At 35.9% G+C, this 72,089-nt stretch overlaps 1 pseudogene; it reads left to right on the plus strand.

Annotated features, from left to right (window-relative positions):
- The first annotated feature begins 22,902 nt into the window (after positions 1–22,902).
- LOC134366512 (mitochondrial intermediate peptidase-like) lies at positions 22,903–45,480 on the plus strand (annotated as a pseudogene).
- Positions 45,481–72,089: the final 26,609 nt, after the last annotated feature.

Genomic DNA, 72,089 nt, shown 5'->3' on the forward strand with positions numbered 1-72,089 from the left:
TACAAAGCATAGCCTCAGGATTGTAAAATTCACTTTAGAAGTGTGCATAACTAGGCAGAGTGAACATCGTCGGGGAAATTTGTATATATACCCATTTATATCTACATTTTTAATCACCTTATACTAAGGAACAGGAGGAGTTTTATATCTAAGATGATAAAAATCTATGAAACTTTTATGGTGAAACCAATCAAAATCCTTAATTGATGTTTCATTAAAGGTATTCAAACTCTTCTATCAGTTAAAAGAAACACTGTCCCTATACCATGTGCTGAAGAAAACTTGGGATCAGAGAATCTGTTTTTAAGTCCTTTTTCTTTCCATTATGATTTACCATGAGATCCAAGATGAAAGATCCTTTCTATGCCTTTCCGTTGCTCTTGACAATGAAAATGGTAATATTAGATACCTTGTAACATTATCGTGACTATCTGTGTTTACAAATCTGTTTTCGTTACATTAGCATTTAAGTTGGGTTACAAATATTAGTACATTATTATTGCTTGAATTATTCAATGTTCTCACAGCAATTTTGGGTTCAGTCCATTTATTTAAAATGTATTCATACTCATATGCAAGCTAAGACTATGACATCCACGTGACAAGGTTAGTTGAAGTTGGGAAGGTGAAAAAGTGGTTTTCACTTCTTTGACAAAGAGAGAATCTTTCCTTACAAAATTTTGAGGAAAAAATATCGCAACCCAGAAATTTCATGTCTTGTGAACCTACACCTCACGTGCAATGTGACAAAAAGAAGTGTTTAGAGAGAAAGATATTTTAGTTGGAAAAGAATTTCCATATCACATTTCCTTTATCCATTCATCTGTCAACAGATCCTTAGGTTGTTTCCATGTCTTAGCAATTTTGGATAATTTAGTATGTAAGATTTATTAAACTGTATAAGGTCTAGGTACAAGTCCCTTATGTAATTCACAAATATTTCCTCGCATTCTGTGAGTGATTTTTTCACTTTCTTGATGGTGTTCTATTCAGCACAAAAGATTTTAATTTTGATTAAGTACAATTTATCTACTTTTTCTTTTGTTGTTTAAGAAACAATGGTCTAACCCAAGGTCGTGATGATTTACACCTATATTTTCTTTTAAGTATTCATATTCATAAGGAATCTTGGTCTGGATTTTATTATTTTTTTTTGTTATGCCTTTGTCTTTGGTATTAGGGTGATACTGTTTCATAGAATGAAATAGGAAGGGTTGCCTGTACTTCAATTTCTTGGAAGAATTTGAGAAATGTTAATTCTACTTTAAACATTTAGTAGAATTCCCCAGTGAAGCTCTCTGGTTCTGGGCTTTTCTTTGTTGGAAGTTTTTGTGGTCACTGACACAATCTCTTTATTTGTTATTGGTTTACTCAGATTTTCAATATCTCCTTTAATCAGTTTTGGTGGGTTGTGTGTTTCTATAAATTTGTCCATTTTATCTAGGTTATCTTATTTGTTGACATAAAATTGTTTATGATATTCTCTTATAATCTTTTGTATTTCTGTAAGGTTGGTAATAATGTCCCTTTTCTCATTCCTGATTTTATTTGATCTTTTTTTTCCTTTTTTTATTGATAAGCCTAGCTAAAGATTTGTCGATTTTCTTGATTTTTTTTCCAAAAACTAACTTTTAGTTTTAATGACTTTATTGTTTACTATTCGCTATTTCCTGTACGTATGTATGTACATATGCTTGCATGTATATATTTATCCATTCTAACCTTAATTATTTATTCCCCTCTTGTGGGTGTTGTCAGCTTTTTTTTTTTCTGTTTTACGGTGGAATGTTAAGTTATTTTATTTTTTTTTATTGATTATGCATATTCATGAGGCGCACAGCAGACCATCACCACCTGTGCCCAAGACTATCAGCATGCCCATTACCACAAATTGCAATTATTCCGTGTCCACTACCCAAACTTTCTCCAACTTCCATCTCCCTTCCTGCCTCCACCCCCAGCAACCCTAGGTTTCTTCTCTCCCTCTGCAAATTCAACACATCACCGTCTTTCTTTCCTTTCTTCTTTCTCTGTTAGCTCCACTTATGAGGGAAGACAAGGTATTTTTTCTTCTGTGTCTGGCTTATTTCACTTAACACAACTTTCTCCAAGCTCATCTGTGTTGCTGCAAAATGGCAGAATTTCAAGAATGTTAAGTTATTGATTCAAAATTCTTCTTTTTTTTAATGTAGGTGTCTACAGATCTAAATTTCCCTCTGAGCATTGCATTATCTGCATCCCATAAGTTTTGCTCTTCTGTGTCTTTATGTTCATTCATTCCATAATATTTTCTAACTTCTCTTGTGATTTCCCCCCCCCTTGATACATTGGTTAATTAGGAGTATATTGTTTAATATCTACATATTTGTGTGTTTCTCAAATTTCTTTGAATTATGTTTTCTAATTTCATTCAATTGTGATATGAGAACATACTTTGTATGATTTTAAACCTATTAAACTTATTGAGACATGCATTATGGCCTAATATATGGTCTAGGCTGAAGAATGTTTTATGTGCAGTTGTGAAAAATTGCCAATTTCATTCCCCCTAAATCTCTTTTCTGCTCTCTATGAAGTCTCTGATGTTGTTCCACAGAAAGGACAGGCTTGGGGTGCACCCAATCACCATGGGGTGACAGTAGCTTTAGCAGGTGCTCTATGACTATCTATTTCCCTGGTTTCTCTGTGAAGCTGTCTGCTTCTACTGGTATTAATAGAGCATAACAAATTTTTAACACAGCAGCAGCCACGTTAGAACTTAACGCTTAGGGAGGAATTTGGCTTGAACCATGGACCATCACTGCAGCTTGTAGGAATAATTAAGCAAGGTTATGTCTTCAGTAACTTGCAAAACTAACAGTTTCTCTTTGATGTTATAGATCTCCAAGGAGGGAAATAAAATCAGAGCCAAGAGGTCTGACTCCAAGTCTCACAGGACTGAACACAAAGAAAGAGATTAAAACCTGATGACCTGCACATGTCACCCCATCACCACATCATTTCTAATACATTACTCCTTTGTCCTTTGTCTTAAATAAGCCCCTCTGAAAACCTGAAGTTTTGGGTCAGTTTTAGCCTGTCTGTCTCCTCAGGCCTGAAAATAAAACTTTCTACCTTTGCACCAGCATTTGGGACTTATGAATCTTTTGTTTCCAAGTGGAGAGCAGCTGAACTTGGGCACAGGTCACAGTATTCCACTCTGCTTCACTAATTGCAGGATAATTCTGCTACGGTTTTCAATGAAGCCTTGGGATATAAATTGCTCTACAGTCTGTTCCTATGAAACCCAGGATCCTTTGCAGAGACCGCTTTTGAGGCCAGTCTTTGAGGTTTCTTCTGACCCCAAGAAGGCTCATCTTAGCTGTCTCTTTCCCTGGTTCTTTCTGGTAAATTGTATGCACTAAGATTTAGCCTGCTGATCATATTACTGACCATCAAAATCTCTATTGTTTTGGGAGCACCCTTATGCTTTAACTTCCCCACAGTCTTTTTGAAATAAAAGTAATTCCTATGGGGAGAACTTCAGAGTTCTCTTTGTTATGGACTGCCTCTCCCCTTGGGCAAAATCTCTGAGCTACATCTGGAGACTGGGAAGGGAAGAGTAGCTCTCTTCTCTTGGAATGACACCCCTGCTTTATGGAAGGGTTCTGGATGGAGGCTTAGGCTCCTGTCTTTTTTGCTTGCTTCTCTAAGTGGAAGCTTCATACTCCATGAGCGAGCAGGAATGAGGGTGATCAGAGTCCCAATACTCTCAGCCTGCCACGATTAACAAGAATATTCTGCCCTATGAGTGGAACTTAAGGTAAGGAAGAGAGACCTCACTCTCTTAGCCACAACACACTTAATAGCAAATTATCCTCTGCAACTTGTAGAAATGCTGGTGATTGATCCTCCCTGTAAGATCCCATATCTCTTGACTGGAGCAAGGGAAGATGAGGGGAGCCCCATTTTTTTGTGGCTACAATTGCTGATTGGAGATGGGAAGGGAGCAGGTCATTCAAATAACACAGACTTACTGTTCTTAACACGACGTAATAGATTTTCTTGAATGACTATTTCTTCATTTGCTGTATACCATTAGAACAATTTCCAGAGACTTTAATTTTTATTTTTAACAAAAATAATGTTCACCACTTATGGTTATTTCATGGACAGTGTCTCATGTTGTCATTTTGGCTCAAAGGGTTTTGTTTATCAGATAAGCTGAATCTAAAATTTAATGATAAGGTCAACTACAACCAATATGGTGTTGGAGAAGCGTAAATTGGGGATGAAGGACTTGCGCTTCGTCATGTAAATAATTATTATAAAGCTATGGTAATTAAAATAGTGTAATAAGGGCAGGTGAGTGGACATGTAGATGAAATAGAAAGCCCCAAAGGAGATCCATTAAATTATAACATGATGCCTAAAAAGTTGGTAGGTCTTATTACCAGGGAAGGTTAGACTGGCCAATAAGTAGTACAGGACAATTGATTTTACATATAAACATGGCACTCATTCAAGAAGAATTAATACTTTTATGATTTTTGAAGAATCATCCTAATTAATTAAACGCACTTTCACTAAATATAAGTTAACTATGTACAGTGGTCTAGAAATTCCAGAAATACTTAGAGGATGAGGGAGGGTGGGAGGAGAAGGTGGAAGCAAACTGCTCTCATGACGTTTTCCAGTGATGGAGATTCATAAAATTATTTACTAATTCCTTATGGAAGAGTTCTAAAGAGCCTATGCCCTACAGTCATTTTGGATATTTTAACATAATCTGGTGGTGGCTATAGGTAGAACCAATATTCTTCTCCAAGAATCACTTCACCCTACTCTTTGTTGAGCAGGTGGACTGAATTTCTGGCTCCCTTACAGTTTTGGTGGCCATTTGACTCTGTTCTGGCTGGTGAAATATGAGCAGATTTGCAATGTTCCACTTTCATGTCTGGCATATAAAATTTCATATGCCTCTTTTCTGTGATTTTTTCCCCCCTCCATCTGGTAGATGTACTCTATGACGAGGTCCTGGGAGATGGAAAAGACACAAGATAAAAAGAGTGTGAGTTTCTGCATGATCATGCAGTGGAGCTCTTCTGACAATCCTCACACCCACCCAGGGCTCTCACATTAGCAAGACACTAACTTCCATGTCATTGAGCCACTGAAACTTTGGTGTCTATTTGTTGGTCCAACAAGTCTAGCCAATAAGATACATGTTTTTAAGATTTAAGCATTTTTAAATGTTGCTTTGTGTTGCTTTGCCCCCCCCCCACGGATTTGTCACCCCACTTCCCCTGGGTGATGGAGATGCAAAGGATTACTCAAAGCCCATCTCTACTGAGCAGTGAGAAGCTCCGAAGTGGTTAACTTTCCTGGGACCCTCCAGCAAGAGGCATCCCTTCCTTGGGAAAATTAACACCGAATTGGGGTTCTCTTCCTGCATTTATTTTCCAGACCAGGAAGTTACAAGAAGAGAACATAGGTGGGGTTATAGTTTAACAGTATAGGCTGGTAACTTTCAGTGAAACAAGCCAGATGACATTCCAGTAAGGCAATTAAGTGGTCCTATCAACACAAGCTTGATCTTAGCAAACATTCCTTCTTATAGCAATTTCTCAGTATCTTTACATAACAATCAGTAAATAGTCTGTCTTTGAGCCAGCAACCTGCTGTGCCACAAATCTTTATCTCACACCAGAGACTTATAGCCTGAGGAAAATTTCCTGCCCTTGCAAGGTCAATATTTGAAACTGCAAGGCTTTGGAAAACCAGGCCCTGTGAAGTACATATGCTTTATAGTATATTCCACATTTAAATGGTGGCCGAAGAAAGTGTAAATTTGGATAATGAGAGGAAAAGGAGAAAAACAGTATCACTGTATCCTTCATAAAACAATAAGGAAAAAACACAACACATAGGTCAATGGATGCCTGTAGATGAGAGGAAGGTGTTTAGGTAATCCATTGTTGTATAATAGACTATTCTGATATTTAGCAATTTAAAGCAACAATCATTTCATTCTGGATTATTACAGTTTAAGATTTTGAGGGTTAGGAATTCAGGCAGAGCTCAGCTGAGTGGTTCTCTGCTCTATCTGGCATTGGCTGAGATTGAGCATGGGTAAGAGACTGCTTCACTCATATGTCTTGTGCTTTAGTGGAAATGGGTAGAAGGCTGGGCTTAGCTGGGACTATGGACTGTGGGAGGAGGTGTGAGCATGTGACTTCTCCCCAGGTCTTGGGGCAATCTAACTTCTTAAATAGAGCCTCAGATCTCTGAGAGAAAGTGTTCTAAGAGGCTTGGTTGAAATGTGAGAGGTTTTATGTGATCTGGCCTCAGAGGTTCCAGCTCAAAGTCAGTGGCAGGAAAATTAGATTCCAACTCCCATCGGAAAGTGTGGCAAATAATTTACAGGCACCTTGACTCTAAAGCGGAAGAACAACACTTTTTAACAATCTGGAAGAAAGAATTAATTGATATGCATGTAGGTTTGCTTTTAGGATTTCTGGGGGAAAAGTTGAGGAATTTCTATTGACTATTGACTCTGTGAGGTATTATTTTTGAGAATTTTTGGAGAGGGTCTAGGTTACTAGGCATGAGTCCACTTGGATGCAGGCACCAAGACTAAAAGGCATGTGCAGAAAATTCATTTGAGAAAGATTCTGTGAGGGAAAAAAAAGACAGAAGGAACAGAAGTTAATGGGGAAAGCTTTTAGACCAAATGCAGGTCTAACAACTGTTAAGGGAGATTGGAGGAAACTCACACTGAAGTGCAGCTCTGAGAAAGTCTCACCCAGGGTGATGGGGATGCCAGGGCAAAAAATGCCCATTTGCAGAGTCTTCATCAGACTGAGATGGGGTTTTCTTACCCCCATCATGTTCCATCATCACCTGGGAGCCACCCAGGGAGAAGTATGTGGCCTCGATGTGAACAATAAGTTGGATTCAAAGTTGTGGGAGCTGGAGTTGGTAAACCAGCAGCACTCCTCACAATGGGGCTCTCTTGAAATAAGATCTGTGCATCATACATCCACAGCTACCATGTTAGACTTGAGGATAGTTGAGAAGCTATGAAAAATTGTTGCAAAGATTGAGAGAGCTGACTCAAGAGACATTGCAATGAGTTCCATAATTGCAATAGCTGGGCTTAGTATCCATGGATTTTGAGTACAATAGACATCCTATGAGTTTTTCTGGCTCAGCTGACTAGGTTCAACATTAAACTCATATTCCCTTTCTCTTCCCTTTAGTGCTCTTTGCCTTCTATAAATTATTATGCTATCCATACAATTGAATTGATGTAGAAGAGAGTTTTGAACAATTTAAAACATAAATTCAGATGATTTTTAAAAATACGTTTGGGTTTGCTTGACTGATCAGATGAATGCTGCTACAAACATTCATGCAAGTGTTTCTTGGAACAAATGGCCACTCATATTTCATGTAGAAATATACCTACAGGTGAAATGTCCAGGTCACAGAGAATACACATGCTCAAGTTTAAAAGGTCAAGGAAGGAAAATGTTTTCCACGATATTCTACAATAGAAGCCGAAGGGATCATTGCTAATGATCTTTAAACATAAGCCATGAATATAATATCCATGTAATAAAATAATGCTAAGCAATGCAATAAATAACAAAAAGCAACAGTAAATTTAGACATAGTAAGCATTCACAATAGTATCAAAAACATTTTCTTGACTATGAGAATCATGAGTTATATATTAATATTTTTTCAACAGAATTATTATACGTACATCACTCTACAGATTGGTATCTAGCATAGATGAAGCACTGAGAATACAAAAATGGATAGAAAAATTAGTGCTGTTCTCAGGAGCTTAATCTAACAGGAGAGACATTAACTGACTCCTCTGCAATATCTCAAAATGCAGGCATTATTTCAAAGGAGCAAAGAGACCACAAAAAATGGGAACCATTAATTCTATTTTGGGGCTGAGGTGAAGGGCTCAACAGAGTCCATGGTAATTGTGCTCCTCGTAGAAGATTTGCCAGGTAGAAAGAAAAAAGTATAAAGTGCTTAAATAAAGATCTGAAAGTTATGGCTTCCTATTACAACTATTTTTTAAAAATTATTTAAACTAACCTCTACTATATTGTAAAAGGGCTTGGAACTCTTTCAAGTCAGTACACCATGTGTCTGTATACTTCAATATGAAAATTTTGCAGTTTTTAAAAATTGCCTCTGAATTTTCCTAATATGTGACAAAGAATAGATATATAATTTGATAACTCTTACTTAAATAAAATATGTATTACATGAATTATTTTATGACACAGTAAAGTCAGACTTTGAGAAAGTTCTAATTTTATAAATTAATGTAACATTAGGTTAGACTAGCATTTACTCATAGATGAAATCACAAAGCACCTTTTTTCTGTCTTTCATGTCTCTTTTAACCTATATGTAATAGAACTTTACTTCACTGCCCTAAATAAAAACTCAGGTGGTGTTAAGATTTTCCTAATCACATGTCATGCTCTCACATTGCATATGAAAACATTATCTCATTTCAAAAGTTCAATTTTCTGACCCCATTATAATAATGAAAGTTTTGAAATTAATTTTAAATATATCTGCCATCCCCATCTCGGGCTATTGCTTGAAGGGATTATATGATCCACAAAGCCAATTCTTTGGCTTCTGGCTTCTTCTCTCTTTGCATATTTTTCTTCTCCAGCTGCTTAACTGTAAATTCTGAGAAACAGGGGTGAAGGGAATAATAAAATGGGAGCATATATGAGTCATTTTGCTATACATATCTACAGTGAAGTGATGGCTACAGGTAAGGAATTTAACATTTCCATCATCTTACTTTTTTTGAACATGGTAAAAGCACCTACAATCTACTGTCTTTGCAAATTTTCAGTATACAATATTATTAACTATAGTCTTCCTCTGGTGTATTACATCTCTAGACTCATTTATCCTATGTAACTACAATCTTGTACCTTTTGACCTTGACATCTCTTCATTTTCTCCTTCTCCCACCCTTGGTAATCACTCTTCTACTCTGTTCTATGTATTTGACTTTTTTCTTTTTTTAGATTCCATATATAAGTGATTTTCCTCCTGTTAGGATGGCGATTATCAAAAAGTCAAGGGATAACAAGTACGGGCAAAAATGTGGAGAAAAGAGAACCTTTGTACACTGTTGGTAGAAATGTAAACTAGTACAACCATTATGGAAAATGTATGGAGGTTCTTCAGAAAATTAGAAACAGAATTACCATATGATCTGGCAATCTCTCTTCTGGATATTTACCCAAAGAAAATGAAATAGTACCTTTAAAAGATATCTGCAATCCCATATTTATTCCAATAGTATGCACAATAGCTAAAAAAGAAACAACTTAAGTGTCCATTGATCGGTGAATGAATAAAGAAGTGGGCTCTTCCATTCTGATGTTTATACCTCTTATTTTTATATCCCAGAGTGTTGTAGAAACTGCAGGAAAATATTGAACAGCGTGGAGGATATTTGGAATCCCTGCCTCATTCTTGACTTAACTGTCAATGTTTCTAACATTTTATTACTTGGTATAACATTTGTTATAAAATTTTGAAGACAACTCTTCTCAGACTATACAAAAAACACATAAAAATAATATATGTGCATATACAAGGGTACTTCAAAAAGTTCATGGAAATATTTGTATTACCTTTTAATTCTATTTTTCCAAGAGTTTTTTGAAGTACCATGGTTTAATTCTTGAAATGAGTTCCGATTTGCCTTCTCCTTTAGTGTGAGAGCTTTTCAGAGAGAATGGGACTAAGAAGGAAGAGGTGGGAGTGGGACATGGTCACAGTGAGACTGAAAGTGGAGTAAAGCTTGGTCCTTTGTACCCAGAAGATGATGGGTATAGAAGGAGACGGAGTAGAGTCATGATTGATATGCCACATTTTCATCTCCCCTACATACTCATTGAAACTGATCACTGATGATGAAGGGTTGACTTAAAAACACCTGAGTAAGTGTTGGAGAATACTGGCTCCAGTGTGCTGGTTCCTAAGACTTCGGCCCAATACAACATCCAGCACAGAGGGAAGTGAAGACCACAGTACAACGTCCGTCATGGAGGTGAGTGAAGGTGTGGAGATAGGAATAGAAGGGGCCCCATCAGATGCTGAAGCCCAGCTCATGGGTGCATGTGGCCTGCCTGTGGCATGAAGGGATCTGGAAGTTTCTGTTTGCTCTTGAAAGGAAATGCACAAGTTCTGAGAGGACCTGTGGACACCCAGAGACTAGTCGGAGAGAAAAAGATGTGGAGAGGGTGTGAAAATTGCCGGGGCATACGCTCGGATGCTGTATGCTAACACAACCCTCAAAATCTCCAGTGAATCAGCCACATTTGGAAGTTGCCAGCCCTGATACCAGGCCAGATGGAAACTGCAGCAGAGGGCTAGAATTTGTGGGACACCGTGTGGATCCAAGCAGAGATCTCTGCTTCTATAATGATAGGATGGATGTCTTCATCCCCCAGATGCTCTTTGGAGAGCAGAAGAAAAAGCAGCATTTAACTCAGGAAATAGAATCACCAAAAAGATTGTTTAATTCAGCGCCCAATGGGCACCTGAACCTTGAACACTACAGACATTGACTATTTAAATGGCAAGTGGACAGTTAAATGTGAAAAAAAAAAACCCCCAAATATTATTGATTTGATGTGTAAATTTTACCCATTATTCAGTCAGGTAAAAACTTCTCTTTGCATATCTGAGTGTAGCTTGAATGAGTATTTATTGCTAAGAATTATTCCTATTTCTTCATTAGAAAAAAATCTGTTGCATTGTACAGGAAGACTTTTCAGCCTCTTTTGAGATCATATTTTTCTATTTTAATCTATTAAAATAAAGTTATGACTCTCAAAGATTTTTGACTCAAAATCCCTTTACACTTAATATTATTGAGCACCTCAAAAAGCTTTTTTTTATATTCACCATATTAGAAATTAAAACAAACATCGAAAATCCGTATTAATTTCCTTTAAATAACAGAAATAAGCCTATTACCTGTTAACTTAAATAATATATTTTTGATTATAATAAAGGCATTTAGGGCTGGCTGGCTAGCTTATTTGATTAGAACATAAGGGTTAACTCAAGTTCAAGGGTTCAGATCCCTGCATGGGCCAGCCACCAAAAAACCCACGAAAAACAAACAAACAGAAAAATGCAATTAGGAAAAAAAAATAATAATAATGAGAAGCGTGGCACCACTTTACACTTCTGAAAATGTCTCAGTGTCTGGCTGGATTCTTATACTGGCTCCTAATTTTGACATGTTGCTTTTTCATACTTCATCTAGTCTCTGGAAACTCCACTCTACACTTGGAAGAGCATGAAAGAGAAAAAGACATAACAGCATCTTCTTGGTATCATTAAATAGTGTTGAATTGGCTGAGCCCCTGAAATGGTATTTGTTTATGGTTTATGGCTCTACAATAGAGATTGTTGAAATATCAAAACCTTTATAAAGCTTGGTATATGTCCATCATGCTAAGTCTTCTAGGCATCCATCCCATTCCCTAGCCCAGCCTTTGGTTTCTCCCCTGGACTCCCCTTCTTGGTTCATGGTGCACCATCTAAAGGGCACCTGCTAGCCACGTGTCCTCATGACTCCCCTCCACCCAGGCTGGTGTGCTGTGAGCCACAGCAATCTCCCTGCAAGTCCTGCCAACTGCACAGCCGGTTGCTGCCTGGTCCTGACTCTCCTAAACTATTTCGAGTTACTGTTACATTGTGAGAATTACTCAGAAATTCAGATAACTGATTATTAAGTAATAAACATATATTCATGGTTCAAATTTTCCAAATTATGGGGCTGAGCATAGGCTGTTTTATTATGCTGGCATCAACCTAGGAAGAAATAAAACCATGAGTTTTTATTCCCAAATGTCCATGTAAGGGCTTCCATTTTTCCAAGACTATGGGCCTTTTTCTGTTTATGGGTTGTGTGTTCAGAGAATACTAAGATTGAAAGAATATTTATAAAATTAGTGATCTGTAAAAAAGAAAAAAAAAATCTGGCTGCTGTGATAGGAAAAGCACAGTTTCATGTGCTAACACCTTCAGTGGCAGGGGATGTGTCTGTTACATACTTTTATAGGACCTAAGGGATGTTTATCTCATTTTAGCTTGTATGCACATGAAGTTAATGATGTCTGAGAATTCTGAAAAGTAAGTTTCTTTTGGATGAAATTTGATGATTGCTGTCATACTAAATTAACTTTACTAAATTTTGACAACTTACACATAACAGTTCCTCTTAATGAAAACTCTCACTCTTCTACTGCATGTAGCAGATATTCATAATGTGTCAATTATAATTTAAACCATATTAAATTGCTATAATTTTCAGATTTGAAAAGCAGTCCCTCACCCCCCTCCAATCAAGATTTACTTTCTCTGAACATTGTCAGTTAATTTCTTAAAAATCAGAAACTCATAAAGGTTATTAGGAGAGACTGAATTGAAAACATGTATATATAGTCTTTCTCCTAAACAAAAAGAAGCCACAGAATTGGAAGGAAATTAAGCTATCTTTAAAGTGGAATTTACATTTTTTGTATCATTGTGTCCTTTAGGCAACTGAAGACTTTTGACTCCTCTCTCCAGAAAAGACAAACGAGCAAATCCACAAAATGCTTCATAAAATTTCACTGAGTTCATGATGTCCATCTATAAATTAAGGAATATTTCATGTATCTCAGACAGTTGAAGAACATTTACAAATGAAAACATATAAATTTTAACAAAATAGAAATTACTAGCTGTACTAGTTTTGATAAATGTTTGTCTTTTACATTTAATGATGGTTATTTATTGTTGTAGCCAGTGCTGAAAATTCCAAAAATTATTTTTCCCTGTTGAGATAGTAGGTTTCCATGGGTTCAGATTTCAGGACACACCTTTTTCTTTCAAGCCACCCGTGAAAGTCTCTATATCTTCCGCTAGACTCTCCCCTAGAGTAGAGTTACTGTTGCTTATTTGACCTATTTTCAGCACCAACATGGGGAAATTGAAACCTCAGGGACTTACACAAATCCAGTGGTTGGGCATGCACAGTAGAAAGGAGCTATATAAACTTATTAGCCGAGCATGCTCAGTAAAGTGGAATTTATCCTTTGAATGACCTTCCACTAGAAATGCTAAAGAGCACAGAATATTCTTGAAGATACTCAGTACATGCGATAGAATTTGACCAACAAGCATGCCCTAAAAGAAGACCAACTGAGCAGGTGCAAAACTATGTTACATAACAGGGTACCACCCTCTTAGTTGAATATTCATTAGATGACATGAATATGTAGTAGATAGTAAGACTATAAAAGTGGAATCCTCGTAGGAGGCTTGTTCCTTACTTTGCTGGGTCCAACCCACACTTAGCCAGCTGAAGTGTGTATGCTTTCTTTTTGTGTTAAACTTACTTTCAGTAAGTGACCACTCACTCTCTTGAACCAGTCTGCACCCTGCTAAACTTTAAGTGTGCATTTCTTACTTTTGTATTAAACTTGGTGTAGGTCCTGCTCCGTCTCTGGAGCTAGGTCACATTTTTTTAGTGAAATCTGTGTCTCTTATTTATTACATTAAACCTATTCTCACTTTCTGTTGTCACTCTGCTCTTGAATACTTTCCTGGGGTGGAGTCAAGAAACTGGTAAGAGGATGGGGTGGGCAGAAGCCAGCTATCAGGCCTCCCCAGACCCTCTCCTCACGTATCACTATGACACATGCATGCTGCTTTTTAATTAAAACTCTGACAGGTTCACAGTGGTGCTTTCTGACTTGTGTCTTCTCAATGCCAGAACGCAGAGAAAAATTCAATTTGTTTAAAAAAAAAAAAAAGGCAGCCAAATGATGTCATATAAGCTAAATTTCAGTTTTTTGAGTGAATTTATCACATTTTGTTATAAGTCACCAGATGAGCCATTACTATAATATTGATAAAGTTGTAGTTGATCTAGAGTTTTGTGCTTTTTTCTTCTAGAGCAATCGTCAAAAAGGAATAGAATGATTGCCACATATGTAGTTTTAAATATTCTTATGGTCACATTAAAAATAGGAAAAAATAGTGATAGTCACTTTAATAATATAATTGTATTGAGCATAATACACTCGGCCGACCTTCTGATTCCCTTACGGTACCCCATCTCATTGCTCCCTTGCATGTGTATGCATGCAACACACACACACACACACACACACACACACACACACACACACACACACACACACACACTTCTCAGCATGTCACTTCAAAGCTATATTGGAACTATTTTACGGGTGTATGGGGCATATATATGTGTAAGGGTCTAGGGACAGCACTCAGAGTGACTTGGGGCTTTAATTCTGCTCCAATAAATGTAAACTGTTCTAACAAGCACAGCAATTTAAATGCGATGTACTGTAAACATTATTTTAAAATACTCTCACTGAATGCATTTTGTTAGGCTGAAGCAGATAACAGATTTAGTTTGTGTAGCAATCATTCTTGTTTTCTGAAACAAAAGCACATAATCTTACTATTTCTTAACATTTGTCTCTGCATTTGGTAGTATTTAGATACTACCTTATCTAATTACGGGTTCATTTTTACTCTTCAGACATAACATATGAATTCTTACCACTATTATGCACAGCTGCAAATTTCTATGCCTCAAACTAATTATTATTTATCGGTTAGCCTCATATTCCCAAAACTTATATGGAAAAATAGAGAATAACAGCTTCTTCACGATGGATACTTGTCATAGAGGTGAAAAATAAACATAGGCATAGAATTTAAAATAAAAATGATTTTTATTTATGTGTTTAAAAGTTATTAGTGATACACAATGTGCATTCCTCATTTGAGAGAGCAGCGCTCACATCTGTAATGGTGCTGGAATATGGTTTTGGAAAAAAATGAAGCTCTTGAATATCTCAGGAATTTCAACTCCATCCTTGTAACAGAGCAATCAGCTAACACATTTTGAGAATGTGGTCTCACTGTCGATGAGATAAAATGTCATGAGTAGACCAAGTTAAAATAAAGTTCAGAACATATGTTCAATGGTTTCTAGTAAAATCATCCTATGAACAATCATATTCTTGAAATTGTCAAGAAATTTGGGGATTTCAGCAGCTTCATAATTAGTCTACCATGGTCAGCTTTGCTGAGCTTTCTTCTTGGTGTTAGGCTAAGATCCTGCTGAGATTATTGAACCCATTTTTTAAAAAGGTATATTTAAAATATTGGAGGCATTGGGGATCCTGATCAGGGCTTGCTTTCTTTTTTTTTTTTTTTTCCTCTTTTTTTTAACATTGAGGATTTAGTTACAGACTGACATTGTGGAGTAATAGTTTAAACATAAAAGTGGACTATTGAATTTGACAAACTCTAGTAATAGTCTGGCATAACTGATATGGTGATGAAAAGTGATGAATAAATGATTCTTTATTATTTTCTCTCCTCATAGATCACAAATAAAATTTGATATATAGTGCTCTGGCAGATCCATAAGAAATAAACTAAAGCATATCTGTGTGTGTGTGTGTATTTGTGGGTGTGTATACTTGTGTGTGGGGGTGTGTGAATGCACATATATTTATATGTTTCTATACAATATGGTATTGGAAAACAGATGTTAACAGTTTTATCTATGGATCTCAAAAGCACAATTTAATGACAAGAAATAAGATAAAGTCAAATCTTTTTTTTTTTTTTTTGCAGAGATGCATCTTATGTAACCAAACATTTATTAGTTCAACCTCTGAAAATAAGGAAAAGAGCTGCATATTTCAGAGATTTCTCTGCAGAACTTTTCAAAATTCATGCCATTTTTTTCTATCTAGTTCTCATTAGAGAGAGAACATTTTTAAATAGAAATAAACTCTATGTTGACACTACTTCAACATTTGAGACACAGAGAAAGTTTGGAATTCTGAACAATTCTGGCCAAAGATAATGTCTTGGTATGCATGTATGTTTCAGTTTATATTAATCATATCAAAATTTCTGATAAAGGCCATCTAAATTGCACAGAAGGCATTTACAAAATCTCTAATTGAAATACATGTATAAGGTAACAATAATAGATGCCAAAAAGATGTTACTTTTATATTTCTGTAAATTAGTACATTTTTTCCACAAATAACTGCCATATGAAAATAAATGCTATACCTTGCCACTGGAACAGTAAATTTTATTTTTTATTATAGAATTAGAGGCATTTATGTTCTCCTTAAATAATCTGAACTAAGCTTCACATAGTGCATGGACTTTGAACAGCTGTCGTGAGTTTCCACTTGACGGATAGTCAATTAAAGTGATCTGAAGTTACAGTATACGTTTTGCACTACTTAGATAAAAGTCAGGCCCATTTTGCATGATGTTATATATTATAAAACATGCTTTAAATATGTTGATTTTTATAGTGACTATAATTTAAGAACCTTATTCCAGTGTTCTTGAAATATAAGTTTGATAGGTTCTGAGATCGGGGGATGGGCAGGGAAAACCAAAAATTAACTGTTCTAGAGACTTTTACTTCCATGTATTGGAATAACTTGTACCAATGGCTTTTAACTTTGGACAATAGGCAGCTCAGGAGTGTGTTTTCTGAAAGACAGGAAAGAAGCAATTTGAGCCTTACAGTGGCCTGTGCTTTCTCCCCGTGACATTTGTTTAAACTCTGCATGGGGCACAAGAATCAAGAGATCTTGATCATCTCACTGAGCTAAAGAAACAAGTATTGAAGTTTGGGGACTTGGGAGATATGGAATTCAAGGGGCAGAGCACTGGAGAGGAGAAAAGTATACAGGGAAGAGCTCCAAATATCCCTTGAGTCTTTTCCTGAATATGCACGTACATATATAAAGAGTAAAGATTAAGTAGGAAGTTGGCAGATAACTACTAGGTCACTGTAAGCTGAAATCTAGAGAAGGATGTACAGTTTGAGTCCCAGCCCATCAGAGTGGAGATACCTTGATGGACAGCTGGGGAAAGCAGGAGAGACCAAGAAAGGTGATGCCTTAGGTGATAGGTAAAGCAAGGCTTTTATTCAAAGCTTTTTAAGTAAAGCTTCAAAACAAGCTTTAAAATGATCAAGGTAATTTGAAATTAATTGGCTTCCTAAGTGCACTGATTCCTTGGTCAGACTTCGGTCAGTCCTCTCTAAGCCCTCCAGGCCTCACACTTGGTGGGCATCCTTGGGCCTGCACTGCTCAGTTGTAGGAAGCATCTTGCAAAGTCAGTTAATGAGACTCCTCCAACCTCAATATTGAACCAAATTGCTCATTTCTACCCTCCCCCAGGTGCTGTCTGATCACCTTGACCTGCCTTCAGCAGGAATCCTCTCAAGTCAGTTTAGCCAGAATCTCCTCCACCCTGGTGTTTCCTCTAAGTAATTTTTCACCCATTGACTGTCTCCCTCTACCATCCTGCTCCTTGGCTATCAATCCACACTTCTGCATGTTGTATTCAGAACTGAGGCCAGTTCTATATTCAGATCTCTTTCCCCTATTGCAATAATGCCTGAGTAAAATCTCTTTTTATTGCTTTAACTACCGTCTGATTCTGATTTTCTTTCATGGCACAAAACTGGATACTTTTATAATAAAGGCAATAAAATTCAGATATTTAATAATCTAAGATTCAAAATGTCCTGCAATAATCAGAAGGTACTAGAGTGGAAAGTGTGTCCCACATCCAGGAAAAAACAGCTATTAGAAACAGATCTAGGGTGAAAAAAGTTTAGGGAAAAAAGCTTAAAACTTTTCATAATTAGTAACATTTACAAACCCATAGCTTCTTGAAGCTCAACAAACTCATAGTAGGATAAACAAGCAAAAAAATTATAATAAGCAAACCATCATAATCATATTACAGAAAAGCAGTGGGTTTAAATTTATAAGACATTCTGATGGCCAACAGGTACATGAAAAAATGCTTAACATCACTAGTCATCTGGGAAATGCAAATTAAAACTACACTGACATACCAGCTCACCCCAGTTAGACTGGCTATAATCAAAAAGATGGTGAATAACAAATGCTGGTGAGGGTGTGGAGAGAAGGAAATGCTCCTACACTGTTGGTGGGACTGTAAATTAGTACAACCACTATGGAAAACAGTATGGAGGTTTCTCAAATAACTACAGATAGATCCTCCATATGATCCAGCAATCCCACTTCTGGGTATATACCCAGAGGAATGGAAATCATCATATTGAAGAGATACCTGCACTCCCATGTTTATTGCAGCTCTGTTTACAATCGCTAAGATATGGAACCAACCTAAATGTCCATCAATAGATGAGTGGATAAGGAAACTGTGCTATATATACACTATGGAATACTACTGTGCCATAAAAAAAGAATGGAATACTCCCATTTGCAACAACATGGATGAGCCTGGAGAAACTTATGTTGAGTGAAACAAGCAAAGCACAGAGGGATAAATACCGCATGTGCTCACTCATATGTGGGAGCTAAGAGAGAAAGGAGGAAGGAAAGAAAGACCACAGTGGTGCATTGGACTTGCAGAAGGAGAGAGCAGACCTAGGGATACAAAGTGGAGTGGAGGAAAGAGGGAGGGGGAGGGAGGTTGGGGATAATTGGGTGAGGGACACAGGGTACAAACGCTATTTGTGGTAAGGTGCATCCTGCCACTATGCATCTGGCCCTCACATCTTGGGCATGGGGGGTGACAATCAGCTCTGTATCTCATGAATATTCATAACCAATAAAAAAAAGAATTTCTTACATCAACAAGGCAGGAAAAAAAAGTGTAAATATACCTAAACTCCTCAAATCTTTTTCCCTCTCTCTGTTTCTCGATATCTCATAGGCTTCTCAGTTATTCCCAACGACTTCTTTCAACTACAGATGCAAGCCTCATTCCTAAACTCTCCCTAAAAAGGCTCTTTAACCTGTTCCTCCCTTTAGAACCTTTATCCCTAGATACCTTGTAACCATTTCTAATGTAAATTAAGCTAGTCTCTAAATCCTGGGTCACTGCTGGACCTACCTTGATCTATTATTTTGATTTGCATAACAAAGCCCCAAATTCAATGAGTTAAAAGAGAATTTAGTCTGTTATGCACTTACTCAACAAAAATGTATTTATTGTAATCCAGGGAGAGGTCATGAGGGTGCTAAAGGTCAATGGTATGAATTCAAGAGATAAACAGGAATTAACAAGTCAATAGCTTTAAAGAAAAAAAAGAAGAAAATAAAAATTCAAAGATTATATAACTTGTTAAATAAATTGATGTTTATGATATTCAAAAGATAAACTCAGAAATAGCAATGGGTTGGGGCGCGGGTGAAGATGCTCATTTTGGACATTTGGTTTAAAGTGTTTGGGAACACACTGAGTGACATTTAGCAAGTGATTTGATGCATGGTTCTGAAATTCAGGAGAGATTATCTAGAAGCTGATACAGATTTGATTATTATCAAGCTTGAGGTGTATATTAATGCCACTGAGGGATGATTTCAGGAAACAGAGGATGCAGATTGAGAAGAAAGAAAAAATAATTAAAGCAAACTAGGAAATCACTTAAGAAGTCAAAGACAGAGAGACATTTAAGGTGGAGAAAGTGGTTCTCCCAGGAGGTGAAGAGCAAAATAATATTCAAATTTACATTTCGTATCTTTCAGAGAAGTCGGTCACTTTGACAAGGCACAGTTTCAATTGAGTGGTAGGCATTGATGACAATCTTCAAAAAGTATCAGAGGAAATGGGAGGAAAGGAAGCAGCCTAGTGACTATAGATACCTCTTAGAGGTATAACTGTGAAGTATAATTAAAAAACAGAAAAGAAGAAAATATTATAGAACTCATGGCAGCAGGAGAACGACAAGTGTGTGGACCCCCTGCTGCCCACGTGCATTATCAGAAAGTGCACAGAAATTTAGTATGAATGGGCATAAGACTTAGGGAGAGTGATGCTGTCCCTGAGGCTCTTAAGAGTGTGATTATGGAAGCGCTGTCCCGTGGCTTCATCTGGCACTGAGATCCAGTAGCAAGATGACAGCCCTGTTCTGCCAGCTCATGTTTGCAGAAGCACAACTCCAGCTGGATTGGTGCAGGATTAGTGATACGGTCTTATACTTGCAGCTTTGCGATGAGTGAGACAGGCCATCGAGAAGCCCTCCCTTTGACACAAGTCTTGTAGTTGACCAGGATTAATCTTTCAGTCACCGTAGCTGGTCTCCATGGAGCTCACTCAAAGGCCACCTTCTTTTCTGGGATGCCAGCATGCAGATCATTCTTGAACTGATTGACGCTTATCTCTCAGCCAGATAATGTCAATCCTCTACTCAATAACGTCCAATGGCTTCTCACCTCACTCAGAATAAAATTCGAAATCCTTACCATGACTGTTAAAGTACCTGGAGGATCCAAGCCATTCACTGACTCTCTTTCTTACCTCTTCCCCCTTTATCACTGTGCTCCGGTCACACTGGTCTTTCCCTGCTTTCAACATGGCTTTCCATCGGCATCGTCAATGCTATTGCAATTCACTTGTAATCCCACATCTGAAGTTCAGGGTTTTCCAAACTCATGGCACATTTTTAGCCATTACCTCTTTCTTTGATTTGTGTGTGATTTTGCTTCTTCAGTTCATTTACATAGTGGACCACATTGACTTAATTTCCAATATGGAACCAGTCTTGCATAACTGTAATAAATCCAAGTCGTTCATGGTGTATAATTCTTTTTCTACAGTTTTAGGGTTGGTTCACTCATATTTTATTGTGCTTTTTTGTATCTTAATCCTGAGGAATACTGGCCTACAGTGTTTTTGGTTTTGTTTTCATGCTGTTTCTGTCTGGTTTTTCTATTACTTGCCTCATGAAGTGAACTGAGATTTGCTCTCTTCACCTCCATTTTCTGAAAGGGATTGTGCAAAATTGGCATTTCATAAGCTCAGAAGGTTTCTGCTACTCCTGGTCATTGACGATCACTTATTTGCTTCCAATCAGTATAGTTATGCTTTCTCTAGCAATCATAGAGTACGTAGTCTTTGTGTGTGATTTTTGACATTTAGCATGATGCTTTTGAAATCCATTCATTGTTTCAAGTGACAGTATGCCATTTTTTTTATTTTTTATTTTTTATTTTATTTTATTTTTTTTGTCTCTTTCGTGACCGGCACTCAGCCAGTGAGTGCACCGGCCATTCCTATATAGGATCCGAACCCGTGATGGGAGCGTCGCTGCGCTCCCAGCGCCACACTCTCCCGAGTGTGCCACGGGCTCGGCCCATGCCATTTTTTTTTAAATGCTGAATAATATTCCATTGTATGGATACACGACAATCTCTTTAACCTTTCATCTGCTTATGGACATTTGAGCAGTTTCCGGTATTTGACTGTCAGGAAATATAAAACTCTTTTTGTAGACATGTTTTCATTTTTCCACTTAAATATCTAGTTGTGGAGGGACTGGGTTGTACAGCATGCATAACTTTACTTTTTCGGAAGGTGTCAAAATTTTTTCCAAAGTGATTGTAAAATTTACACTCCCATTGCAGGGCTTGAAAATTCCAGTCCTGTTCATATTGTCAGTCTTTTTAATTTTGTCATGCTAGTGGATATGTAGTGTTATCTCACTGTCATCTGAGTGCAAATTTCCGTATAATTAATGATGTTAAGGATACTTTCATGTACTTATTTGCTGCTGTATATATTATTTTTCAAAGTGTCTTTCAAATCTTTTATCAGTTTCAAAAGTTGGTTAGTCTTTTTATTCTTTAGTTACATAGGAGAGTTTTTAAAAATATATATTCTAGATTAAAGTCCTGTATCAGATTTGTATTTTTTATGTATTTTTTCCCATTTGGGGAACTGACTTTTCTTGTTTGTTACTGTCTTCTAAAGAAAACCTTTTTTTTTTTTTAATTTCAAGGAAGTACATTTTATTGATTGTTTTTCTTTTATACTGTATGATTTTTTTTTTCATGCTGTTTAATATGTTTTGGACAAATTTCAAAGTCACTAAGACTTTCTCCTATATTTTCTTCTCGAAGTTTTTTTTCTTTTATTGACTACATTTAGGTTTATTTGTGATAATTTTTGTATATGGTTAGAGGTCAGACCCAAGGATTATTACTACATTTGTGGTATATGCATATCCAATACTTGCAGCACGATTTATTGGAAATATTACTACTTCTCCATTTAATTTCCTTGGACATCTGTCAAATATTAGAATATTTGAATAGCTCTATTTCTGTGCTCTCTATTCTGTACCATTGATCTACGTATGCACTCTATGCAAATAGCACACTTGCTTGATGATGGTAACTTTAAAATAACTCTTGAAGTCAAGTAGTAAAGGTCTTCTTCATTTTTTTTTTCTTTTTCAAATTTGTTTTTGGCTATTTTAGATCTTTTGCATTTCTGTACTAATTTTAAAATGAGCCTACTTATTGCTACCAAAAGCAATCTGGGATTTTTACTTTTATTGCATTGAATTTATAGTTCCATCTGGGCAGGAATTGATGTTTTAGCAATATTGAGTTTCTGAATCCGTGAATTGGGTGTACCTCTTCACTTACTTAATTCTTCTTTGATCTCTCTCTACAGTGTTTGTAGTTTTCAGTGAAAAGATCTTGTGGGTCTTTTGGTGAACATATCTGCAATTATGTTATACTTTTTGATGCTACCTTTTGAAGTTAAATTTGAATATCATGTTTTCTTCTCTAGGGTATAGAAATTCAGTTGACTTTTATATGCTGTACTGCTCAGGGTTCTGAGAAACAGAACCAATAGGATATATATTTTGAGGAGATTTATTATGGGAATTGGCTAACTTGATTATGGGTGCTAATGATGCATCTGCTATCTGCAAGCTGGAGAACTAGGAAAGCCAGCGGGGCAATTCAGGGCCCGAGAATGGAGGAGCCACAAGTGTACATTCCAGAATCTAAAGATCCAGGAGCTCTGATGTGCAAGGGCAAGAGGACATGGATGTTGTGGCTCCAGGTAACAGAGAGAAGTGCCTTTCCTCTGGCTTTCTTCTCCATTCAGGTTCTTAAGGTATTGAATGGTGCCCACCCACACTGGTGAAGGAAGATCGTCTTTTGTCAGTCTACTGATTCAGATGCTAATCTCTTCCAGAAACACCCTTGCAGGCATACCCAGGCATAATGTTTTGCCAGCTATATTGACATCCTTTAGCTCAGTAAAGTGACCCATAAAACTAACCATCACAATATTGAGCTTGCATTCTGCAAACTTACGTGTTAGTTTCAGTAGCTTTCTTGTAGATTCTTTAGGATTCTTTTACAGGTAGGGTCATATCATCTGTGAAAAGAGACAGTTTTAATTTTTCCTTTTTAATCTCTACAGATCTGTGACTATTGTGGGTAGTATCTGGCTGAAATTATTTGTACAAGAATGTATGTGTACCTTTAACTTAGCCACTCCATATTATGCTGTAAGATTTTACTATCAGAAACAGAGCAGGAAAAGCTTTCTTTCTGTTCTGGAGGCTGTTTAAGGATATAAACCTACATATCCTTTTGTTCTAAGTCCAGCCAAATGGAAAGATTTAGAGAACAGCAATAAGAGTTGGAGAAAACGTGTTCTGATAGCATTTGAGTTTCTGAATCCAGCTCATCCACCTTGGATACTCTATTATTTTGGTATGGAAGTTTATATATCTCTCTTCTGTTTTACTTTTTGCTCAACTGAGTTTGAATTGGTTTATAATATTTGCAAGTAAAATAATCTCAAATAATAAAATTTCAGTGAGATGTGGGATTCATAATATATGTAGGAGTAATATGAATGCCAAATATAGCAAAAAAGCTGGAAGAAAGAAAATGCAAACATACTGATTGACAACCCTAAGGGTAACTGCATGTATGGAAGTACACAACAGTCACCCAGCATTTTGAGGTTTTGTGCCAGATGAATCTAAATGCAACCACAAATATATTCCAGAGAAGTCTAATTATTAAATAATTAGAAAACAAATGAAAATGTAGAATCAAAACTATGTCATTCATGGAAAGATCATATCTCTGTCAAGATATATTAAAAATGGAGAAACGCATTTGCATGACCATACACACATAATTAAGGATCATAAGAGGATGTCATCTGCTCTGTGACATTTCTGTGGGAAACCACTTTTTTAATCCTGATGAAACAATGATTTTTTTTTCCAGACAAGAACAATTTACTAAGAAGAATTCAATTAAAATTCTGGTATCTGGGTTGTCTAATAAATACAGGTCAAATGGCTATTATGAATTCCAGCAAAAAAAGTGCTGGGTAAAGATAATTTTAGAAAATCATTCTAAGTAACACTAAATAATGTGCAATGTAAACATCATACAATTTTTCAGGCAAAATAAAAATGTATGCAGTAATTTTAATTATTGCATTAGATTAATAAGTTTATTAGTTTATTTGAAGAAAATAGCGCAGCTCTAATAATAGAACACACAAAGAACTCATTTACAGAGAACAAAGTGTTTTTCTCTAAGGCCTTGAACATCTTTTAGGGAGTGAATTTCTGAATTTGCTCTCATCTGCACTGTACCCTTGATAGAACTCCTTGAATGTTATTACATTGCGACTGCGTCGTGCTTTAGTTGTTCAGCATTCATGATTGTTATTTCTTATTTTTATATATCTTAGCTTGGTGAGAATTTTGGTGAGAGATAAAGCTATGCCTTTGTGCTCCTATTAATCATTTACAAGCCCTCATGAGACTGAATTAGGGAAAACTCACATAACATTGAGATTGTAAAAAAGGTAGGAAGTAATAATTTATTTCTCGGACACGTGCTTGGTTCCCATTTCAATATCTGACGATGTAGCAGCCCAGATTCAACTTCAAATTCTCTATTGAGAAGACCTGACTAACTTTTCAGAGGACCCATTCTTATTTATTTATTTATTTATAATTTGTTTTTTATTAGCAGATGCATTGCTACAAATCTTTATGCCCCTTATCCAATCTCTCCCCTCCCCCGCCTCCTCCCCTCCCCCTCTAATGACCATAGATTTGTTCTCTCCATCTGATAGATTAACTGTTCCTCTGCTGGTTTGTGGCCTAGATGATCTGTCCAGTGCTGAGACAGGTGTGAGCAAGTCCTCCCCTATTATTGTAAATCAGATGCTTCCTCTTTTACTCTGGAGCGTGACCCATTTTATTTTGAAGTAGCTATAAAAATAAGAAAAGAAAGAGAACACGTATATTGAGCACTTAGCCTTTTTATTTGCAAGTTAATTGGAGGGGGGTTGGGTAAGGGTGTTTGGGATGCTGGAGTTTGATCTAGATTAGAGCCTATTAAAATTGTGCATTGCTACTGGAATATATTTTTTGTGTATATTAATTTGGGGGCAGGGTAGAAGGGGATTCAGTGATTCACACCAGACCATTATCAGAAGAAATCTGAGGAAAAGTCAGAGAAATGAATATATACCAAGTGGGCTATAAAGAACTGATGTTAAAGTTTGTGTGTGTGTGTGTGTGTGTGTGTGTGTGTGTGTGTGTGTGTGTGAATATCTAATTACATTAATGTGGCAAAATTCTTATTTCTGACTTTGGTTCAACTGATAATACAGTGGTGATTGTGGGAACATCATTTATAAATTCTTGATATAAAGTGAGAATGTTAACATTATTTGTGGCAGTATTGGTAAAGAATATTAATGTTGTTAATATTCTGAATGTTGTTAAATTGTAAGAAATTTCTATCTAAAAAAGGCTGAAGATGATTTATTCATTTTGCAAATTAAAAGTTACAATAGTCCTTCATATACTGTGTATTCATGAATAGTAACTGCTCAGTTGTGGTCCAATTTCCTTCCAGTCAGCTTTTCATTCTGAAATTTTGTTTTAAACATTTTTTTTCTATTAATTTTCTTTAGCATGAACATCCATACAACATTTTTTCCTTTTAATTTTCTCTAGCATGAACCACTTTGAAGCAAACAATCTATAATTATCCATTCGCAAACAATAGCTAATTGATTTCTGTAATTTTCTACTCTATCATTTACCTGCAGAGAAAATCGAGCACACATCAAGAAATTATATGCTCACTTTTGGTGTAGTTTAGACTTCATTTGCCTTTGGAAATGTTGATTAGAATTTTGGTTTGAGAGTTAGACTCTAAGTGGGCATTTAAGCTACACTGCTGGTAAAGGAGAGATGGATTAATGTAGCATAATCTCATATCTTGAAGTAAAACAACTTATATTTGGACACAGTAAATACTAAAATGTTAAAACATATACTTTGATTTGTTAAAAGACAAAATATTAAGTGTTGATTTTCATAGAGCTTTTCTGACAATTCATCGTTTTACAGCATTCAAAGATTAAATATTCAAGTGAGCATTTCCCTAGGATAATGACCAAGCTACAAAAAGGTAATGTTGGGGCTGAACAGGGAAGAGGTTCCAATGACTTGGTTTTCAGTAATTGAAACAGTATAGGGTAGTTACAGGAAAAGAGGTTTAAAAAAATCCTTTGTGCTTTCAGGTATACCTGTGCTGTCTGATATGGTAGCAACCTGACACATATGGCTACTTAAACTTTAATGGAAATTAGCCTTCCAGTCAAGATGGATGAATAGACAGTCCCCAGTATCACCCTCTCCCACAAATCAACTAATTTACAACTATTTGAAAGCAACAACAGCCAAGCTGTGGCCACTAGAGATCAGAGGAAGAGGAGGAAAGACCTATGGAGTACATGGAGGTGGGAGAAGACACGATGAGAGAAAGAAAACAACACTCTGACCATTTCAAATCCTGGCTGCATCCAGGCTGGAGCTGCTAAGTGCACAGAGCAGGAGCCGGCAAAAGCCGTAGCTGTACCCTAATGATGAAGTTGCTTGGAGGCGGCAGGGAGAACAGGGTCTTGGTGGCCTCCAGGCCAGCAATAGCACCAATAGGGTTCCCGTGGACCCACATAGGACTGAGGAGCCACAACAAATGAACAAAAGGAGCCACTCAGAGGCTGGTGAGTCATCACAAGGGATTGGAGCATGGCATATCCCATGGGAAGTGCTTGCACTGTGGGTTGTGGGGGAGACAGGTCCACCGGGAGAACACTGGGGCACAGCAAGGACAGCTGATCTGCCCTCCAATCAGCATAGGACCACTCAGAGGAGACTGGTCAAGAATATAGAACTGCATGGGGTATAGTCTGATGAAAAGACTCAGGCCCAGACCAGAGTTTCTACACAACCCAGGTGCAGCAGGTTTCACTAAACCTGGAAGTCCTATAAAGTCAACCATTAAAAACTGAGCTGCACAAAAAGCCTTCCCCAGGGAATCAGCAGCAAAGCAGCAATTGAGCTCAATCACAGAGCTCAAGTACTGGTCCCCACAGGAAGTTCCCTCACTTTAGAAGTAAGCAAAGGACAACAAATTATTTCTGGTGCAGAGTTTAAGTGGTGAGAACAGCAAATAATCCAATACAGAACTGAAAGAAAAAACAGAGTACCCATTGGGACTCACCTGAGGCATAGAGCTGGGTACTGGACCCTCCACCCACAACCAGGCACACCTCCAGTGCCACGGGGCTCACCTGGGGTCCTGAGGATGGAGCCGGGGACCAGACCCCCTCCCAAAACGAGAGACACTGACAACACCACAGGGCCCTCCTGGGATCCTGAGGTATGGAGCCAGGAGTCACCAGCAAGTAGGTAAGGTGCATGCCCAAAACCTCACCTCCATGTGGGTGACCCACCACAGACACCACAGTAACCATGGCTGCTGGGAAAGCAGCTAGATGCCACAACCACCATGCAGATGGTCCACCAGCCACTGGAGTGCATTGACACAAAGAGAGTCACCAGCAGAGACCAAGAAAAGAAGAGGATGTTTCTCTCCACAAAGCCCATTCCAGAGTGACAGAAGAAGCATCTGCTCTACAATAATATTGAGGGACCTGATCACACCTCTCAGCACTGGACAGATCAGGTAACAAATCAATAGAGTAACCATTGCTTCTCTCTCTAGGGTTATCAGAGGTGGGAAGGGAGAGGGAGAGGGGGATGGAGAGAGAATGGACAAGGGGCATAAAGAATAAGTATGACTTGTAATAATATATATGCTAATAATATTGATTTGATCAACATATGTCACCATTGAGCCTCCAAAAGATGTATAATCAATGATGATTCAAGAAAAATTTTTAAAAAATCTTTAATGCAAGTTAATTAAATTGAAATAAAATGAATTAGGTCCCGCAGATACACTAGCCATATTTTAAGGGTTCCGCAGTCATGTGTGGACAATGGCTGTGTTACTGGTAACCCAGAAAATATTGCCGTCCTCACAGAGGTTCTGTGGGACAGTCCTGAGGCAGACCTACACGTGGGTTTGGGGGTGAAGAGTGGGATTATTTATAATATTATTGGTTTTGTGGTCACCCACAGGAAAGTGAGAGTTGAAGCCATGGAATAGATAGAATTGCTCAGAAAGCCACGGTCCAACCCTTGCACAACGTCTCCCACTAAGGGCAGGTGCAGGAAGAATGGACAAAAAAACCAGAGAACATTTAATTACAGATGAAGATTAAAACCTTACCAATGTGGTCAAGGTCTTCGGTGATGGAATCATACTTTCTGCATCATATCGAAGACGTCCAGGCAATGCATTTCCAAAAATGGTGTGATGTATCATGCAATTTCACACAGTCGAGCAGAGACATTTCCCAAAGCAGCCAGGTCTTAAAAATCTCTCTTTCTCGGAGACTATCACAAACTGCAGTTTGGAAAAATTTGCTGGTATATTTTGAGATTATGATCTACAGCAAGCTGGGTTCCAAGCACATCAGAGTCTCTTTCTTTCTATGTAAATGAAAGACTTGTGGCATATCGTTCTTTGGGGAAGTTTTAAGGAACTTCAAAGACTTGTGGCATATCGTTCTTTGGGGAAGTTTTAAGGAACTTCACTGTTTCTGACAGAGAGTTTTAATTAAACATACAGATCAGTATTTTAAAATAAGATCTAATACATAGTAACACATGCTGTTCCAAAGGCCCTATACATTGAATTAGTGTCTATCAGTGGATCATTCTCTTCTGCCATTTGTCTGAAGATATATATGCGTGCCCTCCTGTCCCCCGGGTTGCAGGACGGTCACATCTTCAGCATTGCTTGAGAATGCCACAGCAGAATTTGTCAGTATACATAATATTTTTTGATATTGTCAGACTTTTAAATTTCTATATTTCTTACTATTGTGAAATAGGGTCTTATTTTAATATGCATTTCCCTGAATATTAGAAAATTTGATCATCTTTTCACATAATATTTGTCATTAAGTTTCTTTTTCTGTTAATTGGCCCATTTTTCTAGTGAGATATTTTTCTTTATAGTCACTACTTATTTTATTTACTTTTATTTAGACATTTAAATTCTTTAATCCTTTGACTATTCATGTTTTAAAAATCATTTCTTTGTCTATGACTTGTCTTTTAACTGTCCGTATGATATCTTTTTATGAAAATAAGATTTACGTATTAATATGCTCAAATTTATTAAGCTTTATTTTTATGGTATATAAGTTTTATACTTTTATAAATCTTTCCCTTCCCAAGGCCAATGATGAATTCTCCGACATTGTCTCCTAAAAGATGTAAAAAATTGCTTTATTTTATATCTTTATTTTCAACAGGGTTTGCATTTGTTTATATAGAAGGTAATGCTTTTTATATAATCTGAAGAACCAATTGCTTGTATCCAATTATTGGAGACTTTCTCATTTCAGCATCTATTTGCGGAGTCACTTTCTTCCTATATCATAAGTGGTGATTCTGTTTCTGAGCCTTCTTGCACTGTTTCAGTGGCCTCTTTGTCCCTGTCCCAATACCACATCATCTTAAGCACTATTGATAATAAATCTTGATATTTGATGAGCAAAATCCTCCTGTTCCTTTTTCAAAATTTTTATTTTATTGCTTGCCCATGAAGCTGGTGAGCTTATTTCTGAGCTCAAAAATCTCCTTTATTTGTTATTACTTTCAACATTCAATCTGTCTTTATGGCAGAGAGTGTGCATCTGATCCTGAATGTACTGGGCAGTCTTGACCTTGTGAAGGGCTGGCTTGCCTCAGTGTTTGTTCTTGGCCCTATATGTGGTCATCTTCCTGTGGTCATGGGGGTGGTTATTTTGAAAAAATACAGTACTCCCACTGTATGCTTGAAAATTGAAGGGTGCCGGTAATGATAATTATCAGAAAGGAATGAATCACTAAAAGCTCTGCAGGCATCCCAAATGTGTACGATATTTGGTATCATTGCAGCTACAGTTTTAGTAGTTTCCTCTTGATAGTTACGATCAACTGTTCCAATAGACCCTGTGATCCCTTTTCCAGAACCAGGTGGCAATATCAGATTTTAATATTTTAAAACATCATTATGTTCCCTGATTTAAATTGCCTGTCCCTGGGAAATCATACTATACTGCCATAGTTCTGAATCACATGGATCAGAAATAAATATTTTAAAAGTGGGACTTTGCTGTAGGAGACACAAGCTCTATCTTCGCCTCTTGATTTGTTGGCTCATTTGAATGTGCTGGCGAGAGGAGGGAAGTCTGATCCACCATGAACCATGTTGTACCTTTTAGGCCAACTCCAAGCTTCATAATTTGGTATCTGCCAGCACGTTTAATTTCGTTGCTATTGTAAGGTCTCTGCTTCCAGCTGATAGAGTGGGAGATAATAAGCTTGAGTCCTATGATTCCCCCTTTTCTTTTTCTTCTCTTTTCTTTAAAATCTAATGTGTGTTCCTGCATTAGGAGCAAGGATGTGAGAAGTACTCTGATGTAGCATTAACCAGGACAAAAGAAGCTTAATGCTCTTTACTGGTCATAAGAAGAATAGACATTTATTCAAATTGATCCCCAGGCTGCGGAGAATAACTCCCTGTCTCGATTACCATCACGAGCTGGCCTGAAAGAAATATGGAAGAATATCATGGGTGTCCGTCGTATTTATTGCTAAATGGAACATTTGGTTGACATGGTAACCCAGCTGGATCTGGCTATAACATTATATCCATGTATAACCTCTCTTCCTGGTCCTTTGTCTATTACACAAGTAAATGGCAGACTTTGTAAGGACAGAGAAAAAGAAAACTTTACACTAACCTAGACAGGGAGAAAAAAAAAATCTTTTTCTTAGTTTATAGAAAACAAACTACCCTCTACCTCTATTAGCAACTTAATTGTTGTATTTTCCATATTTTAAATATCAGGGTTATTCTAAGCTTGGTTAAAGTTTGTCCTCTTTTTATTGATTTATTTATAACTATTTTGTCCCTCCAGTGGATTCTTAAATTTATTCATCCAGTCCAATCTTTAAACTCATCTTTAGAGCTAAATATCCAGAATGAACACACATCTTGATTTGACTGGTAGAGTTCTGTCTTCTCTGATTTTGCATTTGTTTTGTGTTATGGGGGGGGGAGGGTAGGTTCATTTATAAGAATATGTATTAATTACAGTGTAAGCTACATTTATTTCGTACACTTTGTATTTCTAGCTTATGACATAGTCTCCCTAGGAGTGTTAGATGTTCAGTGAAAGAGTAAGTTCCTTTTTTTACTAGTTTCCAATTTTCACCTGATATTCTCCATCAGCTCACATATTACACCTATATTTTCATTTGTATACTAGAAAAATTTAATAACTTTTGAAGACTTTGTCTTTTAATTCTAAATGTTAAGTTTTCTTCTAGCAGGCAAAGTCACCTTGATCTTGAGTAGGCTTGTTTTAGGCTTTGTTAGGGCACATTAAATTGTATTTTTCCTTTAATTTAGGGCATAACCCTTAGACCTGAATTTAGGCCTCACTCCTAAAGCATGGTCATTCTGGAGTCTTACTGTAAAGTCCTACTGCAAATCTCCTCTAAATTAATATAATATAAATTTTAAAGATTTTTCTCCCCAGTGCTAGGAATTTGTTAAAACCTTCCAGCCTTCCAAATGTGCTTTCTGTTGGGCTTGCTTTAGTCCAATCTCATGCACACAGAGTTGAAAATCAGCCAGGGGCAGTCTGGGTATGGATACAGAATTGAGCCTTTCTCTTTTGTGGCTTTGGACTTCCCGTAATTTCTTCCCTCTGGCATTCATAAATTGAGGCCATAACTCTGCATCCCATGAAGACTGATGTTTTTGCCATTTCTGGTGTGCCATGCAGACGATGGGGTGCTTCCACAGGAGAAAACATTTAAATGTGGATCTCACACAGCACACATCCTGCTCTCGGGATCCCATGAAGACCCCATCATGCATATTCTAATCCTGGAAAAAAAATGTGCTTGTTCATTCCTGATGATTTTAAAATTTCAGGCTTTGGAATGTGCATACTCTTTCATATCCTCAGTGCCTAGAATGGAGCTTGACTAGGGAAAACAATTAATGTTTACTGAAGAAATTAACTAATGAAATATATATATATATATATATATATATATATATATATATATATATATATCATGTAAAAACAACAAGACAGTGTGTTTTCGTGGGACAGCCTTATGGGTCTAGGCCCACACATTTTGTTACAATCGATAAATTCTTATGATTACATGCTGTATCAGCACCCATTCTCAATACAGGTTTAACTTTCTCACACCAGAAGCAAGGCTCAGTCACTCTTGGCACAGTGTCTACCTCTCAACCTTCTCCCAGTTCCTCAAGGTGGTCGATCCAGGTATCTGTCTTATACAACTGCCTCCTGGAGACCACCTTTCTATAGGGCAGCTAGATTTAACCTGGTTGACTCACCCTGCTGACCCCCACACTCCACAAAGACTGCAAAGATATGCAGTGACAACCTCTCAGTCACAGTGTAACCCCATGGAGCTCCTGCCTGCCTGCTGTAAACCCACCAGTTAGAACTCCCCATGGGAAGCCTGCTTGGGTAATGCCCTGGGCCCCAATAAAGGCTTCAGCCCTCAAGGTCCCACACACTCTCTCTTGCTGCTGGATGGTTCCTCTCTTCCTGGTGGCCCTGTGAGGTATACTGCCCTCTGATCTCTGGGATCTGTGAGTAATTCACTGCTTCTGTGATATGTGTTTTGTTGAATTGCCTCCTCTGTCTCTCACCTGACCAACACATCAGAACATAACTTTCCTCCCAGTCAGAGAGCAGTCACTAGAGTGGCTAGGACAAGAGCCACAAAGGTGTCTGCCAGGATAAACAAGGTTCCTGTGAAAGGGACACCCAGTCATGGGTCAGACACTTAAGCACTGGAATGAAGATGTATCCCATGAAAGGAACACTGTAAATATCCACAACCACCTGCCCTGAAGCCCAGTCATGGCAGGGCTGGACTTTATAGCTGCTCTTCAGAGACACCTCAAGATCAAATTAGAAGAAAATACAACAGAGTTAAAAAATAAATGTTTTCCTTGATCAGCAGGTTGCCCTAAGTGGGCTTTTGTTGGATGACATTGTCTTAGTAAGATAATCGGGGACTAAAGTCTGATGCTGGACTTTATAGTTCTAGAAACTCTATTTTTGTCATAGTACCTCAACAGCATGGCATTTGCTGAACAACTTGACATAACCAAAAAATGCAAGGGGCTGTTGTTTAAGACAGAGGGAAAATATGAAAATTTTCAAGGGAGCCCAATTTTTATTGTGACCAAAATATTCATAACCACAATCTAGGGATGACTTCTCCATTTTAAAGTATTTGGGAGTGTAATAAATAATAATAAAGATTAAATTTGAGTAAAGGAGTACAGAGTACAATACTTTTAGCAGATATTTTATCTAGATAATTTATGCACCAAATATGTGCTAAGTTATTACTATGGAACACTTACTATTATAATTGCTGGTTACAGTGAGATTGTGGTTAAATGTAACTGTCTGTTCCATTTCCATGCAGTGAAATCCTGCAAGGAAATAGGTTTCTGTGCCTATTTTCCTAAAAAGGAATGAATAAGTAAGTATTGATTTTCCAATTTTCCATTTCAAGAAGCTCAAACTAACTGCACAGCACAATATAGTTGATTAGGTTCAAGGTGTCTTACCATAGTCACATTTCAATCTTCTATCAGATTTTACTTAAATTTTACCTTGATTAGAGTTTGGGTGTTTACTCAAAATTAACAGTCTATCTAATTTTGTGATGTCATGCATGCATATAATTTAAAAGGTTATGGTGTATAGACATGCATATATATATTTAGATATAATGATATAAATATATACATACATGCAAATATATATTGCTAATTGTGAATATATGCTATTTATAATGTACACACACGTGGAGTCTCAGAGGGTCATTTTTTTTTTTATGTTCAATTTCGTTGTGTGTGAGTGAACAAATAATTTTCCTCCCAGTGAGGCAGGAGTCGCTAGAGAGTGGCTAGGACAAGAGCCACAAAGGTGTCTGCCAGGATAAACAAGTACCGGTGAGAGGGACACCTGGTCATGGGTCAGACACTTAAGCACTGGAATAAAGATGTATCCCATGAAAGGTGCACTGTAAATATCCACAACCACCTGCCCTGAAGCCCAGTCATGGCAGGGCTGGACTTTATAGCTACTCTCCAGAGAGCCCTCAAGATCTATTATTCTTTCTTTAAGAAGATATTCTACTATTAAAAAAGTCAAGTGCATAAAGAAGGAACATAAGGTATATAAAGAGACAGGCATGAAGAAAATAGCAGAAAAATGATGGTGATCACTGGTTTCTTTGTCAACACGTTTTTGATGACTGGATATTAAGTGTCAGGTGCTGTGTCATCTGACAAATTCTCATGATGTTTTCTAAAACACCCATTACTTGATTTAGTATTATGATAACTCTAAGTATTTAATTTTGTTGCTGTTGGTTTTTTGTATTTCAAGATTTATAAGAGGTAAAATTATTCTCCTTTGAAAATCTGAGCAATACAGAGCACGGTGTTGGAATAATATGCATGAGCTCTATTTACATATTGTCAAATATTTCTTCTCTGTACTTCTCTGTGGTTAGATCTTATGTCTAGAAAATATTTCAGCCTCCACTACTACAGTGGGAGATATCAAGTCCAGAGATTATGGGTCTAGTATTTAGGCAAGAGGTTTACCTAAAGATATGAAATTGGGGGGTCTCAACTATAAATGATATTCAAAGCCATAAGGTCAAATGAAATGCATAAGGGAGTGAGTAAGATAAAGAAGACATTATAAACAATGACTGTCTCTTGGGGCACTTATAAATGGCTTGGGGAAAAAAGACAGATCAGAAACAACAAATAAAACAGGAGGAAAACAAACAAGGGTTACATCAAGAAAGTATCTGAAAATCTGTCAAAGGAAGATCAAGTACAGATGACTGCAGTTTGAAACGTTGATTAACTAGTGGTCTTAGCTAGTGATGGGAGAAAGACTGATTGCAATAGGTGCAAGGGAAATTGCAAGAGAGAAACTAGCCCTAGTGAACATAGGAAGCTCTTTTGATTTTAGCACCAAATGGAGCAAAGAAATTAGATGATAGCTGCTGGGAAAGTGGGACCAAAGGAAGTTTTCTTTTTCCTTATTTTTAAAAATAGAAATAATGGCCAGCTGATGAGTGACTCAGTAGAAAGATAATAAATGTTAATATAAAAGAGAGAAAGGATATTTGCCAAAGGATGTCTTTGAATAGGTGAGAGGGCATGAAATAACGTGCACAACTGGAAGTACTGGCATATGGCTTTAGATCAAGTCTTCTTAAAGTTTCTTAATCTCTGGTGAGTGTGTTTGTGTCTGTGTGAGTGTGCACACGTCTGTGCATGCATTGCGTGGACCCCACTGAAGCTCTATGGGTGCTACAAGCCCTTTATTATGAATAATTCTAAATGCGTAAAATAAATTCCATAGGATTACATGGAAATATAAATATACAAGCTTCCTATATTCACTAGGGCTAGTCTCTCTCTTGCAATTTCCCTTGCACCAATTGCAATTGGTGGAAATATAGTCATCAAAATATTTTAAAATTTTGTAAGATATTCATATATCTTCATTATTAATTAGTTAAAAATTAACAATATAATATAAACAAATTCAACTTAACTTTATTATTTTAAAGACATAAATATAAATGTTACTGTTACTTAGGAAAAATGGTGGGCGAAATAACCTTGCTTAGTAGTGATAAGAGTAAAAGACATTTCAAGATACCTGCACCATTTGTAATATGATATGAAAATATTGGCAATAAAGCCTTAGTATCTGCGAATACAACTATGGTTTGTTACCTACTTTCAGAATTAAAGGATTTTTGTTGTTAGTGTTATGTTTAGTAAAAATAAAGATACTAGTTGTTTTTTTTTTTTCTCCTATCCAAGTTCACTGACTGTGTGATTCCTACCCACAGATACCACGGTGCCAGGTTTAAATTACTGTGGAATATAGTGTGGATTCCTAGTTCATCTATAATAAGAGGTGAGGGGAGTGAATAGGGTATGAGGCTACCAATGGGTGACTCAGGGAGTCTTCATGCTATTATTTCAATTTTCTCAGTTAAAAAGGAAGCAACATCCTCAAGACTGAAGACGGGAGAGATGTGATGGAAAAAGGAAAATAGAAAAAAGACTGTAGAATAGACATTTCAGGTCCTCAAGAGTGAATGGATGAATGAAACAGGATTAAATACTCAACTAGCACTGACAATTTTAAATTTAAAAATGAGCTCAGCCAGTGTATTTATTTATTTTTTCTATTGTCATGTTTATCTGCATTGTGCATGCATGACACAGGTGAAAATTCACATTGCATCTGGGTTATGATTTTGCTAAGGGTGCAAATAAGTGAAAATGAGCATCAGGAGTGATTATGATGCAAATACAATGTTATAATGATAGTTATTAGGTGGGCATATAACTGTCACAATAATATATAATTAAAGCATTATATAAAATGCATGATGTATATGATGTATAATAGTGGTATACAATTTAATGGTAAATGATACATTATCCAATGCTCCATAGTGATAATCTATTATAGAACATTGATGTTAATGATGATGATGGTGACAATGATAATAATGCAATGATAGTAATACATGGTCAGTTGGTGTGCTGTTGGTCTGCTGGATTTCTTTGCCTTTTTCCTGCCCCTTTATGTGATGAAGTCACCTGGTGGGCAGTGAGGGAGTTGTGTTCTCCATTGACTAAAACAAGGATGCTGATAACCTCCTACCTAGTACCATTAAGCACAACACCAGGATGCTCTTTCGTAGTAATTTTGCAAATCTGTTTTTGTGAATTTTACTGATACATGGAGCCATAGCACATCAAATTTAATTTAAGAAATCATACAGCCACAACACAGAAAATCTATTTCCTGCATTTCTGGCTTCCCTTTTCCCCATCATAATGGATCTTTTTCAAAAATACAAAATTTAGAAACAGTTTTTGTCAGTTCCAAACACATTAAGACCTTCCAAATTCTTCTATCTCCTTCCCCTTCAGAAATGATCACTTTAAGTCAGAAATTCAAAAAAGCCAGAGAGATGTACTTGAAAATTTTGTAGTTCCTGTTTATCTCCGTGTTTATAAAGTTATTTTGCATTAAGCAAAATCACTGTATGATTTTCTAGTCGGTTCTTAGCTGAAGTTTTAAAAATAAAATTGGGAGCATGAAAGCTTAGTTAAACACATACGTTAATCAATTGTATACATGTACCAATTATAATATGAATCTACAAATGAACCATATGTATTCATACATATTGAAGTGGCTGAATAAGTGCACGCTTGTTTGGTAAATACACTGGGAGCTGATGGTTTTAGAAAGGCATTTAAAAATCATTCTAGTCTGCTGCCCTAAATGGCATTTTCTGGCACCATACATTTAGATGATAATTTTCTCAGTTTGTTTCTAAGGCAAAAAGGCTTGTGCTATGAAGCTAAATGTTAGAGGATGATAGAAAAAATATTTGAGTTTTTTGAAGATGATCATAGTGGTTGAAACTCTTACCTTTTCAATTTTTTTGGTTTTTATTTTCACAAAAAGTCAAAAAAAAAAAGATTAGGTATGTGGGGCAAACTTCAAAGTGATTTATATATACCTCATGTAGATCAGTTCATGCAGTGCTTGTAGGTGTATTGAAACATTGAGATTAAACATTGAATTTGTACACAGAACCAGCAGCCATCAGCCACTATTTTTAATCAAAGTGATTGTACTTCACTGAATGGAACAGGCCATTTTTATGTCAAAAACTCTTTAATTATTATGGTGATAGCATATTTTAAGGAAATGCATTGCATCAAATATAATAATGTCTTAAAATAGAGAATCACAGTGCAAAATAACTTCCTAAGTTTGAAATTATTCAGTAGTGCATGCATGCTGTAGGTAATTCTATCATCCTCTTATTAACATCTAGTCTTAATTGAATTGGTATCTTTTCCTCTTGTTACAATTCATTTGTTATTTAAAAAAAAAATTATTTGCTGGGAACCCCAAATTTTTCAGATCATACTGAGAACTCATGGAAATTATAATTCAGTAAGGGGATAAAAAATATTAACATAAGCAAGAGAGGAATCCATAATTGTCCATTGTGAACAGGGCTACAAGAGAAAAGTAGAGCCAACAGACAAAACATGGGTGAGCTTATCCTAGTCACTAAATTGAAGGGGGACTGGTTAAAAGTTGAGGATTATAGAAGACAGAGATCTTGGGTGTACAGCCCATGACAGGTTTTTCAGTTTTATGCTGAGTGAGTGGAAGTCACTGAAGAGTTAGAAGGTTGCAGCACTACCTCCTTGGTGAAGTCTGAAGTCACTGAAGGTGATGACAGCAACAACTAAAATCAAACCCAGCTGAAGTACAGGTGAGACTGATGAAAACCACAGCACTGTTGTGCTGAGAGAGGAAGAGGGATGTTCATTTCAGATCAGGAAAATGACCCATCTCAATCTCTAATGTTCTTCACAGTATGTCCAGCAATCATTCAAAAATTATGAGACATACTGTATTAGTCCATTTCTGTTGCATGCAATGAAATATTTGGAACTGAGTAATTTATAAGAAAACAAAATTTATAGCTTACAATTTCAAAGGTTGGGAAGTCCAAAGTCCAGGGATGACATCTGGTGAAGGTCTTCTTTGGCGGTGGCTTTCCAGTAGTGCAGGGGTCTCATATGGAACAAAATGATGGAGCAGAGAGAAAATGAATCACACTGCTCTACTTTTAAAGCCCTCAGAAACATGCCCATAATCACCATTATTAATCCATTCATTATGACACAGTCCTCAGAATCTAATCACCTCATCAAAGCTCCACCTTTCAAGTGCCATAACAGGATTTCCTACCCTCAACAGTTATGGTGGGAATTAAGCTTCTAATATATGAACTTTGGGGGACACAATTCAATCAATCCACAGGAAACATGAGGAAAAGTAAAAAACGACTGAGTGATAAGAGAAGAAATAGTGTCACCTGAAGCAAACCCAGATATGACCCAGATAGATCAGAACTGTGTACAAAGCACTGTGAAATAACTATGAGTAATATGTTAAAGGGTCTGGAGGAATAGGTTGGCAAAGTGCAAAAGTAAAATAAGTAGAATTAATGCAAAAGGAAGTAGTGGAGATAAAAAGAAAGAAAATAAATATTTAAAATAATTCAAAGGAAGGGAAGTAAAAAAGGGAAAATCAAACAAAAGGTCTGTGAGAGAAATTGAAAATTGCAGGATGGTTTATACACAACCATATCAATCATCGCACTAAATGTAAGTGGTCTAAACATGCCAATTAAAAAGTAGAAATTGTTAGATCGAATTAAAATAAGACCAAATTACTTACTGTCTACAAGAAACACAGTAAATGTAAAGACACAGAGAAGTTAAAGGTAATGGGATAGAGACAGATATAACTCTCAGATACTACATAAAAGAAAGCTGGCATGGCTGTATTAATTTCAGATAAAGGAGACTTTGGAACTAGTAGTCAATGCAGCAGGAAGATGTGACAATCCTGTGAGTAAACATCTGTCAATAAAACTTCAAGATTCATGAAGCAACTGTGATTAAACTAACACGAGACATTTTTAAAAAATCCAGAACTATAGCTGGAGACTTCAACACTCTTCTCTCAGTAACTGATGGAAAAAGTAGAGAAAAAATTAGGAAAGTTACAGCAACAAACACAATCAACACTGTCAATTTGACTTACATGAAATACAGAGTAATTTATTCAATAAGGACAGACTCAGTCTTTTTTTTTTTAATCTTACGACATTCTTTATTTTTATTTAGAAGACCTTTTTACTGATTAAGGAAATTACTATATGTTCATTTTTTTTAATTAGGAAAATATGAAAATATATAAAGAAAAAAATTTAAACCCATTAATTTATTTCTTAAAATAACCACTACTTTTTTTTTCTGGTATAAATACTTTTAGACAAGAAGTAAATCCACACTTATCAATTGTTAACATAAAATTTAAATTGTTTAACACATACTGTCTCATAATTTGCTTTACCCACTTAAAGTTTTTTTTATATTGTGTAAATATATGGATGCATAGATAAGCAACAAAATTTATCTTGCTAGCTTTCTATATTTGGGCACTTAGGTATTTTCCTTTTCTTGTTATAAATGATTGATGAATTTACGAACATAAATATCATTAGCTCAGTTTTTAATTAATGAAAACTTTAAATATATGATAATGTATTACATCTTGTGTCAAATTCCTAGAAACAGATATTTGAGTAACAGTTTGGATGACAGTTAAAAAATTCTTGCTATTTATGTCAAATTCTTCTTCAGAAAATTTTTTTTCAATGTCGTGACATTTTTAGATTACAATATCACTATGAGCCTATTGTATTCCTATAGTCAAGATACAGAATGTTTCCTTCAACCCAAGCCTACCTCATTGTTAACATGATCCCTGCCTTGGATTGAGTGTATCCCCCAAATTTGATACCTACTGTGACAGTGTTAAGAGGATGGGAAATCCTATTACAGTAATTGAAAGGTGGGGCCTTGAAGAGGTGATTGGACTGTAGGACTATGCCATAGTGAATGGACTAATAATGGTGTTCAGGGGTGTGGTTGTTGGGGCTTTAAAAGGAGAGTGCATGAGGAACTCTCTCTCTCTCTGCTCTGCCATTTTCTGCAATGTGAGACCCTTGGGTCTCTGTCACCACTACAAAGGCCTTCATTGATGTGTTCCCTGCACTATGGACTTCCCAGCCTCAGAAACTGTGTAAGCCATAGGGAGATTTTAAGTTATGAATGAACTTTTCTGTATAGTTCTACTATTCAAATTATACTATTCAAGTTAAACTACTCAAATTATCTCTTTCATATTGGGTGATTTGTGGTAGTTTGTGATTTTTTTAAGGAATTGATCTATTTTATCTAAGTCATCAAATTAGTGTGTGTAGAGCTGTTCTGTTCGTAGCATTGCCTTACTTCTTTTGGGTATTTATAGGCTCTAACATGAATCCCGCTTCAATTGTGATATTGCCTCCTGTTTCCGTCTTCTTTCTTTATTTCTTTGTCTTTATTTCTAAAAGTTTGTCAAACTTATTGGTATTTTCAAGGAACCAGGATACATATTCTCTTAAACTGCACATAGAAAATACACCAAAATATGAGGGGTTTAAAAAAAACTTATGGAAAATGTGTATTATGAAAAAACTATGCATGTATGTCAAAAATTTTTGCACTAAGATCAGTTCATACTAAGTTGCTACAATGTGTCAGAACAGGATCCAGTATGAGGCACTGAGAAGGATAAGACACAAGTTTGAAAAGAGCCCCTATCAGAGAAGCATAAATTCTGCTAAAATTGAAGCAAGAACAAATATTAAATTTATGATGAAGCTTGGGTGGAAGAATGGTAAAATCACTCATGCTCCATGAAAAGTTTATGAGGATAATTCCCTACAGAAATCAGCAGTTTACAAATGGATAACTCATTTAAAGAAGGGATGAGATGACGTGGAAGATGAGGTCCACAGCAGCAGACCGTGCATATCAATTTGTGAAGAAAAAATTAAACTCATTCATGAACTAATTGAAGAGTACAAATGATTAACACAGAAACAATAGCCAATACCACAGACATATCAACTCATTCAGCGTACACAATTCTGACTGAAAAGTTACTATTGAGCAGACTTTCTGTTCAATGGGTGCTAAAACTGTTGTGCCCAGATCAGCTACCAATAAAAGCAGAATTTTCCATAGAAATTTAAACAAGTGGGATTGACATCTTGAAGTATTTCTTTGAATATTATAACAGGAGTTGAAACATGGCTTTACTGGTACAGTCCTGAAGACAAATCACAATCAAAGCCATGGCTACCAAGAGGTGGAAGTGGTCCAGTCAAGGCAAAAGCAGACCAGTCAAGAGCAAAGGTCATGGAAACATATTTTTGGGATACTAAAGCCATTTTGCTTGTTGAATCTGGAGGGCCAAAGAATGATAACATCTGCTTATTATGAGAGTGATTTGAAAAAGTTAGACAAAGATTTAGCAGAAAAATACCTGGGAAAGCTTCACCAGAGAGTCCTTCTCCACCAGCACAATGCTCCTGCTCTTTCCTCTCATCAAACAAGAGCAATTATGCCAGAGATTTGATGAGAAATTATTAGGCATCCACCTTAAAGTCCTGACTTGGCTCCTTCTGACTTCTTTTTGTTTCTTAATCTTTAAAGAGCACCCATTTTTCTTCAGCTAATAATGTAAAGCAGACTGCATTGACATGGTTAAATTCCCAGGATGCTCAGTTCTTTAGGGGTGGACTGAATGACTGTTATCATTGTTTACAAAAGTGGCTTGAACTTGATGGACTTTATGTTGAGAAACAAAGTTTATATTTTTCATTTTCATACTTTAATCCTTTTTTTTTTTAAGGAACTTTTTGAAGTTCCCTTGTAGATCATATTCTGGATCTGAACAGGAGCAACAACTTTAACATGTTTAAAATCAAGTGTGTTCTCTGACCACAACAGAATCAATGATAGAAATGTGAAAATATCAATCGGCCAAAGAAGAGAACCCAAATGGTGCAAATAGGATCTATTTCGAAGTGAATGAAACTCCGCATGTAAAACTTTGGGGAGTGTAGCCACGGAAGTGCTTAGATGTAAATTTTAAAGAGTGGTGGTTTTATTAGAAGATAGTAGAAGCGAAAAAGTCTCAACGGAATGATCTTAATTTTTACTTTAATTAGGGGGAAAAAAGAACAAATTAAACCCAAAGTTAGCAGGATAAAGGAGAAAATAAAGATCAAAGTCAAGGAACAAAGCTGGAGTAGTATTGGTCTCAGGACAGGGGACCTAGGATAGGGTAAGAGGCTGCTCTAGGGACCCGATGCTGTGTCCTAAAGACCAGAGGGCATGGCTGGAGCTGGGATCCAGGCAGAGGAGTCAGCACCAGCTGGTCCTAGGTGGGCACTGCCTTCAATGTCAAGCCCCAGAGATGCTGCCTGGACATGTTCAGCCAGCCTGGGGCCTTTTGCCGTTTCTGAGCTTGGTACCCCAGAAGGATCTCATATTGCACCAGAAAAAGCCTCACAAAAGACAGAATTGCTTGTGGAGCATGAGTATTATGTGCTGCAGGGATGCCACGCCATGCTCACCTTTGATGAGCTCTCTGAGTCCTTGTGCAGACTGGTCATCTTGACTGATTTTGTGAAAATTGCTTACCCTGAGCCCACATTCAGAAAGGTTGCAGAAGAACCTTGCAGAAGTGTTGGCACCATGGTAGAAAAGTTGAACACAGATGTGGAATTATATACCAAAGTGTGAGAAAATGACTAGCTGATAAGAAAATCTTGTGGATTCCCTGGATCTGGAAACCCAACAAGTGGCTTAACTGCTTATGATTGATTTTGAAATCAGTGCAACCCATGCATCCAAAGGAAAGCATGAAAGAACAGTGAACCTTAATGTAAAGTCAATACTTCTAAGATTTATAAGCATCTCTTTGGGCTGGCCAGTTAGCTCAGTTGGTTAGAGTGTGGTGCTGATGACACCAAGATCTAGGGTTCATCCTGTACTCTGTCCAGCCACCAAAAATAAATATAAATAAATAAATAAATAAAGGCTGGCCTGTCAAGCTCACTTGGAGTAAAGTGCTGATAACACAAAGGTCAAGGGTTCAGTTCCCTGCACCAGCCAGCTGAAAAAAATAAAAATAGAAAAAAATTAATAAAAATGTGTAAATGATAAGCATCTCTTATCAGAACACATTCACCATAAAGTTATACTGGATGGATATCATCTCAAAAATGATGGTCTACATACAGAAGCACTAGATGTCTTGGTGTCAGAAGCCGCTTATGAAATGTTTCTTTATCCCAGTGTTGGCCAATTGAAATTTTTAGAAGAATTTCTCAACAAAAGAGATCTTCTGGCAAAGTTAGTGTATGTATTTTACATTTTTTGCACAGGTCTCTCCAAGGAACACTAGCTAAAAACCTAGAAACTGTCATGCATTTCCATGAGAAACAATCAGACAAACTTTCTGAACGGACTATGAAATATTTTGAGATGATACGAGGGATTAAAAACAAAACCAAATCATCCAACTTCTGAATTAATGCCTTGGGACCCTCCTACTACAGTGGTGTGATTCACGCAGAGAGGTATAATATTGTGCCCAGTTCATATCACCCATTTTTCTCTCTTGGAACATATGTAGAGGTCTAAATATTTTGCTTAACAAACTGTTAGGGATTTTGTTGTCTGCAGAGCAGCCTGAAAAAGGAGAGGCGTGGTGTGAAGATGTTTGAAAGCTGGCTGTGGTTTTTGCATAAATCCAGGGGTTGTTGGGATACATTTTCTTTTCCTTTTTTGGCAGCTGGCTGGTAAAGGGATCAAACCCTTGACGCTGGTGTTATAACACCGGACTGTAAACAACTGGGATGACCAGTGAAACTTTCTTTCATGTTTCTTTTAAGTGGCCAGACAAACCACAGCAAGATTATCATTTTACGATCAGTGGAAGCACGTTAAAGGAAAAAGGAGACTAGCGACTTCCAGTCTTAGCTCTTATGCTGAATCTCCTTCATTCCTCAAGGGATTCACCAACTTTATTAACTCCTGGAATAATGGAAAATCTCTTCCATGACATGGGACATGCCATGCATTCTGTGCTGGGACATACTTATTACCGACACATCTCTGGGACAAGGTGGCCCGCTGATTTTCGTGAGGTCCTTCTGCTCTGAAGGAGTATTTTACAAATGACTGTTGAGCAGTTGACTCATTCAGCAGCCATTGTCACACTGGGCAGCTACTGCTAATTGGTGTCTCTTCACTGTGAATCTGAAAAATTTGTGCTGTGACAGATGTGCACCTTCAAGTCTTTTATGCCACTCTGGATCAAATCTACCATGGAAAGTATCCCCTGGGGAGGTCAACTGCAGACATTTTCAAGGCAACACAGGAGAAATTTTATGGCTGACCATACGTTCCAGATACAGCCTGGCAGCTGTGATTCAGCCACTCAGTGGGCTGATATTGCTCTTACTTGTGCATGTAAGAAATCCTAAAATCACTAGACATATTTAGCATTCTATATTATTCAAGATATAGGAAAAATAAAAATGTTTTTGCTGTAGTTTCATACCTCTCTGCTCATTGCTTCTGGCACCAGATGTATGGGGGTTGTTTCCCACACCAAGCAACTCTCCAGCTGGGTGTCCCATCACTTGGTTCAATCCTGACGCTATCTCCAGGTAGATAGTGTCAGATCCCATAGGTCGAGAACTCAGTCTTCAGACACCAGCTGCAAATACTAGGTTGTGACCCGTGCTTCTGGCCAACTGGCTATAAATTGGGGTTCCCATGATCCTGTCCTTGGGTTTGATTAATTCACTAGGATTGCTCACAGAACTCAGGGAAACACTTATGTTTACTGGCTTATTATAAGGATATTAACAGATGAACAGAAATATGGAAGAAATGCATAGGACACAGTATGTGGGAGGGGGCTCTGAGTTCCATGGTCCCCAAAGCACCTCCATGTGTTTGGCTATCTGGAAGCTCATCTGAACTGAGTCTTTTTGCTTTTTAAGGAGACTTCATTATGTAAGGCATGCTTGATTAAATCACTGGCCACTGGTGATCAACTTAACCTTCAGCCCCTTTCCCCTCCCCAGAGGTTAGGTTTAGGGATGAAAATCCCATCCCTCTAGTTATGCCTTGATCTTTCTCATGACCAGTCCCCATCCTGAAACTACCTGGAGGTGGCCAGCCATTAGTCAACTAAGTGGCATACAAAAAAACACCTATCACTCCAGTGATTCCAAGAACTCTGAGAACTTCATGCCAGAAATTGGGAATGAAGAGCAAATATATATTTCATGTTATCACAGATGTGCCATCCAACAGTTCTCAAAATCATTTGACTATAGAACCCATCCCTCTTTTGGAGTACCCATTGATGACATTTTTGAGAACACTGGGAAATAAACACTAAATGCACTCAGACAGAAATAACATGGTTACATATGAAAGAAAAAAACAAAAATGAAGGCGTTTGCAGAATGCAATTGCATATCACCATTAAAAGCCAAAGGAAAAAGTTTTGAGAATTAAGATGCTAAATGACATCCTCAGACATATGAGGACTCAGAAAATATTTCAGTTTTGTATACTTCTTTAAAAACTGCTTAAAGAAGTAATTTTGAACAAGAGGAAATTTTAAGAATGCAGGGAAAAAAGCCTCTTTTCATGAAAGCATCCAGATTAATCAGAATAGTTAATTATTTTATTATAAATGTTTTTCCTTAAGATGAGAATAAACCCATGAGAACACAAGAAATTTCTCTGGGAAGAATTCTCTCCTGAGGTTATGGCTTATCACCAGCTTCCAAAAATACAATCTAAAGTACTTACGACTATGTAAACACTAAAAATAATCTAAAAAAAAAGAACTGGAGGACAATGAATAAAATGTTAATATGGTTGTCAAAAAAAAATCAAGGAAATCAAGAATAGATAAAACAATGAAACTGAAAACTGGTTCTTTGAAAAGATTAATGGAACAGGTGAAGCTTTAGCCAAAATGATTGAAAAAGATAGAAAAGATAAAAATTACATCAAGAACAAAGGTGAGGGAAACCTTACTATAGAACTTATACACTCTACAAATATAAGAATATTATGCAATACTTTATGCCAGTAAATTAGACAACTTAAATAAAATGGACCAATTCTTTAAATTACCTAAACCAACGAAGATTACAAATTTCAATGTTGAAGAAATAAGTTTCTAGGCATTGCTTCAGGTAACTTATTTCTTCAGTAAGTTCACTATAAATCTATGTATTTATATATGTGTATGTATACATTTATATACATCAATTATATAATACATACATATGTGCATGTACATATTATATTATACACATGTAATCTCCACAAAGAAAACGCCAGGGTCAGATGGCTTCATTGGCAATAGTTAAGAAAAAAAAAAATAATTCTAAACAATTAGAACAGAAATTTGAGAAAGAGAGAACACTTCCTGTTTCATTTTAGGAGGCTAGCATTACTTTGTTACCCAAATCAGACAAAGATATTAGAAAAGAAAACTTCAAACCAATATCCCTCATGAATAGACTCAAAAAATTTTAAGAAATTATTAGCAAATAAAACCCAGAGGTATTCTCAAAGAATGTTAAATTGTCACCAAGTGGACTTTTGAAAATCAACCAAGGTAATTCACTATATCTACACAGAAGCTGATTCCAAAATTTATATGTAAACACAAAGAACTTAGGATGGCAAAAATAATTTTGAAATTCTGAATATACAATTAATATATACTTAATGTACTTAATTATATACTTAAGAGAAAGGTACAATAATCAAAATAATGTAGTTTGGGGGAAAGGATAGATACAAAGATCAGTGGAACGGAATGAAGAGTCAGATGTAGCCCTCATGTATATGTGGTCCACGCATCATTACAAAGTGGCAAGGTGGATCTACTGAGTGCAGAAATTCTTTTCAACAATTGGTGGACTAATTGGAGGTTCATATGCAAATAACAATAATTTTGACTACTGCCACACACTACATAAAAATATGAAAACTAAAATGGATAATAAACATAAGCTAAAACTATAACCCTTTTAAAAGGAAAATGTGATATTAGGATATATATCACGCATATATATATATATCTTGGTTTCTGTCCAAATTTGAGATTCCTTGCTCTGGGCTCCTGTTATTTCCTGAGTGTCTAGAGCAATCAGAATATCTTTTGTGAAAGCTTTTGGCCTCTTGGCCTTGGTTCCCAAAGTAGCACCTGAATAACAGGTGAAAAACAGTCTCTTGTTATTTACAAGAAGCTCTTTCAGACACACTAGAGCTTATGTTAATGAGACAATTTTTGGAAAGTCCCCAGATGCCACTGGACAGGAGGCTGGTGACCAGGAAAACCAGCCATGCACTCAGAGGGGTTGAAAATTTCAGCCACGTGCCCAACATCGGGGGAGGGGAAAGGGGCTGAAGGTAAAGCTGATCGCCAAAAGTCAATGATTTAATCAATCATATCTACCTCATGAAGCCTCTGTAAAAATCAAGAGGCCTGGGTTTGGAGGGCTTATGGATAGTGAACACATCGGGGTTTTCAAATTTACCTGCTGGGACTCCATGAGGACAGAAGCTTCTGGGCTCAGGACCTTTCCAGACCTTGATCATGATCTGGTTGTTTATTTGTATCCTAAGAAATATCCTTTGTAGTAAACGTAAATGTATGTAAGTGTCTCCCTGAGTTCTGTAAGTCACTCTAGCAAATTAATCAAACCCCTGAAGAATAGGTTGTGGGAATCCGCATCTATAGCTGGTCTGTCAGAAGTTCCAGGGACCTGGACTTTGAAGTGGGGGCTGTCTTGGGAACCAAGCCCTTAACTTGTGAGATCTGACACCATCTCCATGTAGAGTCAGAATGCATTTGAATTAGAGGACACCCAGCTGGTGTCTGCTGCAGAACTGGTGGCTTGTTTGATGATGGTGAGAAATCCCCACAGTTCTGGTTACAAAAGTCTTTCTTCTGTGTGTGATTGAGTAAGAGTACAGAAAAAGCATTTTGATTTGTTAGTGTTTTTCCTACAGAAATGTAAAATAGTACCTCTGTGATCTTGGCATAAGCAAATATGTCTCTTTAGAACGCAAGACACCTAAATCATAAAAGAAAAAAATGATTTATTGGACTTCATTGAAATGGTCTACAGTAGTGCTAGGCATCTTTAATAGCAGTGATTTAGTGTAAGTTCTCACAGAACTAGAAAAGAGTAGGTCAAATGCTCTTTTCACTAAGATATGATAAATTTTGCAATGATGAATATGCTAATTACCTTTATTTGATCATCATGCATTGTATACATATACTAAAATATAACTCTGTACCCAATAAATATGTGCAATCAAAACATGTTATTAAAAAAGAAGTTAATTAAAACTCAAAGAATGAAAGAAAAGGAAAAACCACATTCTCATATTAAAGCAAACTAATATACATAAAAAATTAAAATGTTCTGTTTTCTCAAAGATATTGTTAAGAAAATGAATATGTAAACCACATAGTGGGAGACAATATTTGTAAACATATATTTTAAAACACATTTCTATCTGAGAAATATAAAGAACACTTACTGCTCAATAATATAAGAAAACTCAATTTTTTTAAAAAAGGGGAAAACATTTGGTCAGACATTTTATCAAATCAGAAACGTAAATGGTCAATACAAATAAGAAAAGATTCTTAACCTTATTAGTCATCAGGAAAATGCAAATTAAAACCACAATATTATGCCAATATATGTTCAATAGAATGACAAAGATTAAAAACACTCACAGGACCAAGTCCTGGCAAGAATGTGGAGCTACATGATATCTCATATACAGCTTGGAGGAATACAGCCATTCTGGAAAATTCTTTAGCAATTTCTTAGAAAGTTAGACATGAATTTACCAAACTACCTAACAATCCAATTCGCAGGTAAACAATGGAAAACTAAATAAAAAAGAAATGAACTACAGATAAGTACAAACATGGATGAATCTCAAATGCCCAATGCTAAACGAAAGAAGCCAGAAGCAAAATGCTACATCATGTATGATTGATTCCAGTTGTATAACTTTCTAGAATAGGAAAATTTACAGCAATAGAAAATAGATTAATGGTTGCCAGTGCCTGGTTTTTGAAAGAGATTGATTCCTAAGTGTCATGAGAGAACTTCAGGGGCCATGGAAATATTATACATCTTGATAATTTTGGAAGTTACATGACCATATATATTTATCCAAATTCATGGAACTGTGTGCCTTAAAAGAGTGAATTTTATTGTCGGTAAATAAATCTCACTCAATATACTTCACTGAAAAATTTATCTTTCAACTCCAATGGTCTACTTTACAAAAGTATCCTCCAAAACTAGAACTCACTGTAATTACTGCTACCTTGGGTTTATTTGGTGACGATTTTAGAAGTTTGAAGGCAGGGATAGAAGATCAGCAGAAAGGGTAAAAACTGCGAAATATGTTGATTAATTGTCATTTATTAACCCCAGTAACAGAAGTTTGGCGAGCTTTTAATTAAAATTAAAGGCCAAGGACCTCTATATTTTACTAGATGATGAAGCCCCATTAAGACAAGAATTGTCTTTGTTTTGTTATCGTTTGGGGATTTTTTTTTTTTTTTTTTGTCCTCTTTTGTATTCCTATGGACTGATAGAGTAGCAGATTTTAAATAAATGTTTATTAAGTGAATAAAACAATGTAAATGAATGCATTTAAAAATTACAATTGTGGGGTGAACCCCAACGTTGGTTGCTAGAAATGAATGTTTCAAAATGCTGGTACGGCCTACAAGAAAGAGTTCATTTGTATACTTTAGTGACTGCATTTCAGTGGTTTTCAGCTGCTGGGATAGAGGGTGGCAGCAGTTCCAAACTCCATAAAAGGCATTTGCAAACATCTGAGGGCATTTTAGTTTGTAACAACGACTAAGAAGCACCACTGACATTCGGTGGATGTGGGCCAGGGATCACGTTTTCTTGCAGTGCCTGTGACAGTTCCGTGCAATTAAATATCATCTCATGTCTTACTTGATTTTAGAATGTCATGTTAGGTGAAACATGTCTTTATAATTATGGGAGCTTAGAAATAATTCCACATTAGACATAAACAGAAAACTTTTGTACATGGTTTAACGCGTTCTGAACTTTCCAAGAATGCAAACAGCATGTGAATTGACAGAAAAGTGTAATTGGTTTCATTCAGAACTTTCTTGAGAAGTATTTACCACTTAGAAAAATCTCATGATGGTTGCTAATGTCATGCATGTTATTTGAGTCACTGATAAAACATGCCTATATAATAATGCATTTGTAGCTACTGAATTTATAAGTGCAAGCACAAGAAATCTTCATTACAATTTCTTGTATAGTCTTGTCCAGCATTTGCATATTGAAAACAAAATCCTTTTTTTATAAATTGTTTTTCCCTTTTTGTTCTTTATACTACAATTTCGGGATTATATTGATTTTTCTAAAATTATATATTTAGGTAGGTATATATACATAAGGAATATATTTTATTTTGGCCTAAAGAGGCACTAAATCTGATAGAGTTGAGAACAACTTATACATGATCACTGAGTTTCTTAATATTTCTCCATAGGATATATTTATGCCACAATTCCAATCCTCTTACATCTATTCTTCTATTTTAGTTTTCAAATAGAAATAATCTCAATCCAGATCAAACATTTTATTATTTAACCATAAAAATGGTAAATGACATGAGGAGTACAACCTTTCCAAAATAATTAAACCACAAGTTGCAAATAATTATGATTTATACCTTGCATGACCTTAAATATATCAGAATATTTTATGTCTTAAACTCAACATTAAAAAAGTCATTTGAGCTATGTAATGTAAAAAAATAAAACAATAACGGAAAAGATGGAAAAATCTAGTGTATAGGAAATCAATCAGGTTAATAATTGACCTAGTAGAAATAGTGATTCTGAAAAATAGAGAAATACCTAAGGTAAAATTCAAACTTTCTACAAAGAAATAGAAGTCCTTCTTTATTAGTCTTTTCTTTATCTTTCCAATCTCTTTTGCTACCCATTTTCCCCATGATCCATTTTTTAACTCCAAAAACAGAGCGTATTGCTCCTTTTAGTTAGCCACCTATTCCCAATTATATTCTATCGTTTGGAATGGCTCTAACTGCTAGGGATAAAGGACTAAACATACAAAAACTCCTGACCTCACAGAATATATATTCCTGTAGAAAAAGAAAAAAGTAAATAATTAAATAATTGTACAGCATAACAGCAGGTAAGTGCTAGGACAAAAAAGATAAGAGAAAACAAGGAAGAAAGTAATGGGAGTGAACACCACTGTAGGTTGGTGTGAGGACAGTTGGACAGGCATGAATAAAAGGAACGACTGGGTCCCATGGACTGTGGTGGCAAAGGGGTAGCAAGTTCAAGAGTCTTGAGACAGCAAAGTGCTAGGCACATTTAAAGGATCGCTTTGAGGCTGCTGCCTTGAGTTCAAGGACCGAGAGAGAGAGAGAACTCTGGAGAGCTGTGGGAGCTGATCTCCTCAAGGGTGGACGTTGAGTAATAATAAATAAATAGATAGATAGATAGATAGATAGATAGATAGATAGATAGATAGATAGATAGATAGATAGATAGATAGACAGACAGACAGACAGAAAGACTGACAGACAGACAGACAGACAGCATGAAATATTTCCTGATGCAAAACTCCTCCTTGGATAATACCTCCCATCTACACCATGTGAGACTTTGTTCCAACCCACAGTCTCTGTGTCCGTAAGTGTCCAGTCAGATCCTTACAGATGTCTGTGATTAGACCCTTTTCTTCCTGAAATGTACTGTGCTGCACACAAATGCAGACCCGTCCCTGTGATGTTTTACACGTGAACATTTACCAGACTGTGCACCTCGATTCTCTCTTAGTGTGAGCTTCTTGCTATGAAACTTCTTAGCCTTCAGGTCTCTGAATGAGTCAAAATGATTGAAATATAGTCCCCAGTTACTCAAAATGACTGAATCACAAACGTCTATATCATCCTAAATTATAAGTCTAGGAATCCAGGTCACTGAGGCAAATCCAGAGATGAGTTAGAGATGGGATAAAATCCTGACCAATGAGACATGGAGATAAATCTAATGAGCATCTTGAAAAAGCTCATTCATTTCTAAGATGATACAGTGTAACCAATGGTCTGTCTTTTCTAGATGTGTCATATTAATATAATTCCTGGAACTTCCCCAGCCATCAGGAAGACCCCCTCTTCCTCCCACCTCACCATCCACTGATGGCAGGAAGGAGACTCAGAAATGCCTATGGTAGTAATGACGACCTGGATATTTAATTTCATAGCTATTATTCTTAGCTCTCCCAAAGCTATCATGAAATGGGACTATATAATTCCACATGAATTAATAAGAGAAGCAGGTAATTTGTCCCTGCAAGCTGTTTTCATTCATTAATATTCACTGAAAAATCATTAATTGAGCATGAATCCATGGTATAACAGCTAGTCTCAAAGAACTTCAGGTCTGATATACATGGTCCTTCAAGAAACCAAAGATTTTGACAAATCAAATGAAGATTGACTATTTATGGAATGACCTAGTCAAGACTTAAGAAAATCACAATATTTTAAGTTTATTTTTCTCCAAAGATAGATAGGATCTAATATTTGCATGCAGTTTATTTACCTTTCTGACTCCCATGCTTTTTTTCTGAAATATTCCAGAGTTGGAATTCTGTTTTATTATTCTTTGTATGCACAGCAGCTTCCATACCTGGCACACAGTAGGTATGTACTGTAATGTATCATATTAATTTACACATTAATAACTGTATCCTGAATGAGGAGTAAATAAAATTTCTAGACACGAATTAATAAAACAAAACAAAACAAAACATAGCTACTACAACTTAATTCAATATTTTAATTGTGGATAAACTTGGATTGTGTTTATTTATTTATTAACCAGGCCCTGTAGGATTAGGATGAAATATAAAGCATATTGCTTTTCAACTTTTGAAAAAGCCATATGTTAATTTTATTATTATTTTTTTGTAGAAATCCATCTACAAGTGAAGTAGTATCTTTTTTTTTTGCAACAAATAATCATTTTATATCTATTTATTTATTGCCCTGGTGTTATTTTTATATAAACCCACAATAGATGGGCAAAACTAGTCATCCTAAATTTTTATTTGCATAAAAGAGCTTATTACAAATTGAATTATGCATATGTTAACATCAATACTTTGTTTTTGCAAACCAATATATGTACGGAGGAGATATAGTTTTTTAAAAAAATTTTGCAGATGATGATGATTTGCAATTTTCAATTAGCAAAGCATAATTAGTAAACTCAGAGTCAGATGTGCCTCGATAGTTAAATCAGATCTCAGTGGTAATATCCTATCTGGCATCTATGCAGAGATTCTTGGCATTGATATAAAAAATCTGCTATGGCAATCTAGACATTCTTCCTTTTCATTCTCTGAGAATTGGCTCTGTTCTTATTTTCTGCCATCATCCCACTGAGAAATTCAGAGAAATTGCCAGATGGCTCATCCTGTGAAGAACTCTGTGTAACCAGGAAGAATTGAGAAATAAAGCAAGCCCTGGGTGAAACCAGTTAGCACAACTCATCATTATTGCTGCTGTTTGAAAATCCACTGTTTGGTTCTCAAGGAGAAAATGCAATAGCTGGAAACCAATATTTCCATAATGTTACATACCACAGGCTCACGCAATTTCAAAAGAAACTTTATTAATTATCATATATAAAACAAGATTGGCCCTAGCACATACATGGCAGAAATGTCCAATTCAAACCAAAAAAAGAAAAGTTTTCAAATTATCTCTATGTTTCATACTTGATTTATTTGATTTTTGAAAAGAATTAATCATCAGAAAATTTGACAACTGAATATTTACTGCAATTTTTGGATTTAAGACCCTAGAAATAGAAACCATGTCTTTCATATGTCATAATGTATGAGTATAATGATGTGACTAAATAATGCCATTTTGTTGAAAATTTGTCCTTTTTATAAAGGAAAAAAAAAATTGCTCTCAATCATCCCCTCACTCCTCAGTGCTTATTAAAAAAAGATTCCCAACTTCTAGTTTAGGATTTCTGGACCCAATTTTTAAAATCATCCAAGTTTATACTTTACTGGTACATACGTGAATAATATGGAGGGGAAATAGTGAGAAGGGTTCAATAAATAAAGAAGTTTCTTGGAAAGAGAGAATGGTAAATAGAAAGAATGAGATCTAGGGAGCACTGTCTGGGGAACAGAGGGCAATCCAAGAAGGAATCTAGGGTCCTAGAAATGCCCACTCCCTTTGGCACGTGGCAGTGCACGCATCTTTTGGTTTTGGCATCAAATTCCACGCGCTGGTTTCCTACCTGGAGTGCACACTCTTTTATGCCAACTCAAGTTCTGCGCTGATTTCACCTCCTGATTCTCATCCTACCATGTTTTCCTAGACATTCTTTGTTACTTTTCCTATTTTCTCCTTTAGTGTCTCTAAATATTGGTGTTTTCTCTTTTGGGGTCTTTGAAGACATTGCATTTTCTGTTTTCAGATTCCCCTTGTGTTCTGATTAATCCCAAATACAAATATGCAACCCAGAACCTTCTTGATAGCAAGCTACGAACCTGTTTATCCACATGCCTATTTCAGGTCTTTTCTTCAATGTTTTACAGAGGTCTTATATTTTAAAATTGCCTCAAATGGATCTCCTCATCTCTTGAACCCTTGCTTCCACACTTGTATCTCTATCACCCATTGCTTATTCCAGAATTTGAAAGTTGTTGACTCTTCTTTACCCCGCAGCCTAACTTCCAAATATATAATCCATCTCCTGGCCCCACTAATTCCAAATCTTAAGCATCTATTCTATATCCCTGCGAGCATCATTCCAGTACGATATAATTCCTGCTCTTATCTGTTTCACTGCAAAAAATCTTCTAATTTGATATCATCCAGGTCTATCTTTTCTTGCCACCCATAACTTTTTTAACTGGCCACTTTATTTGGCTGTATCTACTACTCTATTAGTTCTCAGATATAGGAGGCAAACTTACATAGCTGTGCATAACTTCTCATATTATATTAGGCTCCTCTAATTTATGCTTCCAAAGGAACTAGTATTTATCATCCTTAGTATATTTGTCCTTTAGAATTGCTAGTCCAATGTCTGTATTCCCACCTGAATTGCAGGATTCATGAGTAAAGAAATGTGGTACGTAAAATCATGGCCACCTGAAAATTATTCATTGACACCCAATTTCAATGGCTTAGATGTTGAGTTTTACTTTTGAGCTGATGAGATTTAAATGGGATTTTGAGTGGATGAATGCATTTTGCATGTGGATAGCTGTGAAATTTTAGGAGCCTAGGAGCAGACTCTGGTAGGTAAAATTATGGCTCATATAGAGATGCCCAGGTCTTAACCCCCTGAACCTGTGAATATGTCATACTAAATGACAAAAAGGATTTTGTGGATATAATTAAGATTATGGACTCTAAGATCAAGAGAGTTTCTTGTATGATGCAGATGGACCCAATTTAATCCCAGGATGCTTTGCAAGCAGAGAACTCCCTCAGGTTAAAAGCAAAAGCAATATGGCGGGATGAGAAGACAGGGATATTCCAGACTTGAACAAAATTTGATGCCACGTTAACAGCTCTGAGATGGAGGGGGTCATGTACAAAGACCAAAGAGAGGCCTCTAAGAGCTCCAGACAGCTCCAAGTTGACAGCCTGCAAGGAACGGGATACTTAGTTCTACAAAATCAAGTAAGTAAAAAGCCAACAACATGAGAGATTTTGGGAACAGACACACCCAAATAGAATACAGCCCTGCAGACACCTGTGTTTGTCTTGTGAGACCCAGAGAAGAGAAACCAGGCAGCCCACCTGCATTTCTCACCTACAGAACTGAAAGGAAAATTCGTGCTGTTTTAGGCCACTAAGTTTGTGGTCATTCTTTATGGCGGCAACAGGAAACTAATGAGTGTTTTTGTTGTTGTTCGTGAATGATCAATACATATATTTTGAACAGTTTAAAGAATGAAGGAAAGCTAGTGTGTACTCATGATCAACAGAATTGGTCTATACATCCAGAAAAGTCAGGGAATTCATTTTTAGTATTTATCGTAAGTAGATATTTTCCTATGAGTAATTTGGGAAGCACAGTGTACAGTATTATGAAGATAGCAAAGGCTAAGGAAGCGAATGGATGGTAACTATGTATGATCAATATTGTGAGCACAGAGCTTCTCTCTGCTTGTGGAGTTGGCAGTTAGCTACCTGGGAAACTGGCCTGACTCTGATTCCACTGCCCAAATTCACAGTCCTTGGAGAGAGACAGGATAGAAAGGGGACAGAGCAATCTGCCTACCCTGGGATACAACTGCTGGAGATTTCCACTGGTCATATTTCTTATGGACTTTGGTTACTCTCTCTTCTCTCTCTCTGCAGACTTATCATGCATATGTTCATGCCTGGGCATTCCTACAGCTTTTATTTCTCTACTGATTTTATTCTATCTCTTCTAGTCATTCCAGAAATTGCTCAAATGTAAGATATGATTATGGTTTCATTTTAAATCAAATGTGTTTTGATGGATATATATTTTCTATTTTATAAGTATATTCCATAATTTTCCACCAATCCGTGTTGAGGATGGTGAATACATACATCAGAATCTGTTTGTTCCCTCCCCCCCAAAAATGCTAGATCCTTTGGAAAACCACAAAGAAGAAGAAAAAAAGATACCTTGACCCCTACCTCACACCATGCAGAAAAAATCAATTCAAGATGATTAACAGGTATAGTTATGACAGATAAAATGGCAAAGCTTGTATGAGATCATATAACAGATTTCTTTATTTGGGATAGGTAAGATTTTCTGAAATAGAATACAATGATCATTAAAGAAATCATTGATACATTGGACTACATATAAATTAATAACTTCTGTTAATGAAAAAAACATGATTAAGAGAGTGAAAGACAAGTCACAGAGTGGGGAACACTTGCAGAATTTTTATCTGACAAACACTTCATGTCAGAATAAAGAATTCTGACACTAAATTAATTTTTAATAACAATCTTTACTTTCAACTACATCCACACAAGATAAAATTACTGTAGTATAAAGTATAGTGAAAATCTAAATGATGAAGTAAATTTCCCAAGGTGAACTTCCAAAACAAGTTAGGAGCCAAGCTGAAATTTTACGCTAACAAAATAATCCAAACATGGAGAAGTGGTCATAGTAACAGTACTTAAGATTGCAAATTATTTTTAATGGTGAAATGTGATCAAATTAAGAAATGGCTGAATAAATTGTGGCCATTGGTAGTACGATGGACAGTGGGTGGTATTTGTAAATAATATTTAGGAAGAATGTAATGAAAGAAGGGAAGACTTTTAATTAATTTTTTTTCAAATGAAGAGATAAAATGAAACATATTCAAGTATATGAGATGCTTTCAGCTTTTTGAAGCACCTGGGCATCAAATATACACAAAGAACAATTTATTGTTAGCTAAATTAGTGGTGATAATTTTCTCTTTATAATTTTTTCTAATTATTTACTAATTACTATTTTATAGTTAAATTATAGTGTACAGTAAAAATTATAATGCACCATAGATAAAATTGTAGCTGTATAAGTCTTTATGTGGTCATTTCCTTAATTCCTTCCTAATATTTTCACATCTGGGGAGGAAAAAAATGTGTATATTTAGTGCAAATAATACAGTAAGATCTTTTGACTGGAAAATACATTATCTGGAAATTATCTGATTAAGTATCATGACTATGTTTCATCTGTTTTCTTATAACCCTGATTGTCCAGAAGACTGAAAGAAAGAGGCCCAATACCATAAGTCTCTTACAGGTTGCATATATTTTCAGTATGAAGTACTAAATTCACACACAACTTAGTAGTTTAGGTAAACTTTTCTGCTGCATATAAATATGTGAAAAATAAGTAGCTTCATATTCCAAGTGCTCTTTTGAAAATTGGTTTGGTAAATCCTGGATAAATTACTTTGGAAGAACTCAGCAGATGTCCTTATTAAGATACTAGTGGGACTAACTAAACTTGGTGGAGGATCATTCAAATGAAAAATGCTGGTAATCTTTCAGTTTGGAAATGAAATACCTTGTCCTTTTCACATAAAAATGGTTTTAAGGCAGAATTCTTCCTGTGTTGGTTTCAGCCAAGTGACACTGTGATAGCTATTCATTTCCAAATTCAGTGTGAGGGAGTTTGCTCTATGCAGAAATTACAAGGTAATGATTTAGGAATTACTCCCATGACTTCTCAGCATGATACAGGACTGGGTCAGAGTGAAAAGAGAGAGAGGATGTTTTGAAGAGGTTTTCTGGGAAAGTGTTTGCCAGAGTAAGTAGGCCCACAAGAAAGGGGGGTGCATCATTACTCCCTTCATTTCAAGCCAGAGAGAGAGAGCCTGGCTCTGACACCTGCAAACTTGTGCTCCTTAAAGACTCAGGAGCAGTGCTTGGCTAAGCCTGATCCAGCTACAGTAGCCCTTGGCACAAGGGCACAAGCAGGTGCCCTCGGAGTCAACCCAGACTCAGAGTTTACCAAGGCAAGGATAGTTAGCTTTTGTTATGGGCAACATGAGGGTGGGGTGGGAGGAAACATGGGGTCATACAGGACCTGGCTTTCTCTTCTTAATTTTTATTATTTATTATTAGCATATTCATTATTACAAATCATGGTTTTTCTTTATGTCCTTTGCCTGACCTATCACTCCCCAAACCCTCTCCTTCCCTTCCTCCCATCTCTAGTATCCTTAGGTTTGCTCTCTCCTTCTGAAAGTTCAATCAATTATTGTGGACTTTTTCTTTCCCTCCTTCCTTCCTTCCTTCCTTCCTTCCTTCCTTCCTTCCTTCCTTCCTTCCTTCCTTCCTTCCTTCCTTCCTTCCTTCCTTCCTTCCTTCCTTCCTTCCTTCCATCTCCTCTCTCTGTCTTTCTTTCTTTGTCTCTCTCTCTCTCCCCCCTTCTCTATGTGTCTCTTTCTCTTTCTTTCAAGGTCTCTAAAAGGGACAGAGAGAATCCACCAGCAAGATGCCAGATGAGAAAGTGGTGGTCTTGGTGACCATGTGAGACATTGCCTAGGAACGCCCTGAGTAGAAATGCACCCAGCTCGGCCAATGCAAGGAAGGTCTCCAGGGAAAGGCCTTGCTGAAGAAACTAATAAGTGCTTCCTAAGAAAGTGAGCTTAAGCATCTGCCAGCCTTAGGAAAGTACTAGTTGGGGAGAGCCCTCTCCTATTCCCTTACCAGTCACGATGCCCCCTTCTGAGCTTGACCATACTCAGGAGGGATCAGAAACTGTGCAGAAAGCTGGGAGTGGGTGGTGGAAGTTCAAGGTGAGCTCCAAACGAGGACACCATGAGCTCTTTCTCAGAAGCCAGGTGGCCAGTGACAGCAGGTGTTAGCAGGGAAATAGGAGGAAAGTCGTCATTTTGAATGAGATGGGAATGGTTTTTTATCTTGCCTGCAACACTGTTAATCAAGACTGTATTGGAAATTTAAATTGACTGCTGGACCGTCTAGTAGTTAAGGGGAATGAGCAAGTTGGGGTGTGGAATATATTCATGCTTCCGTGATATGCTTCTGAGACAGAATCGAGAGCTCTTTTCATTCCAGGGCACTTGCATAGGGGACTGATTTAGGACAGTGTGCATACTCAGACTTGGTATTTGAAAAAAAAACATTAAAGGTTCTTCAGCCTCAAGATGCCACCCAGGCTTGGCATTGCCCTGGCAGAAGATGCTGACCGGACGTCCCCTCTTTGCCTGGCTACCCCGCCTTGCACTCACCTGACCTTCTGGGACCAGACTCTTGGCCCCATAGGGCATTATCTTGCTAATCTCCTTTGACACTTGGCTTGAATATAAAGAATTAGCATCTCTGGTAAAAAGAACTTATTAACAACATTGTTGTAAAGAGAAGGAAGATTTTCTTGTCTCAGCCTGTATTTCTGAGTCATGAAACCATAAAATATTTTGCTAACATCTTTGACATGCTCTTGCCTTCTCGCACAATTAAAAGTAACTTAGAATCAAGCAACGCAAGACCGAAAGCCAAATGTGAAGGATACGTTAGGGTCATTTATTGACTACTGATTGTATTTCTTTCCATAATGCACACATATACGTAAACTGCTGTAATACAGGAGTTTTAATTAAATTTTCAGAAATGCTATGCTTTCCTTTCTATTTTTGGAAATATCTTGAGATATAAGCCTAAGATCATAAAGTTTTTTTTTTCTATTCCATTGATAAAATCTTAAAACTTTGCATTGTCATAGAAGATGAGAGATTCTTAATAAGGTTTTCTAAAAAGATAAGATTATAATGCAATCACTGAGGGATAAAAGGATAATAATTGAGAATTTGCAATATAGCAAATTTCATTGGCTATGAAACATGCTTTCTAAGTTAGAAATAAAGTGCTTTCATGGAAGAATTTTTAAGAGGAATGACATTATTTAAGAAAATGTAATGTATGTATGATATGCTATTTATAGGTGGCAGTTGAATATATAGAATATGATTGACATTTTATCACCACCAAAACAATTATAGGATATCAGAATAACACATCTATTTAGATGAATATTAAACTCTTAGAAATTTGCTATTCTGTAGGAAAAAATGTAAACCTTATAGTAACTTTAAATCTCATTAAAAATCTTTTGTGTATCAGAAGATAAATACCTTTTCCGAGTGGTGGTCTTGTGGTGGTTCTGGGGCTGCTGTAACAAAATGTCCCACAGTTGATGGGACTGTAAATTAGTGCAGCTGTTATGGAAAACAGTATGGAGATTCCTCAAACAACTGCAGATAGAACTGCCATATGATCCAGCAATCCCACTGCTGGGTGTATACCCCCCTCAAAATAGAAATCTTCATGTTGAAGGGATCCTTGCACTCCCATATTTATTAAAGCTCTATTTACGAGAACTAAGAGTTGTAACAAACCCATATTTTCATCAACAGATGACTGGATAAGGAAAATGTGATATATAAACCCAATGGAATACTACTACTCTGGCATAAAAAAGAATGAAATTCTGAAATTTGCTGCACTATGGATGAACTTAGAGAAAATAATGTTATATAAAATAAGCTAGATACAGAAAGAGAAATACCATATGCTCTCACTCATAAGTGGTAAATAAAAAAATAAAAAATAAAAAAGGAAGATACAACAATCACAATAATTTCTTAAACTTTCAAAAGGAGAGAGCAGAACTGTAGTTACTAGAGGTGGGAAAGGGGTAGAGGGTAGGGATTAGTGAGCAATTGGTAAAGGGTCACAAAGAATGATAATGTTTTGTCATGATGTATATACTGATTACCCTGATTTGATCATCACATATCACCCATAGGTATTGATATTCAAGCCTGTACCCCACGGTTATGCATAGTCAATTATGTTTCAATAAAACAAATAAAAATTTCATTTTTTAATGCAATTGTAAATGTTATTTTTTAAAGTTCATTTTTCAACTGCTAATTTCTAACCTATAAAGACATGACTCATTTTTGTATAATGATCTTATATCTTGTAGCCTTACTCAATTCACTTATTAGTTCCAATAGCTGATTGTAGATTTTTCTATGACATAATGATGTCTTCTGCAACTAGAAGTGGTATGTGTAGGTAGACATTGCTATTTTGTAAGTGTTCTTAGAGAGGCAGTTTTTAATATTTCATTATTAAGTACAATAGTTACAGTGCTGTATAAAGCCCTTTGTCAGGTTTTATTTGTACTACTTTTTCTATCTCCTTATGGTGAAAAGTTATATTATTGACTTTAGATCTTTTTATTCTAGTCAGAAATATGCATTTAAGATTAGAAAATTCCCCTAAGCTTTGCAATAGCTCTGTCTCATGATTTTTGGTGTGTTGTGCTATTATTTTTAATTTTAGTTCAAATTATTTTCTAATTACACTTGTGACTTGTGTCGATCACATGATATTTAGAAGTGTGTTATTTAATCTTCCATTGTTTGAGAATTTTTCAGATTTCTTTTTCTCATTGATTTTTAACTGAACTCTTTATTAATGGGAGAACATACTGTTTATGATTTAAAGCTTCTTATATTTATGGAGACATGTTTTTGCCCGGTATATGGTTTTGTTTTGTCTTCTTTTACTTTGCAAATATCTTATTTGCATCTGAAAAGAATGGATATGCTGGTATTATTGGAAAGAGTGTCCTATAAATGTCAATTTTTAGTGGTACAAGCATGGTTCAAATCTTCTATAAACATGATGAATTTCACCTTAGTTATACTACCAAATACTGAAAAAGGAGTATTAAAAATTTTAAATTTAATTTCAGATTTGCTCATTTTTTCCTTCAGTTCTTATTGTTTCAAGAGTTTTGAAATTTAGTTATTAGGTGCCTGTAATACATACATATAGGGGGTCTTCAGAAAGTTCATGGAAAGATTTGTATTATCTATCCTTCAATTCTATTTTTCCACAAACATTCTGAAGTATCCCCATATTTAGAACTGTTTTGTCTTCAGGATGAATTGACCCTTTTATTATTAGTAAAGATTCACTTGCAGCCTTGGAAATGCTTGTTTAAGAACTATTTTGTCTGAAATTAATATAGGCATTGAAATGTTTTTTTTTTTTTAATGTGGCATCTTATTTCATCCTTTTATTCTTAACCTCTCTGCATCCTTACACATAAAGTGAGTTTCTTATGATGAGGTCTTGTATTTTTATCCAGTCTGATAATCTCTGCCTTTTATTTTAAGTGTTCAGGACATTTAAATGTCATAAAATCATCAATATCATAGGATTTAAATCTATCAACTTGTTATTTATTTTCTATTTGTTCCCTTTAGTCTGCTTTCTCCCTTCTGTGCATGTTTTTACTTGAATCGAGTTTATAATTTTATTTTCATCTCTTCTGTTGGCTTCTTGGTTATAACTTTTGTTAGGAATGTTTAGTCATTACTCTACTGTAGGGGTTGGCAACTATGGCCTTCAGATGGCACTGTGATTTAGAAACTAAATTCTAATGGAACACAGCCAAAACTGCTCATTTACATCATTTATGTGATTTTCTTATTTATTTATCTATCTATCTATCTATCTATTTATTTATTTATCATTTTTTTGTTATGAATACTCATGAGATACAAAGCTAATTGTCACCCCTTGTGCCCATGATGTGAGGGCCAGATTTATACTGGCAGCAAACTCATCACCACAAATTGCATTTGTACCCCATGTCCCCCCACTCAATTATCCCCAACCTCCCTCTCCTATCCCCCTTTCCCCCTAACTCCACTTTCTATCCCTAAGTCTGCTCTCTCCTTCTGCAAGACCAACGCACCACTGTGGTCTTTCTTTCCTTCCTTCTTTCTCTCTTAGCTCCCACTTATGTGTGAGCACATGCTGTATTTATCCCTCTGTGCTTTGCTTATTTCACTCAATATAAGTTTCTCCAGGTTCATCCATGTTGTTGCAGATGGGAGTATTTCATTCTTTTTCATGGCAGAGTAGTATTCCATGGCACAGTTTCCTTATCCAGTCATCCATCAATGGACATTTAGGTTGGTTCCATGTCCTGGCTATTGTAAACAGAGCTACGATGAACATGGGAGTGCAGGTATCCCCTTGATATGATGATTTCCATTCCTCTGGGTATATACCCAGAAGAGGGATTGCTGGATCATATGGAAGACCTATCTGTAGTTGTTTGAGAAACATTCATACTGTTTTCCATAGTGGTGGTACTAATTTACAGTTCCACAAGGCTACTTTCGTATGATGTCAGAGCTGAGGTGTTGAGACAGAAAAAGGATGACCTATATGCGTAAGATATTCACTATCTCACCCTTTAAAGAAAAGCTTGTATAGGCATATCATAAGGTTTCAACATGCAGCTTTAACTAATTTTAGTCTAACTCCATGTCGTGTTATACCGATTATGGTATAATGTAACAGCATTACACCAGTACACCTCTCATCCAATTCTTTGTGCTGCTTTGTCAAATATTTTATTCCCATATATGTTACAAACCTCATTTTCATTGATATTGATTTCCTGTAAAAAGTAAACACTTCATGGAATTTTTAAAAATTAGAATTTTAAAAAAAAATTATCCAAATTTTTATTATTTTTAGCACTCTTTATTAGTTTTGAAAATCTAAGTTTTCACTTCATATTTCATTTTTCCCTAAAGAAATTCCTGTTTCATTTCTTATAGTTCAGATCTACTGATAACTCATTCTAAAAATGTTTTACTCAAACTTTTGTTTGAATATTCACGTCATTAGTTCACCTTTATTTTTGAAATACATAATATAATAAAATTAATAGATTAAACACAGCATAAGGATTTTGAGGTAACCAATTTTTTTTTCCCAGCACTTTAAAAATATTGTTTTGTAATATTCCGGCTTGATTTTTTTCTTGTAAGAAGATGATGATTGTTCTTTTATTTCTTTATGTATTATGTTTCTGTTTTCTCAGTTTTTTCAGTTTTTACATACTTTAATTATGCAGTACTTTGTTTTAGTTTTTTGTTGTTGTTGTTTAATTTACTTGGTGTTCATTGACTTGTGTGTTTCTAGCTTTTTATCAAATTTGGTAAATATTGTCAATATTTTTTAAACACATTTTTTTCTAACACTCCCATTGTGATTAAAATTTTATGCATATTAATCTTCCTGACATGGGATTATTGGTAACTGTTAATTTTTTTAGTCTTTACTCTTTGTAGTTCAGTTTGGATATTTTCCATTTCTACATTTTCAAACATTTTTTAAAAATTTTATGCTCTGTCTAATCTATTAACTTCATAAGTAAACTTTTCATTTCAAAATTATATGTTTATCTGTTATAGAATTTATTTGCCTTTTCATTGTATTCATGTTTTTTTCTCTAAATACTTGTGCATATTTATGCTAGGTCTTTTATCATTTTTATTTGCTAATTTTGTCAACTGTATCTTCTTTACAACCAATTCTCTTTGCTTATTATTCCCTTGGTTATGGGTCATGTGTTCCTGCTTTCTTCCAAGCTTAGTTACTTTGATAAGATGCTGAACATGGTGATCACAACTTGGTTGAGCGCTTGAATTTTTTTTCTCTTAGAGCTTTTTGAATTTGTTTTGGCAGGGAATTAACTAACTGATGGATCAATTCAATATTTTTACCCTTTTTTTTTTTAAGCTTTGTTACGGCAGGTTTAAGGTAATCTCTACTCTAATGTTAGTCTAGCCCTGCTGCTAAGTAAGGCATGAGCTATTGGGGGTCCTTGTTGAACGACCTGGGTGTTTCATGAGGTCTCTCTCCTCTGATTTATTGGAACGCAAGAGTCTGCCATGCCTTAGAAGCTCTTGCGATTGCTCAGATTATAGTTACTCAGAAGTACTTTTCTGGCCTACTGGATTTCACACTACACATGTGTAGATAATTTAGCACCAGATTCAAGGGGATCCTTATGCAAATTTCTAAAGCAGTTTTTCAGAGTAGCTCCCTTCTCTCTCATGTTCTTTCCTATAAATTCCTGCTCACTCATCTTCCTCAAACTCCAATCTGTTCTCCTCAACTGTGCAATACCAGAATGCTCTACTTAGTTCAATTTTCCCATCCCACTGCCCAGAATGTACTTCCAGAAAAGAAAAGCTGAATGCATCATGTTACCTTACTTGATTCCATTTTATTTTGAAATCATAGTTCTATGCTGCATGTAGCCTAATGCCTAAAAATTGCTGTTTTATATATAGTGTATAGTTTTCCATTTGTTCATGATGGAAAGACAGTAACATGACCACCAGTAGAAATTATAATTCAAAGGCTAGCCAGTTAGCTCAGTTCATTAGAGCAGGGTGTTATAACACTGAGGTCTAAAGGCTTGAATCCCAGCACCAGGTAGCCACCAAAAGAGAAAAAGAAATTATAGTTCACTGATTTCTACTAATATCTTGATTATTTTCTTCTTTCCAGCCTTTTTAAAAACTTTGCAATTATTTTTCTAACCTCTTGAGTTAAAGCTAAGTTGATTTTAAACTTTTCCATTTTTCAAATTTATGTGTTTATAAGTATAAATTTCCCTTTCACCAACTCTCTTAGCTTAATCTCAAAATTCTATTACGTCATATTTTTATTATCATATAAATTCAAAATATTTTCTAATTTTCCTTCTAACTCTTACTCGGGTTATTTTAAGATTGTTGCACAATTTCCACATACTTGGGCATTCTCTAGTTAGTTAATAATTTCTACTTTAAGTATTAACTAATAATTTCTGTTTTAATTTCAAGGAAGTCAAAAGAAATACTTGAAGTATCACAACATTTTATAATTGTTTAATTTGATTTAGAGCCCGATGTATGGTCTATATTTGTGAATGTTCCACATGCACTTGAAAAGAATATGTATTCTGCAGTTTCTGAATGTACAAGTGTCAATTACATCAAGCTTATTAATATTAATTGCAAATCTTCTGTATTCAAACAATTTTTTTTTTGCTTGCTTATTATCTTAGTGACTAAAACAGGTATTTTAAAAGCTTCGAACATGATTATAGATTTATCTATTTCTCATTTCATTCTGTCAATTATTGATTCAAGTATTTTAAAGGTATATAATTGATTGCATACAATTTAGAAGTGCTATTTTATTCTATTTATTTGTCTTTTTAAAAATTGTATTAATTATTTTTATCTCTGTGGAATTATGAGTGAAAAAAAGCTAATGCCAACTCTAACATATTGTAAATTCCATTTGTATAACTTGCTTGAAATGACAATTTTTTGAAATGGAGGACAGATCAGCAGTTGCTAGGGAAAGGGCAGGGAGAGACAAAAGTAGGTATGGCCATAGAAGTATAACATGGGGCATCCTGGTTGTGGTGTTGTACTGTATTGCTTTGTAAGATGTTACCACTGGAGGAACTGGATAAAGGATGTTTGAGATCTCTCTATCATTTCTTACATCTTGAAGTAGATCTTTAATTACCTAGAAATAAAAACTATAATTATAAAAAAACTCCTAAAAATTTAAATGACAGTGAACACCTTTTTAAATTCTGTATTTGTATATATTTTATAAAGAAATATTTTTTGAAAAGCATATAATAGATTTTCCATATATATTGATTTTTTCAAAATAGCAACTCATAGTTTTTCCTGTGTGTGACTACTTTATATTTGAAGATATAAATTATGTCATAAAAAATGGAAACCTGTATTTTCTCTTTTGATACCTGATTCTTAACTTTGTTGCTGCCTGCTGTGACACAAAGGTAATATATATGATTGCTAGAGATTGGCAGGTGGTCCTAGGGAGCACAGTAATTTATTAGTTCTTAAGTATCAGTTGCACAGATAATTACTTGTAATCCAGAAGTAAAAATTAGCCTCTGTCGTGTAAAATATAGCTTTATGATTATCTCCTGCAATCTCTATAATGCAAAAGCTAATTGGATGATATTTACACATTAGGAAAATAAAAACACATGAGTCCTTGGATATGTTTCTATTTGAGGATTATGTACATTTATAGCAGTGGTTTATACTGTTAAGGGTTCCTTTTCCTGTGAATCCTGACAACACGGTCAGATTACATTTTCCAGAGTTACATTTTGGAGTTAGGTCTTGTCAGGTATTCAAGTCTGGTAAATGGAATGAGGCCAGAAGTGCTGTTTATCACTTCTAGGTCTGCCACTTTTTTTCTTCCCCTGCATTTGGCCTGAATGCAGAGGATCAGAGGAGACTTTGACAAAGGTCCTCTTTGCTGGCAGATCCACAAGATGGAAAGAGGCCATGTTTCTGAGTGGCCAGAAGAAAGGCTGCCTGCTGATTACAGACATCAGCATTGATTATTGAATGAGCTTACAATTACATCTATTGGTTTAGGTCACATATTTTTGTGTGTTTGAAAAATAGCAGTAAGTTGTACATTAACTACCATTACAATGAAATTTTGTTTAACTTTATAAGAAACTGATGGGTTTTTCCCCAAAGTGGCTGTGTCATCTTGCTTTCTTACCAACAATGCGTGCAATTTCCTCATGCTCCACATCCTTGTCAACACTTGTTATTGTCGGTCTTTTCAATTTTAGCAATTCCAGTGAGGATGCACTCCCAAATCATTGTTACATTTTAATTTTCCTTGCTTTAGTAATCATCATTTTAGGTATCTTTTCATGTTCTTTTTTTGCCATTCATATACTTTCTTTGTTGAAATGTCTGGTCAGTTTTTTTTTTTTCTCTTATCTTAGTAAGTGGTTTCCAGTATTATTGAGCTGTAAGAATATTTTGGATACAAATTCATTATTGGAGATATATTTTAAAACTTTTTCTTCAAGTTTGTGACTTGCGTCTTCCTTTCCTTAATACTGCATTATTTTCATTAGGGCAAAAGGTCCTCATTTTCGTGAAACCTCTATTAGTGCATTTCTGCTGCTTATAACAAAATACATGGAACTGGGTATTGTATAATGAAAATGAAATTTGTTGCTTACAGTTTCAGAGACTAGGAAGTCCAAAGTCCAGGGAATAAATATGGTGAAGTCTTTCTTTTGTGGTGACTTCAGTGATGGCTGGGTATAACATTGTGAAAATGGTGGAGCAAAGAGAGAGAGAAAGAGAGAGAGAGAGAGAGAGAAAGAGAGAGAGAGAGAGAGACTATCCACTCCTTTTAAAGCCCTCAGAACCATGCCCAACTACCATTATTAATCCATTCACTTATGGCACGGTCCTACAACCTAATCATGTCTTCAAGGCCCCACCTTACAATGACCATAATAAGATGTCTTACTCTCAGCAGTTACTGTGGTGACCAAGTTTCTAACCCATAAAACTTAGGGGCCACAATTCAAGCTTCAATGAGTTTTGTGAGGACATAATTCAAAAAAGCTTTTAATATTTCTTTTATAATTCTACTATTTGTATCTTATCAAGGAAGTTTAACCTAATCTAAAATCACTAGGATTTTCTCCTATGTTGGCTTTAAAGCTTTTATAGTTGCTATGTTTAACTTCAGGTATATAATCCACCTGAGTCATTTTTATATGATAGAAATTTTGTTGTTATTTTTAAACCTATTTAAATGAGTATGTGAGATATTTCTGGAATTTCTATTCAATTCCATTTATCTATATGATTTTTGCTTAAGTTCTTTGCCAGTATTACACTGTGCTGATTAGCATAGCCTTGTGGTATAAAGCCTCTACTTTTTCTTCCTTTAAAAAAATTTTTTTATTCTATGACCTTTATCTTTTCATATATAGAGTTTACAGCTAAGTTGTCAATTTCTATTTTAAGAAAGACTGCTTTGATTTTGATTGAAATTTCATTAAATCTATAGAACATTTTGGGCGGAAATTACATTTTAAACAAACCAAGTCTTCTTTTTCTTTCTTTTTTAAAAATTTTATTAAAAAAAATTTTTTTTTGGCAATTGGCCAGAACAGGGATCCGAACCCTTGACCTTGGTATTATACAAACCTGGATTTCTGACAAATGAGCATGGATTTCCCTCCATTAAAGTGCTAGAACAAAACCTGTTATCTCAAAATTCTATATTGGCAGAATATATACTTCAAAAATAAAGGTGAAATAAAGACATTTGCACTAAAACAAAAGTTTGAATAAAAGTTTTTTAGAATGAGTCATAGGGAGATCTGAACTACAAGAAATGAAACAGGAAAAAAGGAAATAATGCTAACTGGAAACTTAGATTTCCCAAAATGAATGAAGAGTGTTGAACATAATAAAAATTTGGATAAATGTTAAAAAGAATTTGTGAGAAGAAACATTCTTGCCTTGAGGAAAAAAATTTTTTCATATTCTAGATTGTTAATATTAGACGTAAGTTTTTTAATTAATTTTCTTTACCAGTGTGTAAAGAAATTTCCTCTTATTCTAAGTTTTCTAAGATGATTTTTATAACAAATAGGTGTTAAATTTGTTTTCTTTTTAGTCTGTTAATATGGTCAATCATCTTAATCACTCTTTAAAGGGCAAAAAAGTCTCTTGGTCATGATGAGCTTATCCTTCATGTACAATTTGATGGTCTCATTTAATTCAACCGATTTTATGCTGTTTTCATTAATTTTTGAGCAAAATGTTAAACAAATTTAAAAACTTGCTAATATTAACGTTTACCCTTTGCATCCCTAGTATTTTAATCATATTAAAGATCAATAAAGTGAGCAAAATCTGGTTAAGTAAAGAGAAGCACGAAAATACTGAGGATGTGAGGACATCTAGACTGAAATTCAAATAATAACATTTTAACAAAACTAGCAATAACAACAATAAACATAATAGTGTTTCACAATAATATTTAGTCCTTCCCTGCATTCCCATGAGAGGCATTTCCTAGTTCTTCTGAAATAAGAAGTCATATAAACCTTTTTTTTTTTGGTGGCTGGCCAGTACAGGGATGGAACCTGGACCTTGCTGTTATCAGCACCACACTCTAACCAACTGAGCTAAGCATCTATCCTATATAAATTTTATTACCACATTCTTAAAAAAATTAATGCCAGTGCTCATCAAAGGAATTTGATTGGTAGTCCATGAGTCAATGAGTATATATGTAGGCTACTGTAAAATTACAGTCTGTGTAATTATAGCACCTAACTAAAGAATTTGTCTAATCTAAATGCATAGAGCTGATTTTAAAATAATCAAAATAAATAGCGTCTTTTGTTTCTCTGAAAAAATATTTTCCCACATGTAATATCCAATGTTAGTTTCTATAAATCCCTCTAAGCTGCTCTGCCAAATATTTACCTTTTTTTCAAATAAGAAAACTGAAGCCCGGAGTTATATGATACAGCACAGTACCTTGTGGCATATCTTTGGGATTACATTCATGACATTGTACCTACACATCCCTGAGTTTTTTAAGTCACCCGTATGTGATTGAAAACTCCCTGAGGGCCAGGGACATGCCTGATTTACCTTTGCATATCTAGCAACTAGCACA

This window comes from Cynocephalus volans, chromosome 18, assembly GCF_027409185.1.
Source record: "Cynocephalus volans isolate mCynVol1 chromosome 18, mCynVol1.pri, whole genome shotgun sequence".
NCBI classification, from domain to species: Eukaryota; Metazoa; Chordata; class Mammalia; order Dermoptera; family Cynocephalidae; genus Cynocephalus; species Cynocephalus volans.